Source organism: Astatotilapia calliptera, chromosome 1, assembly GCF_964374335.1.
Source record: "Astatotilapia calliptera chromosome 1, fAstCal68.1, whole genome shotgun sequence".
NCBI lineage: Eukaryota > Metazoa > Chordata > Actinopteri > Cichliformes > Cichlidae > Astatotilapia > Astatotilapia calliptera.
The window spans coordinates 39,361,065-39,433,153 of NC_137422.1; the positions used below are offsets into that span (position 1 = coordinate 39,361,065).

General features: G+C 42.6%; 1 protein-coding gene and 2 long non-coding RNA genes across 3 annotated transcripts; all 3 read right to left on the minus strand.

The window, feature by feature from the left end:
• Positions 1-21,709: 21,709 nt before the first annotated feature.
• Positions 21,710-50,411, minus strand: LOC113027115 (uncharacterized). The gene is made up of 4 exons (XR_003272987.2): positions 50,121-50,411; positions 44,282-44,381; positions 42,898-42,982; positions 21,710-22,523 (listed from the first exon to the last, which is right to left on the minus strand). It is a non-coding gene; the product is annotated as an uncharacterized LOC113027115 (long non-coding RNA).
• LOC113027109 (forkhead box protein B1-like) lies at positions 35,199-38,056 on the minus strand. Its single transcript, XM_026176633.2, has one exon. It carries the CDS (start codon positions 37,035-37,037, stop codon positions 36,114-36,116), a length of 924 nt encoding a protein of 307 aa, XP_026032418.1. The 5' UTR covers positions 37,038-38,056; the 3' UTR covers positions 35,199-36,113.
• An 8,852-nt stretch (positions 50,412-59,263) lies between the features above and the next one.
• Positions 59,264-60,031, minus strand: LOC145429822 (uncharacterized). The gene is made up of 3 exons (XR_013910154.1): positions 59,788-60,031; positions 59,584-59,701; positions 59,264-59,452 (listed from the first exon to the last, which is right to left on the minus strand). It is a non-coding gene; the product is annotated as an uncharacterized LOC145429822 (long non-coding RNA).
• Positions 60,032-72,089: the final 12,058 nt, after the last annotated feature.

Consider the following 72,089-nt stretch of genomic DNA (forward strand, 5'->3'; position numbering starts at 1 on the left):
CTTTTATGCTCGTTTTGAGCGAGGGAACCCCACAACCACAACCAAAGCAGACGTGACGCCAGACCACCAACCTCTGACTCTCTCCCCCACCGATGTAGGAGCGGTGCTGAGCAGGATCAATGTCCACAAGGCTGCAGGTCCCGATGGCATCCCCGGGCGTGTTCTCAGAGCGTGTTCTGAGGAGCTTGCAGGAGTGCTGACAGACATATTCAACCTGTCCTTGGCCCACGCTGTGGTACCGGCCTGCTTCAAATCCACCTCCATCGTCCCGATACCCAAAAACTCCAACCCATCTTGCCTCAATGACTACCGCCCAGTAGCACTCACCCCCATCATCACTAAGTGCTTAGAGCAGCTGGTCCTAGCACACTTCAAATCCTGTCTCCCCCCCACCCTGGACCCCCACCAATTCGCATACCGCCAGAACAGGAGCACAGAGGATGCAGTCTCCATCGCACTGCACTCTGTCCTCTCACACCTGGACAACAACAACACCTACGCCAGAATGCTGTTTATAGACTTCAGTTCAGCATTCAATACAATCCACCCCTCACAACTCATCAGGAAACTGACAGACCTGGGCATCAGTTCCCTCATCTGCAAATGGTTACTGGACTTCCTGACCAACCGCCCCCAACACGTCCGGCTGGATAACCACTGCTCATCTACAATCACGATGAACACCGGTGTACCACAAGGCTGTGTGATGAGCCCTTTCCTCTACTCTCTCTTCACCCACGACTGCAGACCTGCTGATGGTTCCAACACCATCATTAAGTTTGCAGATGACACCACGGTGATTGGCCTCATCAGTGACAACGATGAGGCCGCCTACAGGGAGGAGGTGGATCGTCTGGCTGAGTGGTGCGACACAAACAACCTGCTGCTTAACACCGAGAAGACCAAGGAGCTCATCGTGGACTACAGGAGGAATGCTGACCCACATCCACCCATCCACATTAAGGGGACGGCTGTGGAGCGTGTGAGCAGCTTCAAGTTCCTGGGAGTCCACATCTCCGAGGATCTCACCTGGACGACCAACTGCTCCAAGCTGGTCAAGAAGGCTCACCAGCGCCTCTTCTTCTTGAGGACTCTGAGGAAGAACCACCTGTCCTCAGACATCCTGGTGAACTTCTATCGCTGCACCATCGAGAGCATCCTGACCAACTGTATAACAGTCTGGTACGGGAACTGCTCTGCCTCGGACCGGAAGGCGTTGCAGAGGGTCGTGAAAACTGCCCAGCGCATCGCCGGAGCACCACTTCCTGCCATAAAAGACATCTACAGGAAGCGGTGTCTGAAAAGGGCTGGGAAAATCATCAGAGACCCCAGTCACCCATCACATGGACTCTTCACCCTCCTGCCCTCTGGGAGGCGCTGCAGGAGCCTCCGGACTAAGACCACCAGGTACCGGAACAGCTTCTTCCCCACAGCTGTCAGACTCCTGAACTCTGCCTCCTGACATCTGACCCACGTTAACTCATGGACTGAACATACACACACACACACAATGGACAACTGTACCCTCAAACACACAATAATAACATGGAGTGAACCACCACTCACAACCACTAGCACTTTATATAGCCTCTGTAGAAATTATCCACACCCTCACTTACCTTAACTGCACTACTGTATAGCTCTGTAATAATCATTCTGTACATACGATAATTTTTAACCCTACAACTGTTTACAACTTGCATAGTTCCCATTTCTGTATAGCTGTATATCCCAGATTCCTGTAAAGTTATTTATTTCATATTCTGTATAGTTTTTCATATTTATATCCTGTTCATATCCTGTACATAGCTTGTACTCACTACAGCCTGTACATACTTATAGTTATAGAATATTCACAACATACTTCATACCGTGTACATTCTAACATACCATAATAGACCCATTTCTGTAATATACTCACATATCTATATTATTGCTAATATATATTGTAATATATCTATATCACTAAGCACTTCTGGATGGATGCAAACTGCATTTCGTTGCCCTGTACCTGTGCATGTGCAATGACAAAGTTGAATTCTATTCTATTCTATCTGAGATGAAATGCTGGTGAGGCTACAAATACACACAGCTGCTCTATCACGAGCACACTGCTCCGAGATGCTACGATTATGAGACGAGTTACGCCATGTTGCAAGTTTTGTGAGGTGCTTTTTTGATATTTAATGGATCGGATTACATTTTTTATTTCTCTCCGATATCCGATCCAGTAATTTACGTCAGTATCGGACCGATACCGATACGTAATATCGGATCGGTCCATCTCTAGTTGCTACACTACAAAAACACATCAGCTACAGCAGATAATAAAGCCGTTTTTAACGGAACAGATTTGAGCAAATGTCAATAAATTTAAACTACCTGTGGCTGACATTACAACCAACCATTATGGAGCTGTTTTTGTAATTTAAACAACTAAATAAGAACTGTTATTAATAACAGAACACGCCAAACACTGAACCTCTGATAAGGAGATGTTTTAAATAAGGGTTTCCATCAAATAATCGGCTACTATCTGAACATACGCTGGACTAAACTGAACTACAAGGGAATAAGAGATGAAACATATATCTGGGAAGATATGCAGAAGAGATGCACTGGTCTGCTGGACTTACACACTGATCTCTGTCGATTTACCGTTCATAAACTGATCCGTAAGGCCAGCAATGTTGTGGGGATGGAGCTGGACTCCCTCAAGGTGGTGTCGGAGAGGCGGATGCTGTCCAAGATAAAGACAATGTTGGATAACACCTCCCACCCACTCCATGACATGTTGGTCAGTCACAGGAGCTCGTTCAGTGAGAGACTGAGATTACCGAAAAGCACCACTGAACGACACAGGAAATCATTCCTGCCTGTGGCCATCTCCCTGTACAACGCATCCACTTAACACACTGTTTGCTGCTACAACTACACATGTTTCTTTTCCAAATATTTATTTATAAGTGACTTGTGTATGTATGTATGTATGTATATATATATGTATATATTGTACTATTCTTAGTTAGCGTATTGTCTGTCTTGTCTTAATGTTGGTTTAAAATGGAGCACTGTAACAAAAAATAATTTCCCCCAGGGATCAATAAAGTATTCTGATTCTGATTCTGATCTCACCTATGGCCATGAGCTGTGGGTACCACCTGAAGGAATAAGGTCACAGGTGCCTAACCTTTCAGCTTTTCTGGGAGGAAACCTTCCATGCAGAGAGGATAAGTGGACGAAAGCTGATTGTTGGATGGGCTCCCCAAAGCTCCAACCTCAACCCTATTGGAAATTTGTGGACTGTGCTTACAATTGTTGTCCACGTCAGGGACACAGCTTTGTACGACACACCAGTCACCAAAATAAATTTCAGATATCCGCAGAGATAGTAAATTAATAATCAATTAAGTTCTTGCACCTGGAAAGAGATCTGGATTACCTAATCCACATCATAACGTCTTTAAGAATGTCTGCAGACCTATTTGGCACTCTGAAGTCATGAATGCTTTGTGAGGGTCGATATGATTTGAAAAGGTGAAAAAAGCAGTATTGGAATGTGTAATAACACATTCAAGTTCATTGCTAAGCGATCGGGACTGACAGCAACTCAACCACAAATTCACTTCTATTAAGTTCAATTACTTTAGCTATATAACACCAAATGACAACACCAGTTGCCTCACCGCACTTGATATTTCAAGGTAAAGCCCCAACAATGATAGAGAGAAAACCTCAACAATCAGATGACCTCCTGTGAGCAAGCACTTGGTAACTGTGGGAATGAAGAACTCCCTTTTAACAGGAAGAAACCTCTGCAGAAGAACCTCAGAGAGGGGAATCAATCACTACTGAACTTAATGTGGCCTTCAGATCTGCTCGAGAACAGTGCCAAGCCAAGCACCGTGCAAACTGTTGGATGGAGTGTTGTGAAGCACGCTGTCACATGGACAGCAGTGGGGACGCGTGGTCTGGCAATCCGATGGATGAGTCTGGGTTTGGTGGTTGCCAAGGGAACCGTATCTATCTGACCTCACTGTGCCAAGTGTAAAGTTTGGTGGAGGAGGGATTATGGTGTGGGGGTGTTCTTCAGGAGTTGGGCTCAGCTCTTAGCTCTAGTGAAAGGAGCTCTTCATGCTTCAGCAGACCGAGACTTTTTGGACAATTTCATGTTCCCAGCTCTGTGAGAACAGTTTGGAGATGGCACTTCCTGTTCCAACATGGCTGCACACCAGCGCACAAAGCAGGTCCATAAAGACATGGATGAGCCAGGCTGGTGTGGAAGAACTTGACTGGCCTGCACAGAGTCCTGACAGAACATCTTTGGGATGAATTAGAGACTGTGACCGCACAAATGTGCTCGTGGAAGAATGGTTAAAACTTCCTATAAATACTCCTAAATCTGTGGAAAGTCTTTCCAGAAGCGCTGAAGCTGTTATAGCTGCAAAGGCTGGACTGACACCACAACATTAGGTTTTCTGAGCTAATATTACGTAGAGGACATTCTGTGACACATAACATAATACAGAAAGTGTCGTGGACTGAGCACGATATCCTGTGATCAGGTTTTATCGCAGTGTTTTCTCTGCTCTTCATCCTCCCGCTAACAGCACGCCGCACTCGGCTGTAACACAGCAGAAGAAGAGCAGCAGCACATGTTTAATTCATCGGCCCCGCGCGTCCCTCAAGTTAATTCCACCGCGGGCCGTGTTTATTTCTGCTTTGTACTTTTGTTTAAAGCCAGTTGTTGACAACTCTTGAACATGTCAAACTATCACCGCTAATAATTGCTTAAGGAGCTGGAACTTTCTGCAAATGTTGGTTCCAGCATGAAAAACTCCTCCTCCTCCTCCTCTCCCTTTTTCGCTCGTGAAAGTCTCTCAGATGAATTTTTGATTTTTTCCTCCTCACCGTCTGACTCTCAGCAAAAAGATTCTCTCTGAAATTCAAAGCGATGGCTGCGAGAGAAAGAATAAAAAAGAATAATGTAGCGCTGCCGCCTGCTGCTGCTGCTTCCTCTTTTTTTGTTTTTGGTGGTAAAAAAAAGTCAAGAGCTGCTCTTTTTCTTTCTTTTTTGATTAGTTCAGTTTCTTTTCTCCCACTCTGGCTTTTTGTTCTTGACCCAGGAATGCTAAAGAGGCTCCTTCTTCTTCTTCTGTGGTGGAGTTGGGAATAATAATGTTATGCTGAGGAAGATGAATCGGTACAAGCGCCGGCCCCGGGGCGGTATACACCTCTCTCTTTGGGTCAATGCCATTTCTCTTCAGATCGTGACGCCGCCACTCAACTGGAGCTGCCAGTTGATTAATCCCAATTAGACGCGCTGTCACTTTCCTGCAGAGAGAGGAGGAGGAGGAGGGATGTTTCCTCCACAGTTTGGAGGGAAAGAGGATTTTTCCATGTCTGTCAGTGATGTGCAGACGGACAGACGGAGGAATAACGAGTCTCTGCAACAAAATCAGATCTGAAGACGTCTTCTTTTAGCCTCAGTCCTCACTGAGGAGAAGAAGATGCGGGTACAGGAAGCTGACATCACAGCGTCGCATTTCCAACCGGAGCTGAGAGCAAAATTTAAATGGTCACAAAAGAGTGAATCTGTTTGTCTGCGTTGATGCAACGCATTCTAATAATTACATTTCACGGCTGGAGAACGTATTTTATCCAGCTCTTCATCAGGGATGCATCACCATGGCAACCAAGAAAATCATCTTTTAAAGAACTGGGAACTGTTTCATGTCAACCCAAACCTTTTCTTTAACCTAACCACGTTGTTTAAATTACCCGAGTAGTTAAACTGAAAAGTAGTTTTTAGTTAAACATATTCAGCTCCAGTCAAACCTTTAATAGAGCTGAACTCACCACACCTGCTCAGTCAGACCAACAACAACAAACTACTAAATCATATTTTATTCCACTGAGGGGCCCTCTAACATGGTCACATGGGTGTGACACAAGTGCTCGGGGACTGCTTACAAAGTTCAGCAACACAACAACATAATGCAAAGTTAGTCGTTATATTCAAAATGAATTATCCATGCTGGTACCTTTACCCTGTACAGTGTTGTGACATTTCTCATGTGCATTTTTTAACCCGGTAGTTTGCAAAAAGCACTGTGTGATAGTGTGATCAACGGGCCAGCATGCAAAAAATGTTAAATAAGAGACTGAGCCGTCAGTCGAAGAAGCCAGTGAGCTATCAGAAGTATTATTCATTATCTATAGAGACAGAAACAGTAAATAAATGTGTCTTTATCGGGGTGTTGGCATGTGAAGTTGGACATGGGAGTCTATGGGGGCACGATCTGATATCGTCGTGTTGGTGTTGTTCCCAGATCATCATAGTAAATGTTGCTCCAGGATCAACATTGCAAGTGACCAATCAGAATGTTGTGACGTCATACTTTTGCGACTTCAGGAAAAACCGCCGTAAAAAACAAAAAACTGTACTTAAGCTGCGAGAAACCGCCTCTGTCCGCCAATCAACGGGCCGTGACTCTAACCCTTTAATAAACGGTAAGCAGAATTAATATTGTCCTTGCAACATTGGAATTTCATAAATGCAGGAATGACTTGGCGCGCAAACGAATAACGTCACAACAATGTGATTGGTCACTTGCAATGTTAAACCTGGAACAACATTTTCATGATGATCTGGGAACAACACCAACACGAGGATATCAGATCATCCGTCTATGGCTAGGGATGTGTACCGGTATCCGGTGCCATGATGGCACCGGTTCTGACATAAACGGTAGTAACCAGACCGAAAAGCAGTGCACATTTCGGTGCTTCATTTTGGTCCTTTTTTTTTACTGAGATGTCATACACTTGCACACTACACTTACCTTTGCGAGCGTAGTAGGTAGGCCCAGGTACGTCCGTTCTTTTAGAGCAGAGCTACAGATTAAAAATGTCCAAGGCGAAGCGGTCAAAGTCTGGCTGTATTTCACAGCAAAAGATGCAAACTCAGCAGCCTGCAACAAGTGCTTTAAGCTGATACTATGATACTGTCTAAGGAGGCAACACCTCAAATCTGATGAAACACCTGGCAACGCATAGCGTTTTTTTTAAAAGCCGAGAAATGCGCCGTATTTGATAGCTTGCTGCGAGACCTCACACCAAGCACATCTACTGTGGGTGTGGTGCCTGTTATCGGACCCGGAGTTTGCAACATCCCCCAAAAACACGAAGAGGAGAGTCCTGGCCCCTAGCCCTGCCAGTGTAGCAGAAATGATGAGGATGATGATGCAGCAGCAGCCGTTCTTCTCTGCGTGAGTAGCTTAATGTTGTTCGTGTGTAATTTACGTTGAGTAGGCTAACCACGTTATTACATTAATGCATGTAAGGTGAACTAGCAAACATCATCATAGCTACATGCGGCTGTCCTCTTGTTTGATGGCAGATACTCCCTGCACGCTGGCCAAAAAGGCTAAAATGACCAAAGAAAAATTGGGAAACAGTTAAACATGAGGTTTTTGGACAAAGTTTGTGTTTTTTCCATTGTTTAAGCACTGCTTCCAGCCAAGAGTGATGCCATAAATCCCCCATAGCTGCAGAAAAGGCTAACATTGTTATCTTTTTACAAAAAAACAGCTAAACATGAGAGGTTTTTGGACAAAGTTTGTGTTCTTGATTCTTTAAGCACCGGCACCGTTTCAAAAGTACCGGTTTGGTACTGGTATTCGATAAAACCTCAACGATACCCATCCCTATCTATGGGGACTGACTCAGTGCTGGAGCCTCCGGTGGACGTTAGAGGAACTGCAGAGTTTGGCACTTCATCGTTGGCTTCACTTTTTTGTTGGTTTTACATAAGATAAATATCATAATTAAAGTGAAGCTGCTGTCTTAGTAATGATTATAGTTAGCAATAAAGACCCGAGGCTGTGCTGCGTGACCTCTTTGGACACTTTGATCACAAAAGCATTAAAAAGCCTGAACACTTGAAAAACCAGCCAGCTGCACATCACTACAGGACTGGCTTTAATAAAGTGAAGAACATATGAAACATTCAGCAGATTTGAGCATTTCCTCTGTATTATAATAACCACACTGCCTTTACAGAGTCGAGGGCGACTGTGTGAACAGCGCGTTACAAAGTGCTGTTTCCTTAAATCACCTTTGAACCTGCCATGTTGGAAGACTCGCTGTTGTTCTGTTTATTTGCTCTGTTGTCTCTCGCTTCGTCTGCTTGTAATGAACTGACTGAGGGCCCAGAGGTTAGCTTTAATGCTCCCTGTTGTTTTTCTGTTTTCCGCAGGCTGGAAACAGGCGACACACGAGTGCTCGCAGTCTTTATATTACAGGCGATTAAATATTCATGCAGCTTCCTGCGTGAGTAAAGTGTCAACAGGGTGTTTGCATTCTAACGACAACGACATGGCAAATATTGAAAGCTGCAGTCAGACAGATGTTTATGAGGGAAAATGTAAAAACACGATCCGTTTCAGGAGGATTTCAGACGCTTCGATCCCGTAAACGTCTCTGTGTGGCGATCAGATCAAAGCCGACCAGCTTCATTAGCTCTTCGGCCTCTAATTGACAGCATGCAGAGAAACAAAAACCCAGAAACAACAAAAAGATGTTAGAGAAGCTCAAGCCTCAGTTTCAACTGTTTGAACATCATGAAGATTCATATAATTTTTACTTACTTAACTCGAATTTATTTAATATAAAACACTTTTAACAAGTTATAAAAGCACTTTAAAACAGATTGATACCCTTAAAACACAAACTGAAGGGACTACAAAACTAAAATCAGCTAAATAACTGTTGAAATTACAACAATTAAAATGGAGCTACTGTGTTTTTTCTATATGCTGTGTAATGTAGACGATCTCTGGTTTTAGACAGAGGATTATATGAGAAGCTCTACAAAAAGCTAGAAAAAAAAGACTTGTGGAAACTGAATATGTCCTCACTAGAAGAGAAACTAGCTTTACTGGCCAAGTGCTGGAAGCCTACTGAAGAGCACTACATCCTGCTAAGATAAATAATAATTCAAACAAATCCCTGACCCTCAGCAAAGAAAAGTTCAGAGAATCTGACAGTAGAATAGTTGAAAACAGTATTTGGAGTAATTTAAACAGTGACCTTTCAGCTAATGGGGATTGTTTTTGTAATACTTAATATAAATATATAAAAATGGCATAATAGTAGAAAAATTGCTCCCCATTTAACTTTCTAGCCAAACATGAAAATCCTGACGAGTCAGTAAAAAAGAAAATGCTATCAAACACAGACATTTCTCACTTTAAGGGTTTATTAAGAATTCGGGGTGTAAAGGCAAGCAGTTAAAAGAAATCTAATCCAAGTAAGTGAATAGCTTTAATTATGAAATCAGTGAGGGGTCATTTAACGTGTCTTTCAGCATCAATAACCATAACTAACCCTGTAAACCAGCACAAAACACCTCAAAAAGTTCCCTTAATGACTGCAGCCTTCATAAATAAATCCCTTAGAAACCGTGGATGCTAACCCTTTACCGCTGTGGCTGATTCATGGAGAATCCGCCTGGATTTAATGAACAAATTAAGGACATTTAACGTATGAAATAACATGTTTTGGTTCATTCAGAGGCCATGTGGGGGATGGAGAGAGTTCTGTCAGAATAAGAGCACAGATCTGAGAGTCTGAGAAAGGAAGAAGGCGCATTAAAGAGGAAACAGTCGAGGCGAGTCGAGAGTGAACTCCGTTTGTCTCCGAGCTCCAAAACAGCAGCCAGCATGGTGCCAATTAGCACGGAGCACGCTAACATGCGCCCTCCCGCCGCTTCTGATTAAACTGCATACTGATGGTATAAATAATCTCCAGCTACAACAGATCGGCGGGCATCTATATGTAAATGTTTAATTAACCCGTGGCTGAATCACCGCACCGGTCCACTGTGGAGGTTATTAATCTGACGATGGCGGCCATAATGCTGGGCCAACCTCGCCAAAATGAGTCGTCTGGACGACGCAGCAGATTCATCAGAGACGCCGGCTCATTTCCTAAAGTGCTGTTTGTTCTCAGTGATGAAGTCAGCAGCACATCGCTCTTTAAGGTGGACTCAAATCTGCTTAATGGTCGTTCTGGCGGGATCCCACACCCACAGCATTTCAATTTATCCCGAGAAGTTCGCAAACTTCCACAGATTATCACACTTAGCCGGATGCTGTCAGTCACAATGTGTTTGGCTGGACAGGAAGTTAGAAAGACAAATGTGTTAACATTCATTTCCTGTTTATATTTGATTGTAACTGAACAGGTAAATGTGCCCCTTTGGAGCCTGTGTGGATCTGAGGCTGAGATAAACAAAGTCACATCTTTATACAAAAAACTGCAGGATTATCCTGAGTTTCCCAGTCCTGGACCTAGGCTACCAAGAGGACCCCTGGCCCGGGGGTCCTCGGGTGAGCTGTTAGCCGCTGTCATTGCTGCTCAACCTAGAACCAGGATCAGAGACATGGATGGGACGCCATGATTGAGACTGTGGTTTTTCTTTTCTGGTTGGCTAACAGAGTATCCTACAGCACAGCCTCAAGAGTGTTTTGCATGCTTTGTTCCGCTACATCGTCCATAAACCCACAGAGGAGTTGGTGGCCATTTGCCACCAGGTAATCCACCTCCCAAAGAACCCAGAGCACCTGAAGTTCGTGTCCTGTGGATTTGCAAGGATGGCGAGAGTGCAATCGACAGCTGTTGCATCCACATTGAGCCTCTGAGCAGTTCTTATAGTCCGTGCTACAGAAACAGGAAACTGTTCCCATCCTCCATCAGGTTTGTGACCATCAGGGTGGCTTTACTGACAGGTAGGTTGACCGATCTGGGTCAGTACATTACTCTAGTACCACAGGAGACTATTAGAAGGTGTGGGAGCCCAGCACTTAAACAGTCATCATTCCAGAGCACACCTCTAACGATGAAGACCAGGATCCTGGCTATCTTTGGAAACCACACCTTTGTAAGTCACATCTGATTTCAGCTATTTTGGGTCAACAGCATCTGCATCTCACCTCCTCGGGATGAGCCTGAGGAGGACGTGACGAGGAGGAGCGACAGGTTTGGAGGCAGTCGGTGGTGCTCTCTGGAAGGACCAACTTTCTGTCCTGGAGGACGAGGTGCCACCAGACCACGACTACTGATAACAGGCGAGTAAAAAAAAAAAAAAAAAAGAATATCTGTTTTTAAAAGTTCTTGGTTCAACTGTTTGTCTGCTGAAATATTATTAGTATTATAGAGTTAATATTTTGTATGCACCGTTTTCTATGGCCTGCTGTTTAAAGAAAGGTTCACTCGGGTTAATCCTGCATTGGCCACTTTAAATAACTATGCAGAGTCCTGTAAATATTCCTGTAAATATTGTTGATTTCTTATAAATATTCTTGTTTCATTAATATCTTTTAATTTTTTGTCATTCATTAATCAGCCACTTAAAGTATTATAATTATTATAAATTAGTTTAATGTTCATAATGTTAAAAAAATACTATAAATAAAATACTTAGTTACAGTTACCTTTTGTTTAGATCATTTTATTCACAACATTTGATTGGTGGCCAGCATCTGTGTCTGTGACGGTGGAGGGATCACCAGTCCCTGTCACAAAGCTGACCACCTGACAAATATTCATCCACATGTTTTGGTGAGAACATCTGCCCTCCCTCTGGGGCGTCCCTCCCCATGTAGGTACCACATGCTCCAGACTTGATGCTGGTCGGGTCCAGGACGAGTTCAGAACTGGTATAAAAAGTGTCCATGTAAACATGCTATCCAGGGCCCAGACAGGGTGGCTGAATAAGGCTCATATGCTGAACCTGATGCTGTAACCACTTCTAGATTCAGTTAATATAAAAAATTCTATCTGCAGTCAGCGGGTCTTTTATACACTGTGTCGTGCCAGTTTTTGCCAGCTCCCTCGTCAGGTTGTAATATACCCGGCAGGCACTGAGGATGTCATCATAGAGAGGCCTGACCCTAAAGGGTTGTCATGACCTGGTTTTTCCTCCTCAGGATTACAGAGGTGGATGAACCTGTCTCCTGTCATCACTCTGTGTGGACGGAGCACAGATGAGGTGTGATTCTGTCTCCAGTCTTGAGTTTTTTGCAGCGTTTTTCTTCATGTTGCTGTAGATTGTCGTGACTGTGTCACTGGTCAAAAACAACAGAAAACGTTCTTTTTGGACTCTGATGGGGAACCTGCAGTGTCACCATCCTCCTCCTCCTCCTCCTTCCTGGGCTCAGAGCTGAACCTTTCTCTGTGTGCATGCCGGGGGCTCCTCTTCCTCTTTCCCATAACAAAACTTCCTGGTTAAAGTTGTCACTGCGTGGCTCGGACTCTGTTTGGCTTATTCCAGCTGAAAAAGAGCTTCGCTGATTGCACCACATTCAGTAGTCGTCGCATAGATTTAACAAACAAAACAGAACTGCAGAACAAAGCAAGCATACACGCATCACGCTAAACCTCACAAATCTAAAAACTCACCATCAACATCGCTTTCTCGCTTTCACCGCCGTCACTCGCACAGTTTACCCCTCTTACTCGGCAACCAAAGCTTGCGTGTCACACAGTTTTTTGATTGGTTGAAGTGGTGCAGTTTCCCACCAATAGAATAGGGACAGGTTTATTTGTGCACTTCCCTGGAAAATCCAGTTTTTACCATTTCTTCCTGACAACATTATTCAGGAAAAAGCACGAGGTAAACATTCACCATAACTGTGGGTTTACTTTGCCTAGTAATTTAAAATGTTGCATATAGTTTGAAGTCTGCACTTTTGACGCTGGTTGAATGGGACTCAGCGAGGCTGCGTCTTAAAGCAGCTTTCTGCAGATAAAGGTGTCTATTTTTTTTAAAGATTAAAATAAAAGCATCATTCTTTTATCCTTTTAGTCACAACATTTTCTCTACAATTACATAATATCTAACTGATTGTTAAAATCATTCAGTCATTGTAGTCATAATAATGCCTGCAGCGTAACCTCAATTTTTGGCACTGTTTGGCTTCCGTACATTTCAGGCTCATCTGCAGGAAAGAGTCCAAGTTTGTTCCTCCGGTAAACAACCTCAATGAGACAAAGTGCTTAAGAAGCTGCTTGGTGTTAATTTATGGAGCCCAATAGATATTTAATGTAGCATGTTATGGTACTTGGGCTTTTACTGCCCGACTTAATTGCTTTTTTGTCCTTTGTTTTCTTTACAGAGCAGTCAGCAGAGAGTCTGCAGGGCCGCACCACCTATTAGACTTAAAGACGTGAAAAATGTGACAGCCTGACTTCCTGTTTCCTTTTTACATTGAAAATTAAAATACAAAGACATGCTGATAAGACATGTGGATGCCATCAGCTGAGCAACTGGCTTAACAGCAGATGAAGAGCAACACTCGTTTTCTGAACGTTTTCTTGTAATGGAGCATTTAATACTGTAGTGGTTTTAGCTTTTAGTTTTGTTCTTCCTGGAGATGCTGAGCTCTTCTCATGTCAGAACAAGATAAATAATCTTTCCAGAAAGTTCTGGGTCTAAATGCCAGAAGTAAAATGCAGGACATGTTTCCGTGTTTTCGCACTTGCGTCCGTGGTGATCTACAGGACAGCACTTCACGAGATCTCACGTGTTTCCTTGGAGGAGACGCAACATTAAAGTGCTTCGGTTTTACTTATTTGATTCAATAGCGAGCTATCGAGGCACTTTTGCTTGGATCTACGCCCGAGACTGAATAGTTCAAATGTATTTTTTATTGTTTTATTCTATTAAAGTTAATTACTGTTGTTATTCTGCATATTTTGTGCTTTTCTGTTTTAACAAAGCTTTGACACGCCATCTCAGAGCTATGTATATTTTAATTTGCAGCTTTGATGCAGACTGAAGGCAGAACAAAGGCCTGTGTGGGATGCCTTTGTCACACTCTGCTTTAATTAAGATTAATTGCGTACCTGGGAAGAGTCCTCTGGCAGTGTTTAGCCCGGACGCCAGCAGCTAAACGCTGTCACATGGTGACGTTCAGCAGCCGGAGGAGGAGGGGGAGGATGCGAGCACTGACGGCTCTTTTTGTTTTGACTCGCAGAGCTGAGACAGCAGTAAATACAACTGTTTATTGATGTCGTGTTTAATCTGGCAGCAACTCCGAGGCTCCGGGAACGCGCAGCACGCATCAGTATTTTTACACAATCGCACATCTGATGAAAAAACCTGCCTGAGAAACGTCACGTTTTTATGATTTACTGCACGCTGTGCATCATTTTTAAAAGATATACAAATAAACAACAACACACAATCACAGCAGTTCCTTAAATACTGAAAATATTTAGCTACTGTGACATTTTCATTTGTACTTCTCAACACCAGTTTTTATATAAAAGGACTTTTTTTTAGTTGGTTTGAGTTTATGGACACAAAAATTCCCACTTATGTTATTTTAGCCTGAGCATGATTTCTATCACACTGCTCTTATTTCTACAGTTTCTACTTTTGTGGCATTTGACTAGGCAGGCATAAAGACTACTTGGTATGGGTCAGGGTCACTAATAATAATAATAACAACTCAGGGTCACCTTACAACCCAAATCAACAAGAACAACATTAGGGACATTTAAAATCCAGGAATAATAAGAATGTAAAACATAAAGCTTATGGCTGATATGACTGTGACAAAGAGTCAAGCTGACGAAGGTGTAGTGGTAATAAACTCCAAAGATGAGGTGCAGCACAGCTGAAGGCTCGGGCGTCCACGGTGTTCGGCCTGAAGTGAGAAGGTCGGAGAACAGCTGAAGCTGAGCAGAAAGCACGGAGAGCGTGTGAGGAGGAGGCAGTCCTGGAAAAACTGGTTTGTGCAGAATCACTGACAGATTTGAGAAATAAATTCTTGTATTTAATACGCTGAAGAACTGGGAGCCAGTGAAGCTGGATGAGAGCAGGTGTGTGGTCAGTAGACTTTGTGTAGGTGATCCTCTGAACTAATGAGGACAACGTGACTTTTATTGTCGTTAAGGTTGAGCCAAGTAATGATTGCCTGTAGGCAGGAGGTGAGGAACGGACAGGAAGAGAAGGTCTGGGGTGTGTAGAAAATATAGTTGTGTGTCATCTGCATAAAATATAACAGAAGAAATAAATTGGAACCGTTTACAAAAATGAAGATATTTCCTAGAAGAAGAAGATAATTTATAAATAGCAGCGGTCCCGTCAGTAATGCCTGAAGGACACCGCTGATGGGACGTGGACAGTATAGCCTTGAACAAACAGTTTCCTGTACGGTGTGAACTGCTAACATGCTGTGTGCTCAATTCCAGTGTTAGCCAAAGATTCTGACAGAAGACGATGATGATGCCATCAAAGGTTTACCTGCTAAACACTCTTTTTGAGTGCTATAAAATACTGGTTACAGTCACATATTAAAAACTGCTTGGTAATGTTAAGAGATGTTGTGTTATACAGTTGCATTTGTTGTCATATTTAACATACGTCACCCAAATGTTACTCACTGGTAACAAAAATAGGACAAAATATAGAATGAATGTCTTTGAGACCATACTGAGACTGAGCGCCTCGAGTCCACTCGTGTGCACACATTCACACTGTTACCAAGTCTTAAACTCCTTAAAGCTTCATGCACACATAAACCAACTGAAAAATTGCAAGTGCAGGAAATGAAAAATATTTTTGACTGCTTTTGTTGCTTTTCTTTTCCACTTTAAGGAAAGTTGCGTTTCCGCCGGGCGAGCGCCGTCTCTGCAGCTCATTTCCCACTGAGAATAAACGGGCCGGCGATGGAACATTTCCCATGAGTCCGTCTGTCTGTCACGGATGGCGAGGGGCTCTAAGCAGCCCCGTCCCATCTTAATCTGTTCTGCATGCTAAGCAGAGCCCCCCGCCCTCCCTCCTCAGATTGTTATAAATGCTGTTTATGGTCTTGCTATGACAACTGTGAAGGGCACGGCGAGGATTTATCACGGGATTATCTCCTCAACCAATGAATAGACGGGACAGGTTGTAAATGACCCTGCAGGGTAATAAAAGAAGACGCTGCTCCTCTGGGACAATAAGAGGAGGAGGTGATGTTATTATTAATATTAATAATAACATCACGCACAGACAGATCGGCTCACTTTAATTCAGCCATGTTTGTTTTAGTTTGTTGTTTACCTTTTAGTTTTTATTGATTTTAAAGAAAGCGTCCATTCATCTGTACGTTACTTCAGGGTCACACGTTTAAACTCTGGGCTGCATTTAGAGCAACTTCTTGTTGTGTAACAGTTTAGAGCATGCTCACGCGTACGGAAGACAAGAAGTCCCCACAATAAAAAGATTTTGTTTATAAAGGTGCCAAATTTGGAAAGTGCTTCAACAGACAAGAAAGGTAGAATATTCAATTTAAGACAACAAACCAAGATCCAATGCAAACGGCCAACATGGTTATTGAATAGCAATCAAAGCAATAAAGCAGCTGTAACAGAGATAAACATAAAAACATGTCTGAAAAATACTATTTTAAAAAATAATATATGTGAGTTAGTGCCTCGCATTGTGTTTGGCTCATTATATCATCATATTCTTAATGAATCCTGCTGACGAGAGTTAAATGAATAAAAATTTACTAAAGCAGTGATCATGTGACTCAAGTGTCAAAGTTTCTGTCATCATTTGTGCTTCTGTGATTGGTTTGTTTTGTGACTGCTGGATTCTTGTGAATTTCTTAGTTTTCCTTCAGTCGGAGTGAAAATCTTTCCTGATTAATTTTGCACTTTGAGGCAGGAACAATATGTGACACACATCTTTAGTTCACGTCCAAGTGCACATTTTCTGATCATTTTAAGCTTCGTAGTTTGATGGTTGGACTCTACTAGAGTAGCTTTGCATGATTAACAGTTCAGAGTAATCCTTATTTATCTGAGACTGAGCCTGGAGGTCAGTTTGAACTGTCTGAAACAAGCTGTTTTAGCTCCTCCCCTTTTAAAATCAATATTAGCCATCTCTGTGACATCATACAGATCCAAGAATAAGAAAAAGTGATAAACTGAGTTTCTGGAGCTGAATGTACACTGAAAATTGACCAGGTTTGACAAGAAAATTTAAAAAAGCAGAAAAAATCCAGAATAAAGACCGCAGCTTACAATTAAAAAGTAAACAAGCTCTAAGGGTGGAACTAGTGGCCCTGTTTCGGAGAGACAACATTATAATCAAGCTGCTAACAGACAGTAAAGGAGCGTGAAGTCTGCAGGCCTCTGAAGAGCAGAGGATGAGGAATCTCAGAGTCTGGTGGAATATCTGACAGCATCAGTCTCTCAAACTAAACCCGTGAAACGTTCACAGCTCCGCACATGAAAATAGGTCAGGAAGACAGGGAGCCGTCTCCTGCCAAATGTCGAACATTTTAATGAGCCAAGAAAAGAGTCCCGTGTTTGACTTGGTATCTGGAGCATATGGTGGCTGAAAGGCGTGGCCCCGCAGTCCCCCAATACCAACGTCCCCGGGCCCCCGAGGCCCCCGGGGTGTCAGTTTTTAGAGCTCTGCCACTACAAAGACAGCAGGACTGCCGCTCACATGTGAGCCACTCAGCTAAACTGGGTTCAAGTCCACACAAGTAAACAACGAGCACTGCCAACGCAGAGGACACGGCGACTTCATCGTCTGATGATGATCTTTCTTTACTTTAATACTGTCTTTTAGCTACAGTTACAATATTGTAGCGTTAGTCCGCTCGTGGCCCCCTTTAGACTCCGTCTCCTGCACGTTGCAGGTACCTCTGCTTGAGAGAGAGGTCAACCAAACTGAAGTTTCACTGTAACCTTCACCCACCTCAGCGTCCTGCTGGCGACTGATGCAGCTCATACATGTGACACAGAGCTGAAGCTGTGTATGAGAATCACTGTGAAACTCGGAGCTCCGCCTAAATGGTTTTAATTGGCACGCTCATCCAAACACCACCCGCCGCATGTCCATCACCATTCACACTGTATCCTCTCTTTAAACGGAGACTCTTTCGGCTTATTGTTCACCGTCAGCGTCAACAAAACGACTAAACTGTGAGATGTAAACAGACTAAACCTGCAGCCGTGGAGAGAAACAATGCAGCCCACTCCCCCGGAGACTGAAGCTAATCCCGCCGACCGCTTAAACCTCCCCATTAAATATTTAATGAGCACAAAGAGGGAACCGGCGGTGGGAAGCGAATGAAACGGAGACGATCCCACACGGCTGCTCAGAGTTTAAAGAAGACGCTGCTGGTGACGGCGAGTCCCGTGAGACCGAAACCACCGGCCAAACATTCACCGCCTGACGGGAGGCCGGCACTTCAGGAAGTCCATTATGTGAAGGAGCGCCGGCGCGATGTCAGTTTATCAGCTCAGTTATTGCAAAGCTGCTTTTTAAACCTGAACCCACAGTCGGACTCAGCCTGATGCAGTCGGTCTCCACAAAGTCTGCTGCAGATTTAGAGACACTTTGTGTAAGAAGACAAAACTGTAAATGAAACTTTAAAGGAACCGTCTGTCTCTTTAGAGCTTATTTTAAAAATATACACAGATTAGTGTGTGATTACATCTTCCAACAAATCTTCTAAACTTAGAATTAAGCTGTTAGAAATACATAGGAGCGGGCACCGGCTTATGGAGGACGCCATGCTGCCGCCATCCTGAATACAGTGGCCGAGAGAGACGTCACCATTCTGACTGATCGTGTGTTATGAAAGCGCCACGACAAACACAGACGAGAAGTCGCAGGTGTTCACGTGCCGACGAGTCAAATTTTAATCTGTCATCAGTCAGCGTACGAAGGACCAGTGGAAAGAAACGACATCCAAAGAAAAGAGCGTTAAGGAGGAAAAATATCGAAACTTACCATAGTCTGAAAAAAGGACAGACAGCAAGGTCTCATCCGCCAGTTTTCCCAAGTCTGCATGAAGTCTCCAGCTGAGCTTTTTCAGCTATGTGAGAAAGATAATCTACAAATTAAACTGGCTTTATTCGCCAAGTCTTAAAACCAGCGACTGAGACCATAAACTCATCAGGAAGTGTTTACTGAGGTCACAGAGCGAGGGCGCCAATACATCTGGATATGTCTGTGCAGGCTATTGGTGCACTTTTCCCTTAATCCTAATAACCACACTGCATTTATGCCTAAATATGAATCAGTGCATCCTGGTTACTAAACCTGGCTTTGAAGTAACGTTTTGTAGAGGCAGCAACACTAAAAGTCTTATTTTGATCCAAAATTTCCACTAAATTCTCAAAATAAAATCTTATTTTTCTTATTCTATACAATCTGATCATTTTTACATGGTTGTATATCGTACATGTTAAACTCAGAGCCATTCAAAGAGAAAATTGTGTTTTATTTATCTGCTAAATTTGACCTGGAGCCCCTGATCTGAGTGACGTTTCGTGGACTGACAGAGAGATCTTGTAAAAGTCCAAACACGACGCCCTGACTGACTGATGGAGGTGAAGATAAATCGCCTCGGCCGCCGCCTCGCAATCCTTCTTAAAAGTTAAACAGCCATAAAAGGCTGCAGGAACTCTGACCTTCACAATCTAACCGAGCAGGAAAAGCCAATGATGTGTACAAGGCCCCGCTCGGCAGATTATGATAAAATATGTCTCGGCGTCACCAAAAGATAACTGTACGTCTCCCTGTGACAGATACGAGCCCGCTATTTTAATAACAGCCCAATTTCTGCGGCACTAAAATGTTTTACTGTCGGCCATAAAGCACACAGCGTCTGACATAGGAAGCGTGCATTGCCTCCCGACCCTTCAAAATAAGGCGGACCACGTGGTGGTTTAGAGGGTTTAATTGTCACAACATGGAAACACACCGGCGCGCCTGATGTTCAGCAGTTCATTTTATAAAGAGAGATGTTGTGCTTTTCATTTAAGCAGAGAAAATTATAAAATATGTATAAAGAATATTTACATTTTATTTTTTAATTACATAAATTAGGAATAAGTTGCCATTCCTAATATGTTTGTTTTTTTTAAATCATATATGCGGTTTATGTACAAAGAGTTTACCTGATGGGAGGAATAGTGATAGCGCCATTTCATAATTATCACAATCAAGGATTATATTTTACTCTAACCCCAGAATCTGTCACACAGTCTTATTTTAATGGGAAGAAACAGGAAATAGCCCTTTTTTTCCACATGAGCAGAACAAATTAGGTTTCTGGAGCAGACTGGGCGTGACTTTGGTGACACAATCCGGTCGTTAAGTGATGACATGACGAATCCTACTTCCGGGCCTAAAGTAGTCTGCGTTTAATGTGGCTTTTGTGTTGTTAACATGTTTAATGTTTTGTATTTTCTTCTATTTGATCTCAAAAAGCTCCTAAAACAGTCAGTGATCCCTGTTGACCTCCCTCGGCTTTTATTACCGCTAATCATTTATTTAAGCTCAGTTTTTAAAACCTTAGGATGTAACTACAGCCCAGCCCATGCAGCAGTATATTAATGACTAACCTCGTATTGTGGATGGATTATCTCAGTTGTTCTCCTGGCTGAAGTTTGGTCCTTTTACAGCATCCTGCCATGCGATTACATTTGTTCCTGACCACCGAGAACACTCACGTTAACTTTTATCGAGTGGAAAAAAAGTTAGCTTGTTTATATTATGCTAACATAGCTGTGTCGCTAGCGGTCACGTAGCACATCATTATATACCAGCTAACCCAACTTCAGTAACCCTACAAACGTCACTGCTGTTTAGTTTTCTGTCTTCATTTATGCTGGAAGTGATAGCAGAGCTGTACGTTTTAATTTGTTTCCAAAACCCCGCAGTCAGGACATGCTATATTGTATTTAGATAGAAGCTAGCGAGCTAACTCCCTGCTAACTTCTAACTCCGTTAAATGTCATAAATTCCGTTTTCATGGATGCCTGGATGTTAAACTCAATTGTTACACCTGGTAGAGCAGAACGCTGATCATTTTATTAAAGATGAAAGACTTTAGACAGTTTTTCAACTCTCAGTAATGCCATAGTGATCGTTTGATATATGGACCTGCAGCGGAGTTTAGGCCCAGACACGGCTAGTGACGTCAGACTGAATGACCGGATTATCCTAACAGCAGCAACAGTAACCAGTCGCCTACCAGGCTAAAGCTAACCAGGCTTTGATTAGCACTTAGCATGAGCTAAGCTACACAACAATGTGGCGAGTCACTGCAGTGATCGAATTCTGTTTTGATCCACCGTCGAAAACCTCGCCTTACACAGCAGTTTGATTGTAGCACGTATTTCTGACGCTGCCCCCTGGTGACAGTGAACATGTACGCCATGTAGCCAGCAAAGCTTTTCATACGATCAATGAACAATCAGACTGAGAGAAACTGCAAGCTTATTGGCTAACAATTAGTTATTTTATACCTAAACAATTATTCCAGTCCAAACTCACTCGACTCCTTCAAAACAAAAGCATCACAAATGCATATTGGGACATTCACAATCTAATTATTTATTTTCCCCACTGTGATTAAGAATGCATGACTAACTCGATCTAATAAAGGTTACTGTCAGTCTCAGCAACACTTTGTGGTACAATTTGATAATACACCGAAGTACAGATCAGCACTAGTTCGAGTTTAGTTGACGTCTCTTCATCACAACGCAGATCATTTTGGAAGCCGTTGAGAGCGACTGTTTCTTCCCTTTCTGTTAACAGGGTTGATTTTGGCAGTTTTAAACCATGTAGAATCCTTTCTTAATAGCATGTGTTATCAATTACATTCAACTTATTCAATCACTTATAAATTACTTTATTTTGATTTACCATCAGGCATTTAAAGAAGCAAACCTCAAAGCTAGTATAGCTGTAGTTAACTGTAGAAGCATTTAAACCAGCCGAACCTCCACAAAAATAAGTAAAATAAAACAAAAAAACATGAATTTGCATGTACTACTGTTAAAATATATTACTTAGAAATGCTGACATGAGACATGTTTCTTTCGTATATATGCTGGCATGTATCACACTGTGACGCTGTAGTTTAGGTTAAAGATTTCTCTCGTTGATCGTCTCTTTTTTATTTCAGTATGAATTTATTGGACGCTTCGTTTGTTTACTGTACGTCCAGAGGAAATTTCCCTCTGGGATAATAAAGTCTTGCATGTGTGGTCCTGGCAAAATATGACTTGTCACTGCTCTGCTGTGGACGCTGAATGACTAACACAGATCTGAGTGCTGTAAAGTTTCGACCTGGAACAAACGGGGGGACATTTCTTTTGTCCAATAACACTCGACAGCTTTTACACTCATGCTTGAAATTTGTTTGGAAGTCCTCGAGGGTGAAAAGCTGCCAGAGAGAAAAGACCTGTGGCTGAAAACAGTCTCGCCCTCCAGAAAAGCCAAGAAGAAGAATTAGCCGGGCACAGAGGACGAGGAGTGTGTGTGGTCCCTTTAGTCGCCAGGTGATGTGGTGGGGAAGCTGTCAGCCGGCTGGACGGCGGCTGAATCCCGGCGAGCGGAGCGGGAGGAGGAGGAGGGCGAAGCATTCTTCAGTGCTGACATTCCCATTGAGACTCGGGGCAGCCGTGAAATAAAAGCTGCGAGGAGGCTGAAAGAAAGAAAAAGACGGCTCCGGTAGTTTATTTTGTCGAAACAAAACGTGAGTCCCACTTGTGGATGAACGTGATTGAACTGCGCTTTGTGTGCGGCTGAATGGCTGTGAGCAAATACGGCTGGAAGTGACTGTTAGTTTTACCGATTTTAACAGTGAACAGGAAAAAAGAGCTTAGCTCCAGACAAAGAGGCCATTGAGATAATTTTCCAACAATTAATATTTACTCACTGACACACTTAGAGGACAGACTCGCTTTATAATGCTGGGAAAATGTTGTAAAACTTCATGCGTGGCTCAAAAATTTGTTTTTACCTCAATTTTTTTTTAAAATAATGACTGAAAATAATTTTTTTTAAATATCTGTTCTTCTAGGAATATCACCGATAAGAGTGTACAAAATATACAAATATCAGAGCTTGTGTAAAACACAACTTTCAATGAATTTGAACTATATAAATCACCTTAAACCAAAAAGTACCAAGAAAAACTGAAATATACCGTTAGCCTTATCTGCTAACAAAACTTTTAGACAATTTGAACCATTAAATTATTGCTTAAACATGAAATAAGCCGTTTTTGCTTCTAAAGTTAACTGTTAACTTATATTTATTAAATTGCTTAAGAGTTTTAGCCGCTAACTTTTAGCTAACATGAATCCAACTATAGTTAAGCTAACTAATGCTTAAGCTGGGCTAACATTTCTATTCTAAAAATGTATTTTTCTCCCATATTTCTATTTATGAAATCTGAGTTTAAGCTACCCAGACTTTTTATTATTAAATCAGTTATACATTTTGAACTAAGCTACGGCTAAGGTCGTCGCTGAAGTAAGTATATATGTGGGAAATACAGAATGTTTTAACTAAATACATAAAGAACTACAAAAAAATATCTAGTTGGATCTTCATCTCGCTCGCGTGTTGACAAGGAAAATCTGTTTATGCTAGCTGAACATAATGAATACTAGGAGTGGGTTTTTATAATCGATTCATCGATTAAAATCGATTCTGGCTTGGATAACGTAAAATCGATTCATTAAAATCCTGAATCGAATTTTTAATATAAATTTATTTTGCCCGAAATGCCAGAATCTCTGGTGACATCTCACAAAATTTCAAGAACCACCAAACAGTTAAGACAGTAAATGAGAGCAGGTACAGGGATTCTGCACATAGACTTAAACACACAGCGCGACCCGCGGATCAGAATCAGTTAGATGTCGCCTTTCTCACAGTCGGGGCTGAAAGCCGACAGCTCGCTGATTCTGATCTGTCGGCGGGTCCGCGCTTTGTGTTCACGCCCTTTATGCGCTGATTCTAAAGCTGTTAGTTTGATCTCTCTCCAAACAATATTGACCGAACCAGCAGCAAAAGAAGATCCAAAGTTTGGATCTTCTTTTGCTGCTGGTTCGGTTTGGATTCCAAACGCTTCACATAAACATCGTCATGAATTCACTCTGACTTTTACTGTTTTGCTTCCACCACGATGCACAGCTCTCTCTCTGTACTTCAAGAACAGTTTCCCTTTCTTCATTATTCGCTTGCTTGTTACGCACAAGTCTACCGCTGTTTACAGGCTGTCGGCCGCTGTTTTTTTCCCTTTTACATTCTTCCGAAAAGAAAACCTCATTTCTGCTGTTCAATACTGAACAAATTTAAACTTTTTAAAATTATTCAAAATGCAAAATGCTTAGCCGTGTCTCTAATAAAACCGCTGTAACGTCAGAGGTAATGTTCATATGTTGATTAATGGTTTTCTTTCGTTTTTGATGTACTGCAGAATATTTTTATAAAATCCAGGCCAGGAAAATCACCTTCATGTTTTTCTGTGTTTTATCTTCAGCTGCTTTGACACAAAGGCATCTGCTGTGACGCTTACACCTGTGATAAAGTCTTGCGTGTGTCAGCTTCCTTTTTATGGATACAAAAATATGTAAATGTACTGATCTGAATTATATTTCTGACTGTCAAAATTTCCCAGATTTAAATCGAATCGAATCGAATTAAATCGAATCGTGGATCGAATCGATTCGGGACCTTGTGAATCGGAATTGAATCGATTCTAGAAATCAGTGACGATACCCAGCCCTAATGAATACTGTGTATTTCTTAAACATCACTGAATATTTAGTGTTTCTGCAAAATTAAAATAAACCCTTGGATATCATAACTGTTCTATCCTCATTTGGTAAAACAGCTTCTACGTAATATGTAGTTATTAATCTGAGCTTCTCTCAAATATACATTTACTGTCCTGTTTTGGTCAATTCGCAACTTCAGCTGGTCTTCAGTTTTAAAAATAGCTCGACAAACTTGGAAATGTGTTTTTATGGGCTGCTGAGGTCCAGAGGAAGAAAAGCAGCAAACCATGACACTTTAAGCTAAACAAGTCAACCTGCTGGTTTTATACAGTGTGAAAGTGCTGGAGCTCCTTTTTCTGCCAACAGCAAATATCAAGTGAAAAAAAAAGTGTCATTCAGCAGTGATTTTTCAATGTCAACAGCATCCTGCACCAGTTAGACTTCCTGAAGTGTTTAAACTGATCTCGTTTCAATTTTTAAAAAAGACTAATTATAAAGCTACAAATACACCATTTGAATGCAAACTCAGACCATTACCAGAGCCTCACGAGTGCATTAAGAGGAATCCGTTGTGAATTAGCACTTGAGAGAAACACAAAGGGCTCTGTCTCCTCGCCTCCTCTTTCTTTTCTCTCCCCCCTCTGCCTTTCACCCTCCAGCAGATAAAAAAAAAACACCAGAGGAGTCCTCTCGGCTCGTCTGTCCCTCCCCTCGTCGTGTCTTTCAAGCTGTGGAGGAAGAAAGGAGGTTGAATTGGGCCTAATCTTGTACATGTGAATGTGTGCGGCCTCGGTTCGTCCTCTCCGCCTGATAAAAAGGATGCAGGTGCAGGACGGCAGGTCATAAAGATAAAATCCATGTCAATTCAAGATTCCTCCAGCGAGCCTGGTCTTTAGAGCCTGAAGACTGACCGAGTAGCTTTTAGCTCCTAATGTTGCATTCTGGGAAATCGGTAATTCCAACTTTTTGAGTCGGAATTTTGAACTGGAACTTCCTTGAAGTCAGACTTCCAATTGGAGTGTGGCAGAAGCCCCACAGACCCTGACTTCACAATCAAAGAGGGTGGTGTATCTCTCATAATGTGTAAGGCTCTAGGTCCACGCTGAATATATACTCGAGTCTTCATCACCTGCAGATGTGAGTTTATTCTCTGACGGGACAACGAGCTGGGACAGCAGCCAGGAGAAGACTGGACGTGGTCTCTGAATATGCCTCTTTTACACGTCGTGCTTTGTTTAAGAAACAAACTGAAATCTGTCAGAGGAGCGAGCGCTCTCCGAGCTCCCGGTTTGTGAGCGCAGCAAACCTCCGTGTCTCTGCAGAGCGTCCTCTGATGGCTTCCCTTTGGCGCCTTCAGGCAGATCACCAAGAACACAATCTGCCGCCGTGCTGAGCGGCTGCCAGCGTCTGAATAAATCATCCGTCTCAGCTAGAGGTGAAGCTGTTTGATTTCATGTGTGACCCAAATAAGACGGCTTCCCCTGAGTGACGGTGTAAATGATGCAGCGACGGGGAGAAACGAGTCCATCCCGACGGGTCAGCGCGCCATCGCTGACCTGCTTCACGCATTTATGTTGCTTTTTCTTTTGCACGATGTAACGTTTTATTTACTTTACACCTTCCAAGTAATTACCTTTATTCATATTTCACCGGCACTCCTCGCTAAGAGTTAGGTAAAACTGGCGAGAACGAGATTATGAGCCTAAAAGATTCATAGCAGTTTAACTGAGAATAAAATGTGTTTCAGGGTTTCGAAGCAGCTGGTTGAAAAAGTAACTGCCGTAAACCCAGAGTTAATATTTAAACTGAAATGTTAAGGTTATTTACTTTTTATTGAATCGTAGCAGTGAAAATGAAACTTTCCGGTTCTTTATCGCAGTGACATCACTGAGCTTACTTTTTATAAAAACAGCCAAAATAACTTGAGCTCCAATAAGTGATGGGTGTGGCTGTTTGCCCAGCTGTTAAAATAAAATCCAACATCCATGAAAAAGAGGATTTACGAGGTTTAGGGGAGTTAGAAGTTGGCAACCTGCTACCTTCCATGTAAAGATGATCCACTGATGATGGATTTATTCAATATAAAAATTTCAACATGAAACATTTAGCTCTGGAGTAACTTTGGGAATAAACAAAGGCAGAAAACTAAACACCAACGCAGCTTCATAGCTGCAGTCAGGCTAATTAGAACACATTAGCACAGGGAAGATGGAGGATGAAGGGTAAATTGTTCCTGATAAAAGTTGAGGTCCTTGGTGAAGACACCAAAAATGGAGTAAATCCATCCACAACACAAGCTTTCTGTCTCCTGGTGAATTTTCCTGCAAATGCATTTGCCAAGAAAAGACTTTAGCATATAAATAAAAAAGTATATTTGAAATCGTTAAGCTAATTCTAAGCTTTTATGGACTTTATTTGGTTCTCATGAAGTACACTGGGTGGGACTCATTAGATGTTCTTTTTCAGTCAGTCTTTGGTTTGGTTAAAGGAAACTGCTCGATTAAGTTTATAAACCAGAGCTGGAAAGGTTTGGAAACGAACCTGATCCACATTTGAAACCAACATCAGAAACATGTGTCATCCAGGTTCCCGCCCCCCTGAGATCTTTGTTTTCAGACTTCCCTTTACCGTCAGTTGCTATTTGTCGACGCTAAGGCCTGAAACCCGCAACTTCCTGTGTGCGGCGTCCGTCTCTCGCTGCTTGTTTGTTTGTGATGATGCTGATGAGCCGTGTTGGTCGCAAGCACAGCGGCGGGTTCCTCCCCCACATGTCTTACGATTAGTCATAGAAGTTGGAGGAGGATGGAGGGGATGAAGATGGGGGCTGCTGAGCATGGCGTTGCCTGGGAACAGACAGGGGAGGAGGTGGCGAGGTGGTGCTTTTATTACCAATGAATTAGTGTCGTTTTCTTTTCACACGCCCACTAACTAACCTCCCCCTGGCCTCCCCTCTCTACACCCTAAATGGTTTGTGGCAGGCGGCTCCGCCCTCCCGTAACCCACCTGTGCACGGCACTGACGGGGGTGTCGCCCCCTGCAGCCATCAGGTGCTTCAACTTAGCCATAAACTGTCAGTGAACTTCTGAACTCTGAGACCCCAAACTGATCCTGAACCAGGATCACCAACGCCAGGACAGATCCCAATTTACTACAAGAATAACAGAAACAATCTAAAAATATGAAACTTATGATCATGTAAACTTCAAGTAAGGAAAGCGTGATGTCAGGAAAGTCCAAAATATGAAGCAAAACATTAACACAGAGGATATCAAACTAGTGAAAATTTCAGCTTTTTATAAAATATAAAAGCTTTCCAGTTCAATAATATGACAATTCATTTTTTAATAACTTCTAAAATAACAAAAACTGCAAAAGTTAAAAAAACAAACCTACAAACAGGCTTTTATTTTATTTTAATTATTTTCCTTTCTTTTGTTCGTGCGTTGTTACTTATTTTACTTATTTTCTTAAAGGGCATGCATCAGATTTTTAAACTTAATTATGTAAATATTTACTAATTCCGGGATATCAGATTTTTACGGCATGATTATCGTAGCTCAAAGAATTCCCGATAACAAGAAAATTCATCACCAAGACTCATTTTTAATTCATTTCATTTTTCACTTTATTTGTGGCAAATTAAATATTCTAAAACTGAACTATACAAAAGATTTTATTAATCTTAGAAACACAATCTGCACATTTCATCACTGAATGTGTATTGTGAATATTTCACTGTGATTTCTTTGGCTGTAAATGTTAGTGAGCCTGCTGGTAGCCTGATCTGAGCTCATCGCTGTTCTCATAAGTTTCAAGTCCCACTGAAAAAAACACAAAGTTTAAAACTAAAGTTCAATTTTGGGTTAAAACAATAAACCCAGCCATGCTAACAGATTAAATTATCCGTCATTCGTTAGCTAACGTGTGAGCTGCATCGCTCAGAGTCTCGCTCATCACGTCCAGTTTCAAGCCAACAAAACGGCAAAAATGAAAACATTAAACCCGATGTGTCACGATGCACGCAGCTTCATAATGAGACTTTACAGACCCTGGTGTGACATCACAGTGGATAAGTCCATCTTTTATATACAGTCTATACAACTGCTGCGGCTGTATGCACTGTAACCTATGGTTGGCTAGCTGTGTCTTCATTCAGCGACTAGTGAGCAACACCCAGATGAAATCCTCAAATTTAACTCAACTAAACTGGACTTCTGTAAATAAGCAGACTGCAGATAACGGAGATCGTTTTCAGAATTATCTGTCAGATAATTGCATTTTAATTAGTGTCAGTTTAGCTTTTGCTTGAAAAACGACTCATCGTTTTATTTTATATGAAGTTTTTTTGTAGTTTCTGTTCTCACTGCCCCAGGACATGAAATGACATGAAGATAATAAATGTGAACAGCTCACACACTGGAGGTCATGAGTAAAAACTTTATTCAAACAGACGTAAAGCTTCGGGTCAGGCTGTTGAAGAGCTTCTCTTGTATTTGGAGAATGTTCGAGTTGATAACAGACTTTCAGGTTTAATGACCTCGGTGTGTTTTTGCCTCCAGCCTCTTTTTTAAACCTCTGTAGTGATGGGTTTAATTTACGACCCATTCAGGAATCTTATCTCCACCTTCAGCCCGTAAACTAACACCTCAGAGCCGCACTTCAAAGCTGCCGAGGTGCCAAAAACCTGCCCAGCGCTTAAAGGGGAAAGATGTGCAGATACGTGAGGTCTCATAGATTATGATAGGGAGGGTAGAAACATTAGCTGAAAGGAGCTAAACGTTCCTGCAGCTGGGAAAAAGGCCACGTCGGCCCTGGAGGAGTTTGGAGCAGTTTTGACAGGAAAACCAGTTTCCACATCAGGACGGAGACGAGGGGGTCTGAGCTGCAGGCTCAGGGTACTGCACAAATATGAGCTGCACATCACATCTTTAGGTATTTCATGGCTCTCTTGTTTTAACAACAATCATCTTAAGAACATCATCCGAGCTTTGTTGAAACACCGTATACGAGTGTTTCAGCCCTGAGAAAGAATCAGAAAGTCCAAGCTTCAAATTCCAAGGCTGAAAAATAAAAAGTGGGGTTGGATCTGAAACTTTGAGGCCTTCACAGACCAAGAGAGATGCGACAAATGTTTTAACACATGAAACATTTGGACAAATTTTACACGTCTGGGTAATTGAACCAGAAGTTTAAGACAAATATTTCTTGCTGCCTTCTTACATGTGGAAAAGGTAGAATGAATATTTAGATAATCTCTTGCTGTTGGTTGGCTATAAAGAGCTTAATGTTTTTATTTGTTTCTATTTTCTAATGTTAAGAAAATAAAACCAGAGACCGTCTAATTAAAAAACCTCTGTGGAAAAATTCTGCAACAGCAAACATGACCAAGTAACTTAAAGAGGGAAAAATTCAATTTCTCAATTTGAAGGAAGGGACCTGAAAAACCTGCGAGCTTTCTGTTGATCCAGTTTTTATTATTGGGGACCATTAAAATTGACCATATTTTACCTAACATCATAATAACAGTCTGGGGGTGTTTCAATATGGCTGCCAGTTGTTGAGACTGGCTCATAGAAGGACGCGCCACGACGGCTAATGTAGGAAAAACCATATTTGTGTGTTTAGGATTATTGGCTGGATGGTACTTTGTGTTATTTCTGTTATTAACATAAATCAGAACCACGTCTTACATGACTTTAAATATTTGTTCAGCCAAACTGGAGATGACTCGATGATGAAAGCAGCGGCGAGTTGTGTTTTCTGCCGTCCTGCGTTTTCATGTCGTGTTTCAGGACCAACAATCTTTCACAGCCTTTCATCATCTGACGAGTTCGTCAGTGTAAATAAGCCATGTGTTGTTCGGCTGACAGCAGACGGCACGCTCTGTCATCATCATCATCGCCACGTTCTTCTTCTTTTCTTCTTCTTCTCTCTCTGAGTCTTTCTCCACAGATCGTCTGTACAGTTTGCTAATTAACGCTGTCACACCTCTTCCTGAAGTCTCTAATTAACGAACAGCAGCGAGGGGCTCATGATTAATTGCACTTCAGCGAGCAGCGAGTTTAGCAGCTGATGTTGGACATCCAGCAGATCTTCGCCTTAAATCGTGTTCCTGATATTTCCCAGCTTCACTCGACTGAAACTGAAGTCGAGGCATTAAAAAGCTTCTCAGCTGCGTATTAAAATGTTTGCGAGGGTTAAACGTGGAACTGCAGGATTTAAAACAGCTCACATGTTCATCCTTACTCAGTAACTCAGCTTCCAGCCTCTGTTGGGTCTAACCATGAAAACAAACGCGCTGAATTCCCATGTAGGAATGGCACACAAGCCACAAATAATCAAACCTGCTATGAACGCCTGCAATTCAACTCAAATGCCAAAAAAACTTTAGATATTGTTGACTGCTCTGTTGCTGCATGTAATAAAGTTTTATTGATTTCAAAGTTTAGTCCCTGTGGAATCAATAGTAATCAATAAATGTGGAGTAATAAGTCGTGTTTGTTCTGTTCCTTCTGTCCCCTGGAGGTCCATCTTTCCCAGCACCTCCTCCTCCTGTACCCGTGTGATTATTTTAACCTCGTCTTTTACGTCTGTGGAGGTTTTTCCCTTTAAAGTCGGTTTGTTTTACTTGTGTGTGGTCACACAGCTCAGGAGGATGGAGGTGGTGGTGGCAGGGGTGTTCAGAAACTGACATTTTTATGGTAACAGTCGCCGTCTCTTGGCAACACACTCAAAGACCCGTACGCATTGACGGAGCACAATTGTGTTTGGCACCAGGAAAGTGTTAACTGGCTAATCCCTTACGGCCGCCCAGACGCCGCCTGCTGCTAATTCACTGCTCCGCACAAACCGGCCAGTGTTTACACACCAGAGCTCGGTCACTGCGGGGGGAGGAAAAGCTCTTCACACGAGCTGCTGGCTCTCAGCGCTCAGAGGAACAGAGTCCATTAAACAGAAACCACCTGCAGGATCTATGCTGAGCTACTCCCAGGATTTAACAATAAATTACACCTTAAACTTTAACTGCAGAATCAATGCAGCCATAAGTGTCTGCACATTAATCTACTACAAAATTTACACTCAAAACAATGTGAAACTCCTGGGAGTCAATGAACATCTAAGAAAGATGATTGTAGATTTACACAAGATGTGAAGGTCTCGTGGAGTCGTTGCTAAACAGCTGCAGACATACTTCAGTAGAAGTTATTTTAATGCGTCACCACTTTGCCAAGAGTCTGGAAGAAAACCCAAACGGACCCTCATGAGCGCCCAGTGGTTAGGATGTTAATAACAGAGGAACCACCAAGGCTCTGCCATGAACTGTAAACTGCTGCAACACCAGCATCACTGTCCACAGTGAAGCCAGCTCTACATCACCATGGACACGTGCAGGGAAGAATTTGGTTTTGGCTCCAAAAATAACACCTTCAAGTTTGACTGACACCTGCAGCTGCCCACACGAAGTTCTACGATCAGACGAGACAAAGATTGAGCTGCAATGACGAGAGGTTTGTTTGGAAGAGTAAAGGTAGGAGCACCGTACCAACTGTCAGGCCTGGTGGTGGCAGCAGTTTCGCTATGCTGCACAAAGTGGATGGAACAATGTTGGAGGAGGTCTACATCCAAACTCTTCAACTTCACCTCAAAAGAAAAACAGCTAGATGGTTGAAACTTGCGCTTGGATCCCACGCACATCAAAACCGGGTTTGGAAGGCATAAATATAAATTCAAACTTGTGCATCCAATAAAGATGTTTCTGACGTAGACTGTGACTTTTCACAAACTGCTGTGGGAATCATCATAGTTTTGACTCAAACATGAAATTTTTGCAGTTTAACTATGAACAGGGCTATGAACCGTTTTTAATTAATAGACGACTAAAATAAACACAAATAAACTTGATTATGTTTACATTATTCAAGTGACATGGTTTCAGTATCCGGTTCAGGTTTAGGAAGAGGGCTTGGTTTGTGTTAAAACACTTCCTACTTCCTGTTAAGCTCTGGGTTCTTGGTTGTCATGGTGACATCTACGCTTTTTCTAGACAAAACTGACACTGCAGACTTTACTTTTGGTCTCTACTAGAGCAGCTTTGCATAAATCACAGTTCAAGTTAAATCTTGCCTTGAACTGGATCTCGGTGCCGCTTCAGCAAGAGGAGGAAGTGCCAAGTTCAGCTCACGGTCTCTTGGACGCTCTGTTAGCGCCGTTAATCGCACAGGAGCCGCATTATTGGTCAGATAATTACATAAGAAAATGCCCCAACAGTACAAATGTGTTATCATTGTCAGACTACATGCGTGAAAGCTGAAGTATCCAACTTTATTTGCCCCTTTTCTTCAGGTTCCAAGTAAATGTGAAGGATAATGAGAAGCTAAAGGCGCTTAATTAAAAGGTTAAATGCTGCAGTTGTGTCACAGTAATGACAACAAGATAAAAGTTACAAAAGCTGAAAATAATGGATCACATGATTGGAGCACTGAACTCCTGCTAAATGTGATATGGAAATGTTTGTAGTGCCGCGGCCGCTCGACATACCAGGTTAATGTTATCTGAAGGGAAGTCATCGTCCATGGTTCATGTTTTACACTCGTGTGTAACACGCATGTTTGTGGAGCGTTTCCATGTGAACGTGCTGCACTGATGGTTCACACCCTGAGAATATATTAATGTGACTCGGCACTAACGTGAAGCGGGACTCGGTCTTCTTCTGATTTACAGTCACGACATGTTGAGGATCCTCACAAGTGTGAAATATTTAGTAAATAAATTTGGTACGAAGAGATTTTTCTCTTGACATCAGTACATGCTGCATTTATATTTTATTAATATCCGAGTTGATGTATAAAGGAGTCACATTTATGTTGATTTACTGTGAATGTTTTTACGAGGTTTTCCATTTCCATCTTATTTTTTTAATGCGATAAATGAAAGACGCGCCACTTCCTGTTTCTCAGCATCTTTTATCCTGTCACACACGTGGAAATTCATCTGATGTAAAGAAAACAAAACCAAAGAAACTGACTTTGTTTTGTAGTCTAACAAAAAAAATCTTAGTTATTAACTGAAAGGATTATTTTTGAATTCGTTCTGTGTTCACTCTCTGTTTCACATTTTGTTTGTTTTCACATTTAGACGTTAAAACTGAGTCAAAGTTTATCGATGACGTTTTCTTACAGCGTAATATTAAATGAAACATGTCGGGTCTGCTCAACGGGACTTTTTACGTTCAGTCAAAAACCTGATTCTGATATCAGCTCACTGCACGAACATCAGTGAACTATGACAAGAACAAATCTGCAGTCACAGGTGACTGAAAAATATTCAAACCTTTATTTAAACTTATATTTATGTTGTTGTCTCACTCAACAGATTTGCCACCTGAACAGGTTAAACATAATTTCACATTTATTGTAAATGTTTTTTGTGTATATAAAAAAAAGACAAAGCAAAATAAAGCTTCACTCATTTTTATTTTCTTACTTACCAAATTATAAAGAATAAAGAATTTTTAGTGTGCATTAAATATTTTTTCAAATGATTTTTTTATGATACTAAACTAAAAATGTGTTAAGATTATTCACGCCCATTAGTTCAGTGTGTATTTTTATGTTGCTGTCTTATTAAATAAATGATTTAGCATTAAAATGCAGCGCAGCATTGATGAACTGTGTGAGACGGTGCGTTGGTCCAGTTTTAATATCTGAGCACGTTAATGTGTTCCAATAGAAACAGTCTGAGGGTTCATTTAATCCTGATTTAATAACACTGAGCCTGAAATGTGAATCTCAGCTTCCCAAAATGAACTCTGATTTTATATTTGGCTGCACTGAAATGATCACCTATAAATCACTGACAGAAGTTCAGTTTCTCAGCTGCTGCTTTGTGAAAGTGACAAAGAAATGTTAAAAATAAAACGGGCGAGACAGAGAAACCGTAAAATCTCATTTTAAAACTGGTTTGTTGTCGGAGGCCTCCGGCTCCAAATCTCAGGAATACAGACGTACTCGTACTTCACGACAGGAGGCCTACACTTTGATAAAACGGTTTGAATTTAAGGTACCTTTGATCTTGGGTTTATATATAACAGAAGGGAAACAAGAAGTAGTGTCAGGCTGTTAAAATACCTGAACAGGTGAAATTTCACAGAGTGAGGAGTTCAAAGAAAATACAGCTGTTACCAGGTAAACTGCTGAGTTTATGTAACACCTGGTAAAGCAGATTTATTAAACCACATTTCAGGTTACAAGAAAAATAAATTTAAAAAGAATTCTGCAGTTAAAAGAAAGTCAGCTTTAAGAGCCACGTTTACTGAGATTAAAGGTGCGAATCTAAATTATTCTTAATTTAATTTTAATTTGATTTAACAAAGATTGTGAAATAGTCATAACTTTTTCTACTTTCATTTGTTTTTTGTGACTATTTCACAATCTGCTGTGATATTGGGCTGAAATATAATAAATATCCCACTCAAATAAAAAATGTCACTTTGTGATTTTAAGAAAGGGAGAAAACAGCAGGTTAGAGGTTAAATGTACAAACTTAGAGGACTGAATTATAACTGCACAAATCCACGAAAGCTGAAAATGTTAAAAATGCACTCGGACTGGTTTTATTTCCTGTATTTTTGCCCATGAAGGTTTCTTTAATGGATCTGGATGAGCAGACACAGCGAAGGGAATAAAAAGCCCATTAGTCATGTTCATGCTTTTCAATGCCCCCCAAATGAAAATAATCATTTAAAAAAAACATACAAACACTGGATTATTCTCTGCTTTTCAGACGGAGGAGCATGCAGCAGTACAAATACACAGACAGCGGCTCATTGTAACACCAAACCTTTAAATCAAACCAACATGGCCTCGCTACTCAATAAAAAACATCTAAAGTTGGTCTTTAAAAAGTGCTTCAGAGACATAGATCCTTGCATTCAAACCTCTCCGGTGGGTTTTTAGACTGTGACATAAATATATGCTTTTACGTTTCATCTTCTCTGCGATTGTTCATATCGATTATTACAAAATAAACTCGATTGAGAAAGGAAAAAACAGCGGGGACATATTTGGTTGTTCACACGCCTGCCGGCTTCTTTAGGCAGATTTTCCTCTTGAGTTTTACAAATGGGATCAAATTAACCTCCTTTTAGGTTTAACTTTTGTTTTGGGGGCAGAAAAGAAACGGAGAGGCTCAAGAGGGAGAAAAATCTTCTGGAGTCATTAATCTGAGGGTTTCTTTGAGTCCGAGAAGAAAAGGCTGCAAACACAAAAGATCCGGATAATTTGTCTGTGCGGGATCCACCGAGCCGTTAAACTCAGTCACGGTGAAGCGAAGGAATGTGGAGCAAATTTGTTTCTGACCTCGGTGGAAAAGAAAGCCAGTCGATCATTTTGATTAATTCTGTGGAGGTCAGAGGTCAGCCTGCGGTTTCCTAAACTCTCTGCGGTGGAAGTTTTTTTTTTTTTTTTTTTTTGTTTTTAAATATAGAAAAAGCGGAGCAGCCCCCGTCAGTGCACCGCCACCGCGGACTGCAGCGCTTCTCCGGGGCCGCCCGGGCTGCTCTGGCCGGTGGCTGTCTGCGGGGAGGTGGGGCTCAGAGACTGGGGCGAGTTCGCGAGGAAAGCCGGAATGTGCGCGGGCAGCCCCGGCAGGCCGGGTACCGAGGCTGGGGAGGGTTTGATCGGCACCGGGATGGCGGGCAGCGTCTGCCCGCCGTGACAGATGGTCTTGAGTGGCATGCCGTAGGCCGAGTAGTCGCTGGCGGCCATGGAGATGGGGGCCGCAGTCTCCATCATTCCGGAGCCGTACATGTGCGGCCAGGCCGGGGTCAGCTGGTTGTGCAGCGGGTACCCGGCGGTGGAGAAGGCCGCCAGTCCGCCGGGCATCTTGTACTCTCTGGCGATGATGTTCTCGATGGCGAACGGGTGCTTGAAGCTGGACGGCTGCGAGACGGAGCTCAGGTTGTATCCGGCCGGCATCTGCGGGAGGTGCGCGGCTGCGTGCAGCGCGCTCAGCCGCAGCTTGGCCTGCTGCTGCAGGTAGTGCGCCGCATCCTGCGGCTTGCTGGCGGCCAGCGGGTCCGCGGCCTGCATGCTGCCCACCTTGAAGCGTTTCCGGCGCCGCAGGAAGCTCCCGTTCTCGAACATGTCACCGCAGCTGGGGTGCAGAGCCCAGAAGCTGCCCTTGCCGGGCTGGTCCGGCCTACGGGGGATCTTGATGAAGCAATCGTTGAAAGAGAGGTTGTGGCGCAGCGAGTTCTGCCAGCGCTGCGTGTTTTCCCGGTAGTACGGGAACCGGTCCATGATGAACTTGTAAATCTCGCTGAGTGGGAGCATCTTCTCCGGGCAGCTCTGGATGGCCATGGCCGTCAGGGAGATGTACGAGTACGGAGGCTTCTGGTCGCTGTACGTGTTCCTCCCGGGGCGCGGCATTTTGTCCTGCCGAGCCGGACCGGGATCCCGTCAGAAGAGCCTCTCTTCGCTTTGTTTTCGGAAACTTTCTCCAAACTCTTCACTGCGCCTTTACGCATGAGACGGAAACCGCCGGCTGTCCTGGACGCATGCTCCCAGTTTTTACGCACAGCTGGTAGCGAAACTTTGGGAGAAGTTGAAGCGGTGGGTGCTCCTCCTCTCCTCCGCTTGGGTGGCAGGTGCAGCGCGGTGTCCGTCCTCCTGCTGCCCGCTGGTGAGCTGCGCTAAGCGGCTGCTGCTGCCTCTTCCATGCCCCTCTCAGATCTGTCCCGTGCGCGGTGACAGGAGCAGAAAAGACCCCCGGTGAGGAGCTTCATTAATGGGCCACTTCTGCGCCATCACATGATCACAGCCAAGAGGAGGAGGAGGGAGGCGGGGGTGTAGGGGGAAGCGGGGGGCACACCGTACTGTCATTTACACGGTGAACCGACACGAGTCTTTCATTTGAAGCTGCAGCGGAGAAAGAGCAAAAGAGAGGAGCACGACTGTCGGGAACGTGTGCGCTGAGCGGAGGTGTGTTGGCACCGTTTTACGCGCAGTGTGTGTCTGTGTGTGTGTGTGTGTGTGTGTCGGGGGGTTGTTTGTGGCCTCTCGCACCAATTTGCATTGACTAATAGAGCCGCTGAGAGCTGCTGTGTGAGCGCTTTAATTTGTTTTATTTGTTTGTCTCTGTTCACAGAACCGTTACGAAGCTTCTCTCCAAACATCCAGGTATCTTTCACAGAGTCTGAGCTGATGAAGACGAGACTTCTCTCACTGTGGGAGAGAAACTCCTTTAATAAGCTCCTGTTTTTCCACTTTCCTTGAACTACGGAATTAAAGGGAATTTCCACGAAATTTAAACAAATTATTGTTATAATTATTATCCACAGCTCTGTGTGGAAACAACAACCCTGAACTTTAAACAATGAGTTTATAATTTCTGCGATTAATTTCATACGATTAACCCTTTTTGCTTTTTTTCTCCCGTTTTTGCCCAAATGCCACATTTATCTTTTTTTTCTAAAATAATAGGCAGATATTTTTAAGGAGCCTGTAAAGCTTTGAGTCTTTTTTCCTCAGATGGATCTGAAGGTTCCGCCTTAAAGTTCTTAATCATTTTTATTTTACTCAGCAAAGCTTCATTTTTCATCTGAACTGATCTGTCAGTATAACTCTAATATAATGCAATTTAATTAACGTATTATAATCTTAATATCTGATATTTGTAGCACATACATTTATTCTATCTAGTAATTTACAATTAAAAATCTTATTGATCGTTAAAGAGACAGAATGATTTCATCATCCTGAAAAAAGACTTGTCAGTTTTAAAATAAAGGAAATAGTCTAGCAGATATATTGCCATATATTATTATTATTATTATTATATTAACACTGAAAAATGTTTTACCAAATGTATTTATTTGCAGAACTTATTTCTGAGACTTGATATATTCTCAAGTCATTTTTGTGCAAGAATCATCTGATGATGAGTTAATTTGTTGACTGATTTTATGATCTTACAATACGATCAGTTATCAGTAAAAACTAAAGTTGTTTCTTCAAAACAAAACTAATGATCACTCTAAAAAGCTGCAGCATTAAATCTGATTTTCTTCTTCATATTTTGGTCATTAATTATTGACCTAACGGCTGCTTTCATGTCCATTGTTTTCTTTTTGTTCTTCATCGTTTCATCGTGTCAGTTAAAGTGCAGCAGAAGGAGGATTAAACTGGAGGAGCCCCGGGGTTTAACAGTCCCAGAGGAGGGGGGGGGGGAGGGGGTGACACCAAACAGCTACTTTCACACGTCTGACCTTTGACCTGTGAGCTGATAATGTGACATGAGAGGGTTTCATACAGAATTATATTGTGTTTTTTATTGTTTCCACTTGTTTCCTGTTTAATATTTTTGATTTTGGTCATTTCATTTTCTAGTTTCAGTTTCCTGTTATCATTTATTCCAGTTACTCTTATTGTTGGTGCTCATCACTTTAGTTATTCTCTGTTTTTTATTTATATTTTATTTTATTTATTCAGTGCATTTTAGGTGTTTTCATTTTAGGTTTTTTTGTTTATTTTTTAAATTGATGAAAATTCATTTCAGTGTCATTTAATTCTTGTATCATCATTTATGATTTCATTCATTCATGTTGCATTAGGCTGTGAGTTTAATTTTTCTGGTGACTTAAATACAAATAAAATAAATTTAGTTTTCAAAAACTGATTAAAAGAATTTAAATGATAAAATCAGTTTTTTATGATGTGATTTTATTTTGGTGCTGAATGTAATAAGTTCTGTGATTTATGACTTATTGATAATATTCAGCACGTAGCTGCAGATTTTATGGTCAGTGTGATAGTTTTAGTTAAATTAGGTCACTGCTTCCTCTTAAGGTTTTATTGAAAACTCTTTGAGCGCTGTTTTTTTTTTTTTTTTATAAAATAAAAACTGTTTTAATGTATATTTAGTTTAAAATGTTTGACAAAACAATTTTTTCTTGTAAAAAATAAAATCAGTGTTCACTTAAAAGTAATATCCAACATAATAAATATTGAATACAAATGCAATAAATACGACTCATTCTTATAAAAATTATCCATACTATATTGAATGAGCCAGTTTATATTTTTTCTGCAGCAGTGGTTTTTACATTTTTTTAATTATTATTATTTAATGTGAGCAAATGAAAAACATATTTTAAAGGTTCTCCTAACCTGCTGAAGCTGTAATCCCAATTATCATAATTAATCCTCGTTACGTAATATGCTTTATTAATTATATTTACACTGAAAACAGACAAATAATATCAGAATTACAAGTAAAGGGAAGAACAGCCTTTTCACTTTTAATGCTATTAATGAATCAATGTATTGATCACTATTGGCAGGTACAGCCGGGAGCTTTTGAAGCTGTTTTGGTCTCACCTCTGACTGAGATAAATAAAGTTGAACTGAATTAAACACCACCTCTAATATTATTATTATTATCACTTACAGGTTTGTGATGCAAACATTAATAGCACCTGCAATGACGATAACAATCATCAGCAGGTATAAATATTCAGCCGGCTGCAGTTAATTAGCAGCAGGAGGATTCTCATTAACGGCTCTGTTAACTGACTAAAGCAGAGCTCAAAGCAGCCGACAGCAGAGGAGGAAGAGGAGGAACACCTAACCCTGTTCAGGTTTCATCCCCACGGTCCACTGAAATGTTCCCCAACATGTTCCCTGACATGTTCGAGGTTTTCTGTCTCAGCTCTGAACAAAGACGGCATGCCACCAAACATTTATCAGAACAAATCTTCTAACATCTGCTTTCAAATCAGTTCATGTAAAATTGTTTTCAGTATGAAAAGGTTTGATGTTATTCAGCTATAATGCTGTACTCTCCAGGGGTGTTCCCGTGATTTCTTTTTAATGGGGGGTGGGGGCTCTTAAAAATGAGGGACTACACATTCCCCATCACTTTTACATGTGGGGGTGTGTTGTCATTTATCTGACTTTGTGGGGACCCGTTCACGTTTCAAACTTTGCGGGGACATTTGCAGAACCCGAGGAGATCTTCCCTCTGTGATAGAGCATCAAAGGTCTGGTTTTAAGGTTCAGGTTCAGGCTGAGGGTTAGCGTCCCAGTAATGCATTATGTTACTGAGGCTCCCACAAAGGCAGAAAAACATACGTGTGTGTGTGTGTGTGTGTGTTTGAGGGGATTCAAAATGCAGAGCAGCAGTGGCGGTGGTACTTGAGCACGCTTCTCATCATCTACCAACACTTCAGCTGCACTCAGGAAATAAGCACGACCTCACACACACACACACACACACACACACACACACACACACACACACACACACACACACACACACACCTGTCTTTGTGAGGACCTTCGTTAACACAATGCATTCCTGGGACATTAACCCTAAAATTGGAATATGATCCTAAACTGACCCAAACCCTCGTCTGATGTCACAAACAGAGCTTTGAATCTTTGTGGTAACATCCAAACTTCTGCAAATACACGTCCATACTTCTAAAACCAGTCCTGCTCTTTCCAGGTGTCCGATAAATGTGCGCACATTGCAAACTAATACCCCCCATTTTCCAAATAATCATCTTCTTTTTGCCCAACTGTTGTTATTTTTCAAACATATATTTCAAATGGTGTCGGGAAACAAAAACCCAGAAGCTCAGAGGAAATTTCTGTTTCGGACTTTTATCGACAAACAGGAAAAAAGTAAAAATCTGTTTGTGGTTCTTCTGTCACGTTGACACAAACTCATTAACCTGAACCCGTGTTTCTCCTCTAAATGTTCCTCATCCAGGCACCAATTTGTGACGGATTAATGACGACCCTCCCACCGCCGCAGATTTGCCAGGCCCTTATTATGAAATGAATGAATGGGTGCCACCGAACGTGTCATAGCTGTTACCGCCCAGCACGTCGCCCACCGTCCCCCCACCTTCCTCCAACCCCCAGTCGGAGCTGCTGGCCTCCATTAGAGCTGCTGATTTATCAGGAGGAGGACACAATTCAAAACAATGTAAATCACTCAATTATAGTGTTTGGACACAGCGGCTTGGGCGGGGCTAAACAGACACTCCACTATCCCAATATTACTACAGACAGTCAACTCACCACAAAGAATGCGAAAATTAAAGGACTGATCAAAAATATTAAAAAAAAAAAATATATATATATAACTGTTAAAATCTGAAGGTCAAAGGCCATTGAGCCTGGGTTAAAGACTGAGGTTGCAGGTTCGATTCCCAGCTCTCTCATGCTCGAGTGGTTCTTTGCCTGTGGGAGGCGATCACTTCAATTAAATCGCTGATTAAGCAGATTGGAGGCTGATTAGTAAACGAGCAGCGGCCTTCAGGAGAGCTGCTGCTAATTAGTGAGGCGATTAGCGTGTGAAGAGCAGCGAATGAGGCGTCAGCGCTCGTTAAGAGCCACACTGACAGATTATTACTCCATCGGGCTGCCAAAATGCTGCCGCGTCACAGCGAGATGTCGCAGACGACGTCCAGGAAGGCTCCTTTCAATCTCGAGGCATTATCCTGGACTTTTTATTATCATCAAATTCTCGTGTTTCATCTTCAGCTCCTTCCTGCAGCGGCTGGTTTGGACCTTTTTACCCTGATGGGAAACATCCGATTAATACTGAGAAGCACCGTTAATGAGGAAATCAAGTTTGGTTTGAGTGTTCTTGAAGTGTACCTGAGCTTTAGCGAGGAGAGGCATTGTCTCTGTGCCATTTCTAACTTTTTCTTTCACGGCAGTATTTTTTTTAAAGCACAGAGTGGACAGCAAATTGAGCCACGGCTGACTAACGTAGAAACCTATTAAGTCTATATATAAATGCTAAAGTTCACTAATTTGACTCGTTTGTTTCTGTTTCTCAAATCTCCTCCAAAGTGCACCCAGTATTCCTGTTTTGGACCCCGGAAGTGCCAAACTAGTCCTGACTCCTTTAATGGTCAGGTTCAAGTGGAGTATGAAGGACGGGGAGTGTTCCCCTATTATTGATTTCATTGTATTGTGGATTTATCAAATTTTAATAAAGTTATATTAAAAACAGCAGATAAAACAACAAAACAACCATCCCACAGAGAAAATACACAGAAAGGTGCCAAAATCACCCATAAACACACCGGGTTGAACAAACCCGGCGAGGAGCAAAGAACTACAAAAGGCCAAAAACAACTACAAAAATGTTCAGGAGCAACATGAGGTCAGTTTCTGCAACAGTCGCACCAGATCAGCTGATATTCTCTTTAACAGGGGCCACTAAAGTTGCTTTATCCCGCCCACATCTGCAAGCCACTCTGAAACCCACCTCCGATCCAGCGCTCGTTTATGAGGTCATCCTGCTTCCGTGGAAGCACGGCGGGTTCCCAGGATGGAGTCTTATAGCCTGATCACTGCAGGTGGGAACATCTGTGATTAGTGAGGCCACTGCTAACAAACGCAAGCTAATAAACAGAACTTGGGAAAAGACAAATGATTTCATGCTTTCTGATAAATCATGAGATATACTGGAGGGCAGAGGTGATATGCGTCTGAACGCAGAAGTGGTCTACAAGAAATTTACTTTCCTTCCTGCGGCAGGAAGGAGCTTCAGTGCGTCCTCTCACCCGATGCTCCAACATACACATTTAAAAAGTTTCCACCATCTGCTGAAGATCATGTGACGAAGTGAAATCTCCACAGACATCATGACATAAATTAAAAGTCTAAATGTGGCCGTGGTATTTGTGAAGCTGGAGGATTAGTGTGGATCGTTATTTTCAGCGTCTTCCTCCTCTGAGCTTGTGAAGTGCTCCCTGCTCGGCCCTGTTACCTGATTAGCTTCTTCATAAATGCAGCCGATCGCGTTAACATGCATGAATATCGGCAGCCGCCTCGTCGCTCGGGATAGCGCTCCCTAACATTTTGTCCGGCGCCTAATTATTCCATTTGCTTGGATCTGGGTGCCATTTAGATGCAAGGTAATTCAGTGTGGTATAACTCAATTAAATTTCTCCTGACTGGGATTTATGGAACATCAATAGCTCCTCTGTGGGACCAATGGGAACGCTTCCTATTTATCCCCAAGTCCTCCTGATGCTGCATTTCTGCAGCTCAATTAAATAGAGGAGCGATGAGGATGTTTCTGCTGCCTGTAATGAGGACAGACGGGCTCGGCCTCCTCGTGCTGGATTTCAGAGCGGTGGCGTATTAGCGGGAGCTCAGCAGTCATTACCTCTGAAATTAACTTTTAAACATGGCAGAAACTCTCGGCTCTGATTAGACCGAAGAGCTTACGACTCAGTCCCGCCAACAGCGACACATTTACATTTGAACCGTCACTCAGTTTAAAGTCTGCTGGTGTTTTCCAGACGCTAACGCCCCTTCAACATCTGACAAAAACCAACAGTGCTGAGCACTCAATCCTGCACTCTCTGTAATGTCCAGCAGAGGGCGACTCCACAAGAAAACGAGTATCTGTGGGTTCAGTTCCTAGCTCCAGCTGTTACTGACTGACTCTAAAAGTCAGTAACTCTCATGTATTTTTAGTCTTTGCTTCATCTAAACACAACGACACACCTTAGTTTGCAGTTTATTGATTGGTTAAATACATTTGTTCTATTTGCAAGCGTGCACATTTAGTTTGCCTGTGATTTTATAACAGTTCATTTCTTATTTGTGGGTTGTGATTGTGACTGCTCTTTGTTTCTTACCTGCCGTGATCCCTGGGAGTTGCCAGACAAAAGATGGTGGCCGGGGTTTAGAGCACTTTAATACGAAGAGGGGCTGATTGGACGGCACCACCACGTCTTGCTGAAGGGGGGAGAATGTGTATTTTCTTCAGTTAAACAAGCATTTGTATTTAACTAAATATGTGAATTCAGACTTTAGTGTTTTTGATTTTCTTCTGTGGTGCTGAGTTTATTAACAAACTGGATTGTACTGCATCGTTTTTGTGGCTTGCAATCGTGTTGTGTTTAGTGACCCCTGCTGTGTTATAGTGGTCTGATCAGCCATTATATATACACACCCTTGTTTATGAACTTCACAGTTCTTTGCCTGAATTTTGTTTCTTGAGCTGTGTCCCAAAACGTAGGCTGCGTCCTTCGGAAGACCCGGCCTTCGTGGTCTACGTGGGCCGGGTCCTTCGAAGACCGAGAAGGCCGGAAGTGCGAGGCTGTGAAATTGGACGGTCTAGCCTTCAGATTTGCGTCACCGCTGTGTCGGTGGAGTTTAATAAACTCGTCCGTCTGCTCCTTGCTATCTAAAATATAACAGGGCACTGGAGTAAACTCTCGACCATCTCACACTTCTGTTTAATCAGTTTTCTGTTTGACGTTTATTCAGCTGTGTGAAAATCCCGGAGGACCCCAACCGATGGATTAATAAAGTTTTATTTAATCTAATAACTTTGATCTCAGCCAAACCGATTTACTCCGGAACAAATAAAACATAGAAAAAGGGTAAAAAATTAAATTTTTAAGTTATCTGAGAGACTTATATATCATGTTTAACCTGAGTAGCGAAAGACAGCGGGGGTCTGAAAACGATGAAGCCGGGAGTCCGCTGCTCTCGCCGGCTCGAGTGACCATTGAGCCCCCCGGCTTGCTATCGAGTGGGTGGGTAACAGACGTCTCTGAAAACGTTGGCACACTTTTGCAAATATGTGATGTCTTGATAAACGAGCAGATATTTGATGTTTACACAGCTACTTTCTCGCCTGAAAATATGTTAAAAGTTTATTTTGTGGCCCAGAAAGATTAATAAGAGTAATTTTAAAACTCAGTAGCTGCCGCCATTGTTGGCAGCTGAAATTAGGCTGGGCCGTGCTATGAATTCTTGGATATGGTGGGCCACGAAGGACACACCCAACCCATCCTTCAAATTCCGGGAAATGAAGGACGCATTTGAAGGAGTCGACGAATTGGGACAGCCTTCGTCGCCTGGCTGTGACGTAATCGGCCTTCAAATGCGGCCTCCGGAGGATGCAGCCGACATTTTGGGACACAGCTTTTGACCTCGTTTATGAGGTTCAACTACCAATGAAAATGCAGGTTACCAGTTGCCTAGGCAACTGTAGCCTGGAACACCTGCTAGCGACCAACAGTCACTGCAGAGCGATTTGAGATGAATCGCTTCCTGTGAGGAAGCAGCATCAGCATCACCAACATTTATTAAATGGACTTCAGAATTAAAACAAACTGAGCTCATCAGGAAAGCACTTAGAGGTCACGACTGAGTTCCCATAGACTCTTTCTTTAACCACAGGTATCGCCTCCTGGTGGACATTAAATAGAACAGGACTTCCACACTGGCCGGACTTTATCTCCATTATTTTATCATCTCAGGTTAAATTTAGAAAACGTCACGTAACAGTTGTCACATCTTTTTTCTTTTCGTCTTAAAAAAACAAAAATGTGTTCGTGATTTTCCATGAAGGTTTTTGTCCGGCTGCTCATGCCGGGTGTCCACGTCTCTTTACCCTGAAGCATAGCTGGACTGGCCATCGGGCATACCGGGCATTTGCCCGGTGGGCCGCTGGCGATTTTTTGTTTCTATGGGCCGATGGATTTTTTTTTTTTTTTTTAGGAAGGGTATATATAATGAAAGGTGTTGGATTGGCCAGTTGGTCATGATCGACTCTGGGCTGGACCAATTACAGCCGAGGAGGCCGGATGCACCCTCCCCCTTGTTTAGCAATCACGTGATTTTCGCCCATTGCATGCCGGGAACTCGTGGCAAAACAATCCAAGTACCGCATCAAATGCAAGCGTTTGCAGCACCGCAAAACGTTCATTCTCCGGTTCCAATAAATTCTTGCTTTTTCTTTGCCGTACAAAAAAGGAATGTACAAAACAAAAGGAGAACAATGCCGGTCCGTACAAAGACAGACTCGACGAAAAGACAAAGAAAAGATACGAGGAAAAAATCAAAGCAGTGAAAGGGTTAGACCCTTACGAGCACACAGAGGGACAAAAGACGTCAGCGTGCTGCCCAACTTTCACCACGCTCATATTTATAATTATACGGTTCTTGGAGTGAGTGCACACACTCATGAAGTTTAGTAACTTCAGGTCACTGCAACAAGCCCAGGTACAGTTTGCCGACGGATGGGTGCAGGACCTTGAAATGCACCGTGTAGAAAGTAAAGACCATCGTACGAACAGAGGTAAGTTTACCAGTCTCACAAATCGTCCTCATAAATACACATTCCTTAACCGTTTATTAATAGGACCTTTGAGCTCAACGGTAATTAATTAGTAGTGGAAATAATTTCTGGTACCCGTTACAGAAATGTAGCAGTGACAATAATATTGTATGCTGTAATCGTACTGGACAATTAGTGATACAAAAAACCTGTTTTATCCTGTGAATAAAAGTATATGTTTTTGTCAATGTACCATAATAACAGAAGCGAAACGCAATATTGTGTCAGGACAATTCACTATTTATGCACAATAAACAAAAGAGCATAGTGCGACAATTTCTGTTCAGCGCCAGACTTGCTTGTAACCTATATCACCAATTATGTTAAGAAAAATGACGTATTAACTACTACAAAACTCTGACCTTTGTGGGAATGCTTGGAGCAGACTAACATGTGAGCTGGAGTGTTCTGAGATGTTATATTTGGTATATCCAGACCATCCGTCGGCTCTTACTTCGGAAACATGGCTTGAAAAATTTCTCTTCAACGACGTAATCCGATAACAACCGATCTCTTTACCCGTCGGCTTCCCGTGGCTGTCATGCGACCGGCTATTGCAGTTAATAATACAACAGCTTCTTGACATTTTTGTGTTTCTTTTTATCGCTGTGTGACTGATTTCAATTGAAAGCCTGCGTGCGCTAGTACGTCTTGCCACAAGTTCCCAGAATCCTTTGCGGTTTTACCCTTGAATGACGTCACATTTTCAATCTTTATCCTGGTGGGCCGGTCTCTAGTCAAAATGCCCGGGCCGATTTTTTGTCCCAGTCCAGCCTTGCCCTGGAGGAGGCTGTAAAACCTGCGAGTGGACGAGTCCGTGAAGCTCACGTCTGTCCGAGGACATCGATACTTGAAGAGCAGGCGACTTGTTGGAGATATCGTTAAGTTTTCTATCGGCGAGCGCTGCTGTTTCACCCGTCTCCAGCCACACGTGGCGAGGTACGTCTCTGCCACTGCATTCGAGATGGCGGGGCAACATGGTGGCTAACATCTCTATTTTTAATCTAATAAGTTTATGAGAATGCATCAATTTATTTGAAGACGTTCAAAAAGTATATTTATGAGTACAATAATGTAGTGCTAACAGTGAACTGAATGAAAGCTATTTGAGTCCATTCAGGCGCCGGGACGAGTTGCAGCTTCACAAATCAGAGGGAAAGCCTCCCAGACAGATCCGTGGACGTGGCGGACGCCCACCAATTACAGCCTGTTTTTGTTGTAGGGTCATTATAATTAATGGCAGTCTGGAGCGCCGTTATGATCCACTCAGGTCCTCCACAGATAAAAGCCGTTTGGCATCTGGGCTCCGGCGGCGTGCGGTAAGGAGCTGCCGCCGCTGCTGCTGCTGCTGCATGATACTATGAATATTTAATTAATAATTAGTCATGTAATTCCTCCTCAGGAGTTATTATCCCTCAAACTGGTTTGTGAATTTAATTATTAGCAGCCTTTTTGTTTCCATGTCTCCCTCATTACTGTCAGGATTGATGTAACATAAACTTCATTAAAAATTAAAGTGAGATTCTTTAATTACGGGGCCGCCCTCGCCGAAGCCAGAATTAGCCAACTCAGTGATGTGCAAATGAGAGCATTATTTAAGAAACATGCTGGAAGTAGTTATGCTAATTCGCCGGGGTTCACAGTGGCAGACCTTTCCAGTCGCGGCTGCATATTCATTAAATGCACTATGCAAATTTAATGTAGCAGCCTTAGTAATGCCTTGTTAATTTATTCAGATTTATTGAGTAAGACTTGTAAAAAGTACCAATTTAATTAGCTCATCTCCTCAGACGGCGGCGGTGATTGCTGAGCTTTCTAAAAAGACGCGTCAGAGAGAGAAAAAAAGACCTCAGAGTGAGATGTTTTACAGGTCTCGGGCTTTAAAGGCGATATTTGCTGCACTTATGGGGCCGCTCAGAGAGAAATCACTTAAACTGCCGCTCGTTTCTCCCCGAGGAGGCGTCTGTGTTGACTCTAAAGGCTTAAAACAGGCCGTTTCCTCAACAATTGGGTCGAACCAGAGGCTTTAATGACTGGCAGATCACAGGAGGCCAAAAAACAAACCCAAAACATACAGAGAGACGAAGGAAAAGAGGACGTGACATCTTTTATCTCTGCACGAGAGGTCACGAGGTCAAAAGCTGACGTTTTAATCCTGGAATTAAACTGTAGATATTCTCCAGTCGACGGGATCACTGCTACGCGTCTTTCCTGGACAGCAGGTTGGAGCTTTTTCAAAACATAACTTAAATAGCAGAGAGCACAGCTTGAGTTTTAAACGTTGTCATTAAACTCTCGTGGATTACTGACAGTCTGTCACTTGCTTTTCTCGATGGCTGCGTACGTAAGTATATTTTGTGTTTGGAGCGAGTATTGTTCAGATAAATGGGCCCAAACGAGAGGCACTTAATCCTGCCTCAGCTTAACCAAGTCGTGTGTTCTTAGAACGTATGAAGTGTCCAAGGTTCGAGCCCCGGCTTGAACAGTCCCGGTCGTTGTGTCCTTGGGCAAGACACTTCACCCGTTGCCTACTGGTGGTGGTCAGAGGGCCGGTGGCGCCTCTGTCATTGCGCCCCAGGGTGGGTGTGGCTACAATGTAGCTGCCATCACCAGTGTGTGAATGTGTGGATGACTGGTGCGTAAAGCGCTATACAAATACAGGCCATTTACCATTTACTGATGTGTTTGTGCACCAGATGAACACCAGGAAGTTAAAATTTCTTGTTTTCAAGCTCATTTTAAAGCCATCCGTCACATTTACTAACAATCATGGATGTGAATGTATTTCAGCACTTTGTGAGTCTTTGCCCGGCGTATTAAGCTGCTCATACGTCCTAATGGTTTTAGGTAACGCTCTCATTTGTACAGACAGGTGCTGGTAAAGCTGGAGGGTCCAGCGCGGTGCATTTACATCGGAGCCTCTTCCTGATCTTAGAGACGCAGTTTGCTCCCCTCACAGCGGCTCCAACCAGCGCTGTGTAAAGACCATCATTTCCTTTTGTCCTGCGCTGCACTCTGTCTTTATTATTGCATAACAGAGGAGTAAATACAACAGATTCATCCTCTCTAATGACTTCCTTGTTGGCCAACGCTCCCTCGGCACGTAGTTCCGGTTTGATGGATGCTCCGCGGCCCAGCGAGCGCGAGCCAAAACGCCGCTGGGAGACCGGAGCAAAGTGACAAAAACAACAACAGGACAAAAACAAAAAGGTTGTGCAGAGATGGCGGGGGGATTGTGTGAGGAGCGCCTCGTGTTTTAGACGCATTAAGAATGTAATGTGCTATTACTCTGTGAGATATTCCTCTGGGCTCAGCCGATAATAGAGCGGAGCTTCAGGACTCACCTGCCGCCAACAAGGGCCCTCGATGCGCCGCCACCTTAATACCGAGCGCTCCTCGGCCAAAAATTGACATCGTCTAGAGAGCAAAGCAATCAGCCGAGCCGGTGTTACTGAGCGTTTACGCCTGAGCTGAGCCCGCCACAGCAAATCTTGACCTTAAAGAAGCCCGTTATTTCATTTTTCTTTCAGACAACTCTGTAAAGCTCTGAAAGAGCGGCGGGCGGCGGGGATTTCCTGCAGGTGATCTGTGGGTTTAATCCACTGATTCTCCAATCTGTTTTCTCCTGATGGCGCCCGAGGAGGCGGCGAGAACACGGGGAGAAAGACACGTGTTGATATACGATCTGACAGAGCCCACAGCCTGTTTTTCAGAGTAAAAGCTCTGGAGATCAGTGGAGGTAAATGTAAAGGTGGCTCAGCTGCGAACTGAGGATCGGCGGCGGCACGGAGCAGAAACACTCGTTAACCTGTGAGGCTTAGAAGCCTTCAGCCCGGCCTCTCTGAGGAGGAAACATTTTACTGAGGAGCGGTCCACAGCACAAACACAGACACAAACCCTTTTTTGAAAAAGCTATTATTATTGTTTTGCAGGTCTTTCATTTCTGTCATTCACACAGAAACGTCTCGACTTAGAGACACATGAGTTCAGCGTATCTGCGGGAACTTTGAATTAGAAATATGTGAATACTTTGTAACTAAAGAGACACAAGAAATGGGAGGAAGACATTTATGACACGCTCCAAACGTGCTTAAAATCTCGTGATGTAGCTGCAGCCCGTGGCCTCGTGGTGGCGTCACACCAAATAGGTACAAGTGGAAGAATCACTCTGGGCCAGCAAAGCTGTCATATCAAGCTATCAATACATTAACGATTAACCTGGTCTGCCGCCTTCTTCCTGCCATGACAGCGTTTGACTTTCCCAAAGCACGGGAACTGTTAGCCTAACCACAGCTCTGTGGCTCATTGCGCATGTTTCTATCCAGGCATGCTTTTACTGCACTCACAGTGACTTTAGGATCACTATATGCTGAAAAATGAAGTTGCTGTTAATCAGATGTTTCCAGATGTTACTGCGTAATGGCTCAAACTTTTCTCGGTTCATAATTCATCTTTTTTTTTTAATTTATAAGATTTCAAGTTCAAAATTACATTAAAATCACTCCAGACAAAGGAAAAAAAATTAAAAAACAAAAACATCCAAGCACAGAGAAGAGAAAACAAAACAGCAAAAAAAGAAGAAAAAACCCCCCACAGGTCATCCATCCACTTCCACTTCTCCTTTTCTGGGTCACGGGGGGTGCTGGAGCCTATCCCAGCTGTCATCAGAGATGGGCAGTAACGCGTTACTGTAATCTGATTATTTTTTTCAAGTAACGAGTAAGGGATTACTATTGCAAAAATGGTAATTAGATTACCGTTACTTTCCCGTAGGAACGCTGCGTTACTGCGTTACTAAAACCGTGATTTTTTGCGAGAATGTCTCATGACAGTGACGTAAGCGAGTGCGCCGTTCGTAACAACAGCTGTGTGCAGATCAACAGTGGATCATATATCGAGTGCAGAGAGAGTATGAACGTGCAGCGTTTAAAGCGTGGAAGTACTGACCTTACTTTGAGTTTGATTCCATAAAAAGTGACAAAAACATTAGTGTCCGCTGTGCGTGGGAAGAAAACTTCTTTTTACAGCGAAAAAAACCCCTAAACTTCCAAACAAGCACCGAGTAGCTACGACGTAATGGGAAACTCACAGAGAAACTCACGGATTCTTCCACTGACCGCGGCACACCTGCACCAGGGTAACCCTCCGCCTACCCCACTCCTGCTTTACAGGTGAAAATAGAGCAACAGGACCGCTGAGTCTTTCACTTTATTTATTTTCTGCTGTGTTTTACTTGCATCTATTTGAAAGACTGAGTGTAAACACAAAAAAGATTTTATTTTATGAGCTGGAATGTGCAGAAAATAGGTTTAAATGTTAAACTAATTTCTTCCAGTCAGAGAATGTTGCATATAATTACATTTTTGCTTGATGCATAAAGTTAAAAGATTAAAACTGATAAAACAAGTTTTAAAAAGAGACTTTTCCATTTGATTACATTTTGTATGATGATTATGTAGAAAAAGTAGAATTGGGCTGAAAGATCTATCGCTTTATCACCTCTTCAGGTTGTAAATCGTGTTTTTAAAAAGGTAACTAAGTAACTAATTACTTTTGAAAATAAGTAATCAGTAAAGTAACGGGATTACTTTTTGGGGGAAGTAATCAGTAATTAGTTACTGATTACTTTTTTCAAGTAACTTGACCAACACTGGCTGTCATGGGCAAGAGGCAGGGTACACCCTGGACAGGTCGCCAGTTTGTCGCAGGGCTAACACACAGGGACCATTCGCTCTCACATTCACACCAATGGGCAGTTTAGATTAATCAGTGAACCTAACTGCAAGACTTTGGATGGTGGGAGAAAGCCGGAGTCCCCAGAGGGAACCCACGCAAACAAGGGGAACATGCAAACTCCACACAGAGAGACCCAGCCTGATGGTGGAATTGAACTCTTGCTGTGCAGCAACAGTGCTAACCACCGTGCCACCAAAAAAACAACAAAACCAAGTTAGTCAGTTCAAATCAAAAGTTTGAGACAAATGCTGGAGTCCGAAGAAGATGATCTTCCGTGTAAAGTTAGACAGGGCAGCAGAGAGTTCACCGAGTCCAATAGATGTTCGGAACACGTCCAGGAAGGAATCAGGGTCCAGCAGAAGTTGTCACAGTGTGCCGAAGCAGCCTGTATGAATTGTTAATAGACCCAAATGCAGACACAAAAGAAGGTGGAACAAAACTTGATATGAACAAAGGCGAGCCGTTTAATAAGGCTGATAAAAAGAGCCTTGACAGAAACCTGGACATGAAACATGGCGAGAAATAACGGACGACCTGACGACGAATGAAGAAAACACACAGACTAAATACACACATGAGGTGATCAGGGGAAGTGGAAACACACGGGGAAACGGCTGAGGCTAATCTGACACGAGACAAAGCAAGCAAAGCACTGAAATAAGACAGACTTTCAAAATAAAACAGGAAACAGCAAGTAGCTTGACAACATGAACAAGAAGACAAGAAACATGACAGACTAACACAGAAGTGAAACATAACTAGACTAAACTTAAGACAACCAAATGATAATCCTGTTACTCAACATATTTAAAGGGATAATTGAAGAACTCAAAACGTAAACTGAAAACGCTGGTCAGAGACCCGGGATCGTGACAGAAGTGTGGTTTCACATAAACACAAAGCGCAGTCAAATGGGTTAAAGATGATCTTGAATCCCCGTTAATGTGATTGAGAAAAGGGTCCAGATTTCGACAAATGTGCCAGCCAGACGATGACAAACCTCTTCAATATAGAAACATGCGATCAGCTCACGTAGCCAAACCCTAAACGAGGGAGGAGGTGGTGCTTTCCAGGCTCTAAGAATAAGTGTTTTACCTTCAATCATGACAAACATTAAGGCTTTCTGAAGAGGACACCGAAGTTCCAGTGATGTTCCAAGTTCCATCTGACTTTAATTTTAAGTCATAAATCTGGTTATATATATTAAATATCTCTTCCCAGAAACTCCTGAGTGTAGGGCAGCACCAGAAAAGGTGGCCTAGGGTTCTTTCCATTGCTTTGCATTTATCACACAATGAGTTAATAGATGGAAAAATACTGCCTGGCTTCTTTTTAGAGAAATCATAATTCATCATTTTTAACACAGATTATAAACACCACTGGCTGACGTGCAGCTGAAACCATGACAGAGCCTCACAGATGGCTGCAGACTGTCACTGTTGGACCTCCTCGTACATACTGACCATGATCTGGATCCATCGCTCCATCAGATCTGCTCCTCTGATCTTCTTGTATCATTTTCATTTTCTCCTGTTTCCCTTCTTAAAGAATGGCTTCCTGACAGCCGCCCTTCCACTGAGACTATTTCTGATGAGGTTTCAGTGAACATAGTGAATAAAAGCTTCTTTATTTAACTAATGAAACTGGACCAAATGATGTCTGTGAAGGTTCTCAGTCATCCAGATCATGGTAGTCTAAGGAGTTTGGAAAGAAAAGCGTCTGGACTTCTTTAACCCTTTAAAACCGATCGGAGCAGCACGCTCTGTTTTGCGTAACTATTTTTAAATCCCGGTAGCACTGCAACCGCGTAAGCTAGCGCAATAATTTTTTTGCACATGAAACCGGAGGAATTGTACTTACATCTTATGCCATCAGCTTGTCCTCGGTCACGGTTTCCTTCCACATATAGCTTTGCAAAAACTGCATAAAAAGTGCTTGCAGCAACAAAAACACAATAATCCAGAAACACGCTTTGCCGATCCGATCAGCTGTTCAAAACACTTCCTACATTGGAATAGACGTCAGAGCGAACTTTCGCATGTCCGCCATTACCTGCCCGAAACCGGAAGTGACGTCATTTTCGTGGAAATTTAGTTTTTTACCATCAGGGCCTCATGAGCCTATACTGGTGTTTTTAAAAGTTATCTTTGACTTTATGACTTTCTGTGTCGTTTCTGGGATGCTTAGGACTCATATTGCACTGCTGGAAATAGTTTATTTTGATGCAGATGCTGCTTTTTTGCAAATTTGCATCATAATATTTATTTTCGTTTTTCTTTCAGTGTATAAAAATTGGTGTATTTCAAAAACAAAACTATGAAGACACTCAAAATAAATTTCCTGTGGTGGGAAACTATTTTGTGCAACTTTTTTGTATTTACAGTTTTGAGGATAAGCCTCTTAAATTTCTCTAACTAGAAATTTATGTTAAAAAAACAAAAACGATTTTCAATTTTTTTGTAGTGAATTGCACTTTTTTGCAATTTATGTAATTACTATGCACTTAATGCAGACATATTATTAAAATTTGGGCTATAATGGTTGTATTGATGTATAGCAACTTGAAATGTTCCCAAAAATGGCTCCACAGCATGTAAAAATATGATATCAGCTCTGGCGGACTTGGTTCTATGGTAGGTCTTAAAGGGTTAAGTTGCTTGAAGATGTTTCACCTCTCATCCAAGAAGCTTCTTCAGTTCTAAGGTCAAACGGTGGAGAGTCCCAGATTTAAGTCCTAGGGGAGTGTCCCACAAGAGGGTCATGGACCCCCTGTTGATCCTCTACCTAATCACACGAGTCAAGAGACCAAATTAAGCGTTTCGTGACAACCTGCTATGCCCGATTTAATTTAATAAGGGTTATTTGCCAGGTTGTCTCATCTCTTGAATTAGGAGCTTTTTTTCTTCCTGAATAATCCATAGACTGGTATTAACAGACAAAAACATTCCTGTGAAATTGTTCAGGTACCAGGACTGGATTGAAAATGGGTGAAAAATCAGAAAAACTTTGAAACACCTTCAGAAAGCTGGAGAACTTTGGCCCAACACCAACATTCAAAACACTACATCAAAGCCTCCACAGCACTTTTCTGTTGTTCTGCCCTTTCGAGGATGTGAAGTCGATCAAACCTATGTAGGGTTTTTAAGGAATAACCTGGCCACTGACGTTCCAGGCATTTAGGAAACCTACAGAAAACGATTTTTGTTTTTGCCAGCACGGTCGTCTCTCCATCTCAATCAGAGCAGAAAGCTGCGCGGGACTGATAACTGATTTTAGTCTTTCTGCCTTTGTCCCATATTTTGTCCCTTTTACTTTATTTCACATTAAAAGTCCCAAATCTTAAACCCAAAGGAAGAAGATGTGTTGCTCAAATACTCCCGGTACATTCACGTCCCCAATCGTCTTGTAAGCAACGACGATGATAAAAATGAATTCTCTCCCCTCGTATAGTTTCTGTTAACAGTTCACTTTGTTCACAGCGGTGCGATCGGAGGTTTTATTTTGCCTGTCTGTGCATATATTTGCTGCAGAACTTCATCTCCCCTCGCTGGCGATTAAACAAAAGCTGTCTAATAAATAAAGATTTAATTATCAGAAGATTAGTGTGTGATTTTGTTGTAAATTAAGAGCAGCACAGCGCCGCCCCGCTCCTGGATGTGTGCGGTAAATTAAATCAAAATCCTCCTCAAACACATCGCGGGCAGATTTGGGAACCGACCGGTGAAAACTGCATGTTTTTCCAGGGCTTAGGCAGCACACGCTTTCAATTAATTCACAGGAAACTTCAATGAAACTGCAGCAGGAAAACAATCTGAGCCTCTAATCCGTCCATCAGAGGCGAGAGTCCGAGACGATCCACTCATTAAAACTTACACTCGTCTTCGTCTTCTTCTTCTTCTGGTGTCGCAGGAGCTGCAGGACGATGGTTGTCGGATGCATTGTGGGTCTGAAAACACTAAAAATCCGGCGGTTCTCTGTGCTGATGCTGTAGTGAGGTGAAAGTATATTTAAAAATGTGAGATTTCTGTCTGTAACATTAAATCATGTCCCACACTTTGGTGGATTTCATGTTTTTTCCCAAATAGTTGATTCTGTTCATCTGGACGCTTTCAGTGGGAGAAACATTTCATCGTCATCCAGGTGACGTCTTCAGTCTCAGCTGACTGCAGGTTTCCAACCTTATAAACAGGACATTTGCACAATGACTGAAACCAGCACCACTGAAGGAACACTGGGCTGGGAGCTCAGTTCCATGATCCTACTGAAAACGTCACGTCTAGATGAACAGAATCAACCTTTTGGGATTTATTATAATTAAAAATGAATAAAGAAATTTATTAGTCTAGCGCAGGGGTGGGCAACTCCAGGCCTCGAGTGCTGGTGTCCTGCAGGTTTTAGATCTCACCCTGGGTCAACACACCTGAATCACATGATTAGTTCGTTACCAGGCCTCTGGAGAACTTCAGGACATGTTGAGGAGCTAATTTAGCCATTTAAATCAGCTGTGTTGGATCAAAGACACAACTACAACCTGCAGGATACCGGCCCTCGAGGCCTGGAGTTGCCCACCCCCTGGTCTAGCGTGTATCACCTTATTTTAAACCTTGGGCTCTAGCAATGCTTTAACGCTGTATATGTGTAATGATGGTTGTTCGATGCTCATTTCGTTTCCTGATTCTCTGTTGGCTCCAAAGAGCGGACGTTCAAAGGATGGCGCCCTTTCAGCTTCAGTTATCTGCTTATTAAGTCATGAAATATCAACCCTGCTTCCTGGTCCGAGCGCCGAGTTCATTAAGGCAGTCGTCTTTTTAACTTGCTGTAAAGCTCGAGTAGCCACAATGAGCACAACGGAAAGCCCCAAATAGAGGTTTCTCACATTGATCAAGAGTTGTCACCATATTGGACGTGATACAACCTCCGGCTGCGACTCCACCAGTCGTCGGTGAGCGCTTTTAGGACGTTTCTGGCTGTCACTCGCCCAAAAACTGAAAAATAACGTAGAAAAACAGAAATGACGACTGTTTGCCTTCAAAGTAAAAGACTCAGTTTGAGCCAACATTTTTGAAAAGGTGGAACCTTTATTTTGAAGCAGATTGGCCACCATTTGTGCTTTGTGTTGCACTGTCACTCTGGGAGTAGCTGGAGAGTGTGTGCAGACATGTCTGTGTGTTGGATATATATCAGGAGGAGGGTCCTCAGGGTGGTGGCCAGATGCTCAGTCCATTTATCTATAATTAAAACAAATTAATGGTTTATTTTGACCCAAAATTGGTGAGATTTATTTGCTGTCTTTGTATTTATTCTGTGTTGAGACTGTTTGATTGAACTTTATTTGTTGTTCCTGTCAGCGTGTCAGCGCCTGATACCCAAACAGGCAGCAGTAGACTCCTCATTTACAGAACAGTGGCATCGTGCAGAAATAAAGCTGCTTTCATCATCATTATTCATTTGCAGATTTGTCCGTTTATAAATCCATGCAGCTCTGGGTGTTTGATGCAGTTTTGCAGGTGTAAAGCAAAATAAGTGCAAGTGGATGCAGAATCAAGATGAATGCTGAGCTCAGACAGACGCCGGCTGATGAAAACTCGCTGGGAGGCCACTCCATCTTAACATGGCCGTCCTGTGTCTTATGATATCTTATCATTAGTTTCCCTGACAGTGATGGAGCGGCCGGCGGCACCCCCCTCATCCAGCACCACGAGCCGTGTATAAAAGTAACCTTCTTTCCATAATAATGGCCATCCGTCACTTCTTTAACTGTCAGAGGACGAGGGACGCAAACAAAGTGGGATTTAACAAGGTGTGGGGGGGTCGGAGCATCCAAATGGTCCTGACCTGTTAGGAGACGATCTGCCAACATTACGGCTCTGATGTGTTCAGGGACCGTGGGACCCAGGAGCAGCGGTGGTTATTAAATAGAGCCAGGGAGGAAGTCCTCCATTACTCTGCTGCCTCTGGCCCCCGGAGACGAATTTGGCCCTCGGCACGTTCTGGCAGGAGTTACCATGATTTAAGTCAACATTAATGTGAAGAGGACGACACACACTTTTCTTCGAGTATATTCAGTTTCCCCTTTGCCTTTTAAAGATATATATTATGTTACTATGTTAAATAATATGAAATTACATTAAAAACATGACACCATAGCGGCCTTTACATTTCGAACATTGGGATTTTGGCCACGCCATTTAGTTGGTTTTGTGGAGCCAATTACCTCATTTAAAAAGCAGATACCTTGTAATATGTACTTCCTCCTAATTGGCCAACTTTATCACATACCCAGAATTTCACCCTGCACCAGAACTGCAGCTCAGTCGTCCTGGACGGTCTGTTAGGACAGTAACCTCCCAGCAGCCATATTATTGGTCACATGTAGTGATGGGCAGATGAAGCCCCATGAAGCACTGAAGCTTTTCATCCAATTGGTTCACCCCAACGCGAAGCTTCATGAAGCTTCATTTGCTCTAGCAGGACACCTACTGGACGTAAAAATAATAGCTGGCATGAATTTGAAGAGTGTGGCATTTTGCACACAGCCTGTAAATGTCAACAACAAAAGGAGTGTGTAAAACATGTATATTGTAGTGATGGCAGTATACTGTGTATATTTATAGTGGCAGTATGGAAAATGATTATTTGGAAATGCTTGAAATGGAAATGATCATTTACTGTGAGGTGAGGTGTGGTTGGGGTGTGGACAGTAGTTGTGCTTTTGTAACGTTGAGGTATGGACAGCTTTGAGCCTCAGTCCTGCCTGTTCACATTTTATTCTGTAAAAACTAAATTTTCACTGCTTTTATGACCTTTTTAGTGGGGAGAACATAGCTAGGATTTAATGATTTAACAAATCTTTTGAATCCTTTGTCCTCCACAATGCTAAATGGCTGGGAGTCCTCAATCACCATGCTGACCAGGTCTTCATCTATTTGAGATTGTTCTCCTGAGGAAAGACAATAAAGACAAAGCACAAATATAAATATCACACACGTAACTTATAACAGTTGTATAATATTGTTATATCATTTAGTAACATTACTGCATGCTATATTATCATTGCATTTGATGGCTCACCTGGTCTTGCTCCACAATCGGTGTTCCTCTTATTCTCATGCAAAGCTCTGTAGTGCCTAAGCATGGATGAGGTGTTGTTGTTATATCCCAGCTCCCTGGCACATAGCAAACACTTCACCTTGTACAAAAGTCAAGACAGCTCAACATAAATTGTATTGCACCATCAGTATCATGAAAATACATCTTCTGTAGAAATTTACATACCTTGTTGGGAGGAATAAAATCAAAATGTTCCCACACAGGGGAGGACATCCTCCTCTTCTTAGCTGGCTCCATTCTCTCCTGACTTTCTCTCCTCACTCTCATAAACCTCCAAACGGTCTCCAAACTCTCTCTAACCGCAACTCTCCATCAAACACCCACATTTTGAATGAAGTCTGAGGGTTTATATCGCTGTCATATCTCGCGGCAAAGTTCGAACCACTTCATGAACCAGTCACGTGGTACAGCCGGGCAGCGAGGCTTCGGACGTCATCATTTTCAGCTCCTCCCATAAATGAAGCAAGCCTCGATACGCGCTTCGCGGAAACGCCCCCTCCATTACTCGACACACGCTCCGAAGCCTCGATACAGAACGTCCCATCACTAGTCACATGATGTCATTAAAACAATCAAACGTGGTCCAGAGGTCCAGTTCAGGGACTCCAGTTGGCTGAGGTGAAGCCCAGCAGCCACCCGTGTCGCCATCCACCTGTTAATCAAAGAGGCCACGCCCCTACAAAGACATTAACCATCCCTCCAACTTTCCATACGGTCTTCATAAAGGGGGAAATTATCCATATAGACCAACACAGTTTGTGTAACAGGCTGTAAACATGTTTATTTCTGCTGTAAAGTTTTATCATGGGAGTCTATGGGGACTAACTCGCTGCTGGAACCCCCTGCTGGACGTCACAGGAACTGCAGCTTTCAGCTTCACCTTTCAGTCCTGTAGCAGTTTTTCTTGCAGTTCCACAGAACACCACTAGAGGCATACAGCTGTGTATTTAGCTCATTAATGACAGGTTATAGCAGCAGATGTAATGAGAGCAGCCTAACAAGACACGGTGACAGTCAGGTGTGTGTGTGTGTGCGTGCGTGCGTGCGTGCGTGAGTGTGTGTGTGTGTGTGTTGATAAATGGACAGACAGTGAGCTGATTGATCGGTTCACTAACAGGAGTCGACACAATAATCTGCTCGTTTGTCGGCTTAACTGGGACGTCAATACTGTATCGACTGAAATGTCAGCCACACGAGGCCTTCATTAACCCGCCATCTGTCACACACACACACACACACACACACACACACAGAGTCATGTTTCCACCTCTTCAGAGGACATCACACTCACTTGCTGCAGAATAATCTTACACCAAGAAAAATTTAATGACTATTTATTCAAAGGACTGCATGCCTATGTCCAGTCCCCACAATGAGAGTGTTTAAACACACTTCTGTCCCCACATCAGCAGTGAGACCAGCACACATGTCTCAGCACACACGGATCTGTGCCAATGTCTGTGGATTTTTCAGATTGATGTACTCGAGGAACCTGATCGGTCTGCTGATCTTTAAGTTCGCAGTGTTAAACATGGCAGCTCAGACAGAAAGTGTCCTAACTGCACGTCAGTGAGTGATGACCTCTGACCTTTTCTAACCCTCTTGGAGGTGGGGTTGTCTGCAGCAATGAAACAGTGGCTAAAGACATGCCTTAGACTTTGCACAATATCGCCACATTATCAGCCGTCATCACAGTTTTTGGCTAAAAAAGGACAATAAAGTGATACATTTGAGTTTGAAATAAAAACATATTTCAACGAGCTGTTTGTCTAAATGAGGAAAAATTTCACAGGATATTCTTTTTTATAGTAATGGGGAAACTAATCTTTAAAAAGATTCAGGGGGAAATTCAGCAAAATAACAAGACAGAAAAACTAAAAAGCTTCAACTGAAACAAATCAGAGGCAGTTATGATTTAAGATTAGCTGTTTGTGTTTGTATGGTAAATGGTAAATGGCCTGTATTTGTATAGCGCTTTTTTTGATTGTATGACACAGTGAAATTATTAGTTTGATTTCATTAACAATCAGCACATGCCATATTTAGCTGCTTGGCCTCACAGTTCAGCAGCTTTGTACTGTGTTGCAACAGACTGGTCCACCTTTCTTAGTTTTCTGTTTTTATCTTTTTGTTTGACGTCGTCGCTACTAAATCCAAAGATGTGTCCAAACAACAGAAACGTGCATGTTACTGGCTGCACGGGAACAAGTCACGTGACACAAACTGTTCTTTGTTTGAAGGGACGATATGAAGGGGAAGTATTAACAGAACTCAGTAACAAAGAAATGAACTGACGCAGGTAAGATTACGTCAGTTTGTTTTCAATGAACTGCCCGGCGCTAAGCTGAGCCCTCAGTGCAGCCTGGCAGGAACAAACCTTTCAAAGATGTGGAGAAAGTGCGTTTCCTACTGCACACCTTGGACAAGGAAAACCCAAAAGAAACATCTAAACTTTATAAAAGATGTTGTGCTGCTTCTGTTTTTGTTGGATTTTTAATATGTTGCAGAGCAGCTGCAGGGGTCAGTCTTCATGGTAAAAACATAATACTGCGCAGGACCCCCAAACTTGTGAATTTTAAAATCTCTTCATACATATATTTATTGATATCTGGACCCACCTCCTTTCTTGTCTTACTCCTTTACAAAGACTTTAATCTCACTGAAGCTGATTGCTTCAGTCTTCAGGGATGTTTCTCAGACTGCTCAGACGTTTCTCCTGCCTCTGCTGAAGCCGAGTCCTCCTGGATCCGAGCTGCTCCTCTCGGGGTTTTCCTTCAGTCTGCTGAACGATGAGCCGAGCCTCACATAGAGACAGATCGTCTCCAGCTGATCACACGTCTGCTGCAGTTCAATGAAAGCACTCGTTCAACGCGACAGGCGTGACCGAGGCGGCCGTCTCTGCCATCATCACAACCTGACTGCCGATGATATTTACCTGAGAGCCGTTTGAATACAGGTCGGAGCTAAAACCAGACGTCTCCAACTGTTTGACAGGAAGAGCGATTCTTAGAGTAGTCAGAAAAACATTTAAAGAATGTGAGCAGAAGGTTTGAGTTACCATCTCACAGATTTAAACGGATCTCTGTGCTCTTTAACAGACAGCTCTTTTTATCTCAGACTTCATTAGAGTAGCTTTGTATGAATCGCACTTCAAAATAATCCCTATTTACCCTAAAATGGTTGGCTATATCTGAAACAAGCCGTTAATCGCTTTAATATCCTCCTCACTAAAAGTCCGCTCTCTTTAGATTGGCCAGCTTCTGACAGCTTGTCAAGGCGCATCACCATATATTAGATTTTAAAGCGACATAACCACCCCCTGGTTTTTGGACGGTGTTTTGGAAGACGCTGAGACACAACAAAAAAGCCAACAGCTCAAACTCAGACTCTACAGCACAGGTGTCCAACTCCAGGCCTCGAGGGCCGGTGTCCTGCAGGTTTTAGATGTGTCCTTGGTCCAACACAGGTGATTTAAATGGCTAAATGACCTCCTCAACATGTCTTGAAGTTCTCCAGAAGCCTGGTAATGAACTAATCATTTGATTCAGGTGTGTTGACCCAGGGTGAGATATTGCTCATAGGGGGTCATATGATTGTTGGGTTTTTCTCTGTATCTACTGTCCAATATAAAGTGCCTTGAGGTGACTTTTGTTGTGATTTGGCGCTATATAAATAAAATTGAATTGAATTGGACCAAACTGGGTCCTCAGCAGGACAACAGCAACAAATCTCCAAAAGAATGGCTGGAAAAACAAGAATGGAGCTGCTGCAGTGGTCCAAAGTGCAGACCTCCCAGTGCAAAGGTCCCAAGCTAGTAACTTAGCGACCCACGCTGGCTGCAGGGTTAACTGCAGCCTTAACGGTCCTCAAGGGCCGCGTACTCAAAGACCGCTGAGGCCGGAAGTGCGAGGCTTGTGAAATGGGACGGTCTAGCGTCCGTCGCGCTGCCCAGGTTGCCTAGCAACCATGATACTAACAGCTGGAAACGTGTCATACAGCTGTGTTTGACAGAAATGAAGGAGAAAATCTTTTGTTCATTTGTTTGTTTCTACATGAGCTTTGATCATTCTCTGTAAGATTAAGCTCAGCTATTGAACGGCGTATATTTTTAAAGTAAAGGCTTTAAAACCAAGTTAGTACAAACGTCACTAATGTCACATGACTTTGCCGACATGTGGCCAACAGGAATGTTTAATGTTCTTCATTATTAAACATTTGCACATAAATAAGTGACATAATATTCAGTCCTTACTTTTCACAGTTTACTCTTCGCCGCTCCGCTTCTGCCGTCTGCAGCAAAATTATCCACACCCACCGCCGCGCTATGAATTGTGGGATATGTTGGGCCACGAAGTCTACACCGCCACATCCTTAAAATTCAGGGAAATGAAGGACGCATTTGAGGGCCGCATTTCGAGCAGCCTTCGAATTGGGGCAGCCTTCGTCGCGTCGCTGTGATGTAATCGGCCTTAAAATGCGGCCTTTAAGGCTGCAGACCCTGAATTGGGATACAGCCGTTGAAAGGCCCGCATAGTTTCTTCTTCTTTGCTGTTTTTATGGTGGTTGGTGGTGCAATACTGCCACTAGCTGGCTTGGAGTGTGGACCAGAAAGTTACTGACCCACATAACTCCCCCTCGCGCCTGTTCAAAAGTCAACCACGGCAGCTGGAAGGAATAAAATATCAAACTACACAGTGAAAGAGAAAATGGTTTCCGGCTCTGGACCGGAGTCCGGGGGTTGGGGACTCCTGACCTATGCAAAGGAAACCTTTGAATCAGTGCACAAAGAACCAGCAGAACTCATTTGCTGCCATCTGTTGCTGTAGAGAAAAGAGCGAGTAACCAATGACGTAGTACTGAAGAACCAGACAGACACGCCTGACAGATGTACTGACCTCCAGAAAGCTTCATACTCTTGGCCACTGGCCTCAAAAACCCCTGAGCATCATCATCCATCAATATGCACTGTATGCTACGACCCGGGGCCATGAAGGTAGACCGCACGTTACCTGTTGAAGGTAAGACCAGGAGAGAAAGGTTCAAGAACTGTAGAGCAGGTAGCAGGCAGCTGTATTCAGGAGATACGAAACATGTCACCTGAAGAAGGAAAAGCAGCAGCTTCAGTTTGGTTGTTCAATTTGTTTTGCTTTCTGTCTCGAAGACAGAGAGATTGCTGTGAACAGCATTCGGTGATGGTGTGGAGGAAGAATTCCCTTTTAACAGGAAGAGACCAGTTAATATTTGAACTAACAGACTGTGAACCTTAAATCTAAGCTTCCTTCCTGTGTGGATTTCCTGTTTAAACTGGAGAAGTCGCTGCCCTCAGCCTGGGAACTTCACGGGAAAACTGTGATTGAATTTTAGCTGAATAATGGCTCTATCTGCTGAACTCTGACTGAGCAGTGACAGAGGAGATTAATTCATCCAACTTTAGGAGGAACACTCGACCCACTCTGTCATTAGTCTTTAGGACCATTTAACTCCAAACGCACTGTCTCACTGTGATCGATGGGTCCGATTACATTCACACAGTCCCCGAGAGGAGGTCGGTCGCGTCATGTATGAAGAGATGACTTACAGCGGCCGAGTCGATGAGACAAAGCCAGAGAGCAGCGGAAAAGAAAGTTAATATGTAATTTGCTGCGGTTTGTTAGGCGACCAAACTCAAAGAAGACACTGAGGGATAGTTAAAGGGTATTTCATCATGTCAGAATGCTGAAAGCACTGTTTTTCAAAGAAAAACGCACGATTCCAGTTAGAAAGTGGGTTTAAACCTCAGAGCAAAGCAAAAAAAAGGTGAAGATGAAACCTTTAAAAAGGTAAAAAAAAGTCCCAAAACAACCTGAAGCAGCATTTCACTGAAAGTCTTCATCGTCATTTTATGACCATATTCAAGTTCTGATGCTTCAACAGGAAGCTTTTCTCCTATTAAACTGTAACATTTGTTCTTTTGGTTTTTGAAGGAAGTAAAATTTCAAAATTTTACTTTCAGCATCTGTGACCTTTGACCTCTCCACTGTGTCTGTTTTTACATGGGCCGCTCAGTCAGAATATAAATATAAAGGAGATATTTTAATTTTGACATTTTTATAATTTCATACTATATTTTCTCTCTCTGTGTGTGTGTGTGTGTGTGTGTGTGTGTGTGTGTGTGTGTGTGTGTGTGTGTGTGTGTGTGTGTGTGTGGTCTACCCATCCATCATGTTTTTATGTTTTAACTCTCAAGGTCACTCGACTGCAAATTTAATTATGTCTCAGCTCTTATTAAGCGACACGTTTTATAAAAAGTTGGATCACAGTAATTAATTTTTTGGGGACAGCTGTGGCACAGGAAACACACGTGCTTGTATTACCATCTCTCTGGGGACCATCGCCGATGGAGACCTCCAGCCTTGAACCCTCAGACCCCGTGAGACCCCGTCCGTGTGAGGAACGCACAAAAACTTCCTCACTTTGCACAAAGAGGTAAATTGTCAGGTCTTCACATTTTGTTTTAGTTCAGTCAAACATCAGTAACATGTCGGAAGTGAAGCTGATTTTCAGTTAACGCGTGCTGATTGGTCAGTTTGGTCGATTGGTTTTCTGCTTCTGGAAACCAGCCAATCAGGCTTTAAAGGGGGGATGACCTTAAAGACACGAGAAACAACAGCTTGTTTCAGACAGAGATGAACTGAGTGACCCAGTGTCAGATAAAGAAAGCTTATTTTGAACTGTGAATCATGCAAAGCTGCTCTGGAAGAGTCGAAGAATTTCTGATGCGTTCGCTGCTCGTGGTCTGTTCTGATTTTCCTGACGTAAATCGCTCTATCGCGGCGTTTACTCGTCATTAAATATTATGTGAATGAAATCAGCGTGTGGATGAATCTCATGAACAAACCAAACACAGACACAGTTCAGTGTGTTTGACTTCAGATTACCGGGAGCTAATTAATACTAATGCTGTTAATTAGAGCAGCCATGTTTGCTCTGCCAGATCAGAGCGCCGCCTGATTAAAGGAGTAAGCCACCAAAATGACACAGACCACAAAGTGTTTGCCTTTGTCTGAGGAAATATTGGACCACTAACACACACACACACACACACGCCCTGGGATACTGAACATTACATTCATAATCAGATTTAGCAACAACCAGCTTCCCTTTGAAGTGAGAGCTCTTTATGTGGATCCTTATTAACCTGCAAATCTTTATTTGATCTCCACACATTTTTGTTCTAGAAAAGTTGTTAAAAATCTATCGATACTGTCTGTGTTCATGATCTGATTTTAAACTCAGAAGTTTTTTTCTTTTAATTCGGAGTCAGAGTTGTTTTGGATGCACTTCCGTTGAGAACGTTTCACCTGCTTTAGTGGAAACTGAAGTGACCACAGGTGCACCGGAGAGACATCGACTCCGATCGCCCTGATGGATCTTCTACTTTTGCTTTTTGCTGGTGTCCTCGCAGCTGGCAGTGTGTAACTGTGTCACAGGTAGTCCAGCTCATGGAGGATGAAACATCTGTATGTGCCGTCACAGTAAGGTTGCTGTGATTCCAAGCACAGGCTCAGTGTGGAGGAGATACCAGGAGAGGGGCTGTTAGCAGGACAGGTATCTGTGCGAGGAGGAAGAGGAGAAGCACTGCATGTGTCTGATCGAGCTATCAGGGACTTCACGAGAGTAGCACTGGGGCTTGATGACCTTTAATAGGACCTGTGCTCACAGACCAGTGCCATGCAGCTTAACTAGCATTCACCTGAGAACACCTGATCTGGCAGGACCAATCATGGTGCCCTGTCCTTTTCACAGGTTCACACTGAGCATGTGGAGCCTGGAGATGCTGTGGTATTTCCTCCTGTTCAGGGTTATCTTCCAGATAAGAGGGCAGGTATGAAATCACCGCCTACTGACCAATCAGGTCTGAGAACAAGACGCACTCAGAGGGTCGAGCCTCCGCCAGCGCACCTCTCGGTCTCTGGGCAGGATTTACTTTTCAGGTTATGGTGTTGTAGTGTAAATGTACTTTCAGAAGTTTGCAACAAAAACAAGTACAAAGTGCAGTTTTTTAAAACCCATTTTAATATACTTAACATCAATTAATATAATTATCATTTGTTACTGTTTATTTTTGTGGATTTAGCACATTTTATTTATTTTATTATTTAGTTACATTTCTTTAAACTTTTAACAATAAATATCAAGTGAAAATATTTTTTATCACTAGTTTATTTTGTTTTCCTGAAGAAATATACGTATTCATGATTTTCATATTTACAATTCATCAGATTCTCCCATGTCTGATATTCAGCCTTTCCTTCAAATAAACTATTAGCAAAGCAGATCACACACACACACACACACACACACACACACACACTATGGACGGACAAACACCTGTTTTTATGTGTTGTCGTTAGCAACAACAATGGTAAAACCATCGCGTGTCTGCTTGTTTATTTTCCACATAAACCTTTCACAATAAAGCTCAAGATCCTGTTGAGACTTTTCAAAATAAACTGAATCATGTGAAATAGTATGCAGACTATTTACTGATGAGAAGCAAAAAAGAGGCGTCAGGTGCTAAAAAATAAACCTTAGACTCAAACGTTAGAACAGGCTGTTCCCTGCAGCACGCCGCAAAGAAAACGTCTAAAAATGTGTAGTTTCATGCATCGGTAAAACACTCGACTCCAGATACACGACGCCCAGCTGGAAACACTTCAGCTGCCCGAGATTCACAGAATTTACAGAAAATGTTACATTTTTGTGATTTATATCGTTATCGGACGATAGATGTTTTATATCGGGATATGAGATTTAGTCATATCTGTTAGTCATTTCCTGTTTTATTTTGATGGTCTCTGGTCTCTCAATTCTGCTTCCCTTGTCTCATCAAGTGCCAAATCACAACAGCCCCTCTTCTGTCATTAGTTCCAGCTGTGCCCCCACCTGTTTCCTCTCCCTCATTACCTGGTGTATATAAAAGCAGAACGCAGCATAGAAATACTTGAAGTACAAGAACATTAAACCTAAGAGAAGTACTTGAGTAAATGTACTCAGCTACTTTGTAAGATTAACAGTACCCGAGTCTGATGGCTTGGCTGGTGCCACCACTGCCCCCCTTGTAGACACACCCCTGCTTTGTGACACATGTGATCCAAAGCTCAGCTGAGGCTGTAACTGAACCGCGCTGGCCATCATTTGGGCCATAACATGACGTCACAGATCAGCTGCCGCTCATTACATCAAGCTCGGCTCGCGCTCGTCATGTGACGCTTTCTAAATCTCCAAATTAAACCTGCAAACAAACAATTACTCGAGTCAACGAGAACAATTAATTGTACGAGGCCTCTGGGGATCGAATCTGCATATCGAATGAGCTCATTATCACAGCGGCGAGAGACGGAGGAGCCACTGCAGGAGCCGCTCGCTGTTAGCCTCGCATTAATCAGCTGTTTAACCTCCTCGCACCCACAGCAAACGCTCCACAATTAAACTATCAGCTGTTAAATCTCCACCTGAACCATCTGTCAAGTCTCCGTCCATGTGACGCATGTGTGGTCAGACAGAGAGCGAAGGCTGATTCGCTTCAGTGAAGGCGACAACACGGAGGAGACAGAAACTATGACAAACACACAACACGAGCTCAAAGGATTAAATGAACAAACAGACACTCTATCATACATTATTGTTATTGTATTTTTCTACCAGATTAGAGTTTTACAAAGTGCTACAGTTCTCTGTTGTCCTAAAGTCGATAGAGCAAATATAGAGAACAGATTTCCAAAGTCAAGAGCACTGTGGACAACTTAAAGACCAGAAAATCCCACAGGGGTCCACGCATCTGAAATCTTCACCCTAACTGAAACAGAACAGGAAGAGATTTCCTTTAAACATAAACCAAACAGGCTGTTGGCTTTAAATAACTACTACTGCTGTTAAAGTCAGTGTGCGACCCATCTGCCACTGGTACACAAGAGTAATGAGCAATATCTAATATATATCAAACTAACCATCTCCTATTTATATGAAAATGGATCTGTACATACTTGTGCAGGATTTCAACCTGCAGTACCTCTGTGGCCCACTAGGGGGACCCAATGGGAATCATTGCTGTAATGGAAACAATTGAGGCAAAGCAGTGACTACGATCAGACTCGTTTCCTCTGTGGAAGAGTCTCCTATCCTGTGACTGACTTCAGTTTTATTGCTGCTCACACGAGTGCTGTGTAAGACGACTGTGACGTCACAGAGAACATCCCAACAACGAAGGGATTTTGGTTTGTGAAGATGTTTCACATTCACCAATCGGTCCCAGGTTTTACACCTAAGAGAAAACACCTAAGTCTTTTTAAAACTGAACACCTGAGTGAGAGGTGGAGCATCTTCAGGAACCAGGAAGGAGTCCTGCTGCCTTCAGTTCAGGTGTTTTAGGAGAACGTGGAAGCTGATCATTCAGGACTTTGTATGTGAGGAGAAAGATTTTGAACTTTAATTGTGGATTTAACAGGAAGCCAGTGAAGAGAAGTCAGTATGGGAGGAGTATGCAAAATAAATAAATAAATAAAATGCAAAATTACAATAAGACCAAAAATATGCTAAATGATATTAAGAGGTTCCTACAATACTACCTAAATTACACTAAAAAATTCATATCTGCGATTCAAATAAAATTTGTCAAAATACTGAAAAATAAACCACAAAAGTATTAAAATAAAAACTAAAGAAAAATATAAACATTACAAAATAAACACACACAGACGAGATCATTATTAAAATATGTATATGTATAGAGTGAACAGGCTGATGATGTATTACTGTGGTCCAGAAGTAATAAAGCATGAAGTAGTTGTTCAGCATCACTGAGACGTTTTAATGATTTAATTAATCGGATGACAAAAATCAGTTCTACATATTTGTTTGAAGTGCGAGGTAAGGGATGGCTCAGACTCGGACATCAGTGGCTGTTTGCAGCTCTCACCTGTGCTGACATCATCAGGTACTTCCTCTAACTTGTTTATCTTGGTCGTTACCTTCTCTGAGACCAGCCTACTCAGCTGTTCTGGGTGGGAGTCACTGGGCATGCTCAGTGAGGGGTACGTGAAACCTGATGTGCTATCATCTGGAGCAGCGACAGACGGCTCCAGATTAACACGCCATTTTTATCATTTACCTGCAGCAAGGTCAGAGGTCACTAGAACGGCTGGCCAAACAGATCTGTTCAGTGATGACATCCCATCATAACCTCCTCTGTGACAGCAGCTAAGGCCGACGATGGCCTCCACCTGCAGGTTAAATGTGGGCGTCGCTCACACTGGTGTCCTCAGCTGTGATTGGACCACATGAAGAGCGAGCTAAAGGAGATACGAGACGCCTCTGCAGTCGCTGGAAAGGAACAAAAGTAAATAAAGGTCATAATTCGACACTGCTGAGGCATCTGTGAGAAATTATTTCAGAACAGTTTGATGCACTGTCTCGAGATCACACACTCTTTGGTGTTGGTCCCATGATGCACTGCAGCAGTGCTGTGTGCCTCCTCTCTCGGAGGCAGGAGGGGCAGTGATGGGGTAAGCCACACTGCTTTTTCCACACTTTTCACAAAGTTTTTTACTTTGGTTGCAATTTGACACCAAGAGGCTGCAGACCTGTGACCTGTCCAGGATACACGCTGCCTCTCACTCTGTGGCAGCTGGAATAGGCTCCAGCACCTCCACTGGCATTGATGGGTGGGGCCAGTGTCTCAGGGCAACATAACAGAGAAACTCATAAATCAAAGCTTCCCAAAGTCTGGGGCCCGCCCCCTGGGGGGGCGAACAGCCATTGCAGGGGGGCGGTGTGAAAAGGGGAAAAAAAAACAAAAACGCTTTGGGGCGCCCACACAAACACAAAGCAGGAGATGAAGCATCGCTGAATACGTTTCCAAACCAACTTCATTCTAAGCCAAAGACTAGAAAATATGGTGAAGCAAATCTTCCCTTTGGCTTCACCTGCACAGGTACAGAGGTAGGTTTCCCTGCAGGATTGGTTTTCCCTGCATCAGGAGCAGCGCTGGGTTGTTCAAATCACGGACAAACAGGATCCCACATTCTTGATCTTTAGTTCACAAACACTTGTTGTAACATTTTGGAGATGTTTGCTCTTTATACAGTAAAGTCACAGCGGGATACAAATAACATCAGGCTGATCCTGACATGATTTGTCCCCCCCGGTTCAAATCACGGACAAACAGGATCCCACAGCTGTTTATGTTTTTAAACCCATTTTGCACAGAGAGGCATTTTTTTTGAAAAATGTATTGATGCAATGTTGAATATTATTACACAGGAAAAACCCAACTACACATAAAATAATCACAGCGTGACGCCTCTGCCTTTCTAAATGGAGGGACAGTAACTGCGTGTAAAACCTGCAGACAGTCAGATTAACAGTAGTTTGTCTCCATCTGCCATTCATCTCATGTAAACAATAATGTGGCGCACAGCGTGACGTGA

Excerpts from the sequence above, each read along its gene's own strand:
- LOC113027109 (XM_026176633.2), bottom strand. The coding sequence starts at position 37,037 with ATGCCGCGCCCCGGGAGGAACACGTACAGCGACCAGAAGCCTCCGTAC.